General features: G+C 32.6%; 1 protein-coding gene across 1 annotated transcript; it reads left to right on the forward strand.

Annotated features, from left to right (window-relative positions):
- Window positions 1-2,236: 2,236 nt before the first annotated feature.
- LOC145265464 (ADP-ribosylation factor-like protein 1) lies at window positions 2,237-60,697 on the forward strand. The gene is made up of 6 exons (XM_080121328.1): window positions 2,237-2,660; window positions 26,138-26,272; window positions 32,317-32,398; window positions 33,999-34,110; window positions 52,797-52,975; window positions 59,874-60,697. The coding sequence occupies exons 1-6, from the start codon at window positions 2,657-2,659 to the stop codon at window positions 59,902-59,904; spliced, it is 543 nt and encodes a 180-aa protein (XP_079977454.1). The 5' UTR covers window positions 2,237-2,656; the 3' UTR covers window positions 59,905-60,697.
- The last annotated feature ends 8,172 nt before the right edge of the window (window positions 60,698-68,869 follow it).

A 68,869-nucleotide genomic window follows, 5' to 3' on the forward strand; every position in this document is an offset into this window, starting at 1 on the left:
AAGATTTTTTTTATTAAATAAAAAATCACTAACAAAATTACAAAGACAAACAAAGAATTTTTCAACCACTCAATTATTTCATAAAAAATGTAAACCTGAACTAATCATCTCAGAAAGTCATTAGGTACAAAAAGAAATGAAACATATTGTAGTCTTGCTCCTCATTATGGGTAGTGTATATTGGCGATAGTAACGTCCTTGAACAGTGCTAAGAACGGCGCTAACAACTAATATACATGGCGAATATAAATTGGTGAATAAAAAGATAGATAAAAGCGTGAATGTTATGAATAGGTCACCAGTTAAAAAGAGTTAATTTAACAACATGATTTTTGGAATGGAAGTGAAAAAGCATGAATTAACAAAATATATTTATATCAATAATTTTACACTTAAAATGTACTTTGATAACAAAGCCTTGTTGAAGTTTTAAAGTTCTTGAATAAGAAATAGTTAAAAACATCAGTAAGTTTTTTCAAAGTTCTGTTTGTGTGTGTGTGTGTGTGTGTGTGTGTGTGTGTGTGTGTGTGTGTGTGTGTGTGTGTGTTTACCTTTTGGGTGGCTGTGTTCACTGGAGATATAGGAGCAGACTTAAGGCAATTTCAGCATGAAGCATTCCAATCTTCTATGATTGGCATTGTTGATGTTAAGAGTCATGGCATGGAATTTCTGTTCACCAAGTTACAGTTTTATAACCTTGTTGAATTTCACACAAGATTGTTACGTTTTGAGTTTGAAACGATTTTCATTGGTTGGAAAATATTTCGAGTTCACACATTCCTGTGAAAACCTATTTGCTTTAGAAGTGATGAAGAGAACAAATCTTAGTGAAGTGGAAAAAGATAAAGGGTAGCAATTAAAACCATTTACTGTTTAGAATTAGTCCAAATTGCATCATGCCAAAAATCCCACAGAAAAATGAAAAAGAAAGAAAAAAGTAAGCCAACATGTGAAAAAAGAAAAGGGATGGCTTTCTAATCTACCACAATATAATGTGAAACTTTGTTCAATAAGCATCACCCCCCCTCCAAATCCAACCCTCTCTCACTTTGTTAGGGGTGGCGGTAGTGTCACAGCTACCTGTTTAACATGGTTCTGGTCAAATAAAGGGTTCGTGAAGACTGAGTTCAAGGTGTTCAAGGAACGTTCTGATGAAAAAAGTTGTTTTCTCTGTGCATACACTTGCTGAATTAATAAAAACAAATAAACATTCTAAGCCAATCATATACATTTCTCTGGATTCATAAAAATTGCTGTTTTGATCCGTTATAAATGCATAAAAAGCCAGATTTTTCTTCAATAACAGACAGAGATAACATCTATTTTGCTTCAGCCCTGCTCCTGGCCATTATAGAATAAAGAGACAATGAAATGGAGTTTCATTCTATATTCAAAAGCAACTTTATTTGTCATCTTCACGTGTAGCGTGTACAAGACTGATATGGGTTAGTAGCTGGAAGTGTTTTTGTGTGCAAGGATAGTATGAATATTATACCGGCTTGTTGACAGAGAGAATAGTTCAGTTTACACATGTTTGTAGCCAGTAGTCGTCAGGACGAAGGTGGCCAGTTAAAGGAGAAAGAAAAAGCAAAGTTTTCAGTGTGTTTACGTGTTGTAAGAGTTTGTGTCTGATAGTAGATATGAGGAAAAGGGTTCGTCTCATGATAGGAAAAAATACGAGTGAAGAGTATGTGGAAGCAAGTTTTGACGATAGCCATGTTGGCTTGTGGTACTCACATAAGCTAGGGGCGAACGCCCTCAGGTGGTGTTTGCTGTCAGCCAGCAGGGAGAAAAAAGAGGAGGAAAAGTAACCCTTTCATTTTTTTATGTACTTGATCATGTGATTGAAAGCTGGCTTATGATTGGGCAAGCCAGTAAGACGGAAGATTTAAATTTCGAGCCGCGAGATTTTTCTCCTGCCTGTAACAAGTTTTGACTGCTACATCTTTCTATCAAGCTTCTATCAATTGAAATAAATCGCTCTCGTCTTGGGATAACTGTCGTTGGACATAGCGACTTGTTTTCCATATACTCAGCTAATTTATGCCACATTGCTAAATTTCTGTATATCAAGGCCAAAATACCACTAGAGGTTAAGGATTAATGAAATGAATAGCTTGACAGTTAAATAATGATGAATATTATGACAAGATTAAAAATCTCCATATACCACCCACTCAAAGAGCAACCGACCCTGAAAACAGTAATTCTTCCTCCTTTGTCAGAAACATCGCTCATAGGAGGTGAAGGCAAGGCTAGCAAAAGGAAGCGAGTGCGAGCGGCTGCAGAAACGATAATAGACAAATCAATCATTTCCTAAAGAGATCGTTTATTTATTTTTGCCAAATACTTAATGAATGTTTAATATGTCGTAAACAAAACCATCGTAAATAAATGAAGTAATAGAATGTGTTTGTTTCGATCTACCGTACTATTTAACAGTGGACTGTTTCTATTGATCGGAATGTGTTTCCGGTTGAATGTGTCGCACATGCGCACTTGATTCTTCCTGGTCAATAATGCTGGAAACGTGATGTGGCACCGTCTGTGTCAGCCACTCATTTAGCCCTTCGCTTTTTGCAACCCCCAAACAGAACGAAATATACAATCAAACAATTTATAAATATTTAAAAGTTATATACAAAACGAATTCCGAATGGGTAAGTACGATCGTCTCATCCTTAATTTATTTTATTTTCATGTACAATATAATTTTCATATGAGGGAGGGCATTTATGTTTTTTTTTATATAGAAGAAAATAAAAAAAATCTATCTAAAATTAATATAAATAAATTCAATTCAATTTTAGCAAACAGATGGAATACCCGAATAAAATATTTTTGGTTTATTAATTTAAAATTATTCTTCGTAAAATAATTTAAAAATAGAAATTTTAAGAAAAATCGCACGACTTGACCTCCCCCGGCCCCCCTTGTATCACTAAAAAATGTCGTGCTTCTACAAAATTTGAACCGAATTAAATCGACTTTTGTCGAACTAAACCTAAAACCTAGTTTAGGATTAGGTTTGGTTAAAAAAAAAAAAAAAAAAAAGGTGCAAAGAGTGATCCGCGCTAATTTTTTTAAAATCGTATTTCTACGTTTAATTAAAGTTTTATGTTTTTTTTATTCAATTGTCAGGTTAAAGTATAGAATAGTTACAAAACAACCTCCCCTCCCTACGTTAAGAATGGCTTTTTAAATAATGACGTTATTATTTCAGCACGGATCACTCTCTAAAAAAAACAAAAACTGGAAGGTTCAAATTCTGTAGAAGTGCCGGCTGACACTCCGAAAAACAAAATGAATTGGTGCTTGTGCAGAGAGTCCGCGCTATTTTTTTTAAATCGTATTTCCAAGTTTAATTAAAGTTTTATTTTTTTTATTCAATTGTAAGGTTGAAGTATAGAATAGGTACAAAACACCCTCCCCTCCCCATGTTAAGAATGGCTTTTTAAATAATAACGTTATTATTTACGTCCGGATCACTCTCTGCACTAATACTTTCAGATTTTTTTTAATTTATATATTTGGGTACTAACCCTCATGGCTAATATTCCTCGGCAAACGATAACAGCTGAAAGACTCGTTTATTGGCATACAATGCATTATTATTATTATTATTATTATTATTATTATTATTATTATTATTATTATATGTTGATACTTATATATTTATGTTACTGTGCTGAAATAATAACGTTATTTAGGAAGCCATTCTTAATGAGGGGAAAGTGTTTTGTAATTACTTTCATCTAACAATTTAATAATAAAAAAAAGATATAGTAAAACTTGAATGTAACGTGAAAATACTATTTAAAAAATAGCACGGCATAAGCATCTAAATGTTTTTATTTTTGTCTTGATGTGTTCTTCAATGAGTCACCACTTATCAAGGCTAAAAGCCACTCTAGGATAAGAATTAATGAGATGGATAGATTAACTGAATTTCGATGAGGACTGTAAATAATGAATGAATAAAAGTTTATGACATTAGATTTTAAGATGGCTGTGTTGTAGCCGTCAGTGAAATCAATTAAAGTTTATGGTGGCTTTCGTGCCTTGCTTTGATATCTATATATTTCGTGTATTAACAACTATTGCCCTTTCCTCTAAATAAGGAAAACCTTGATTCTTTAATTTTGATCGTAAAAAATGTTTCCTTTTCTGAACAGCCCTTAAAAAATTCTTTAAAAAAAAACAAAAAACAAGACTTTATTTATTTTAAAATAAAGAATATGTTACATTTTTAACAGTAAGTTAAAGAAAGTTGAAACATAAACACGACTTTTCAAACTCTTTTGTGTAATATTCCTGACAATAAGAATTGGAATAAATACACAGAAGATACTGCTAAATCTGCGAAGAAGGTGGATTTCTCACATGTGTCAGTATCCTATATATCTATAAAGCCATCAATTCGCTCATGCATATCGAGTATTGTTGTCACATTTGGGCTGATGTATCAATCATGAGTCTTTTCCCTCTTGGACAGGATACAAAATAGTCTCTAACCTAAAGGTCCCACACTGTCTACCAAGTTTCAACCTCTGTCAAATTGTCACAATGTTGTATCACTGTGCTTGTTTTATGCAAGTACTTCCACAGAATGTGCTCTAATGAATTTACTGCACTTGTATCTCCTCAATGTAAATACCCCCTTCCCTTGACTAGCAGCACTGCCCCCCCTCCATCGTAGAGTACTCAAAACGCTGAAAACCTTTCTACTCTAATAGCTTTTTCCTTGGCCTATTGTTTGCTTTTGAAATTCCTTCTCTACTCTTTTTCTCAAGCTATGGAGAAAATTAAATGTAATATGAAAAAACATCTTCCTGTTTAACTCCCCATTTATGATGTTCCTTATAAATTTGACCTGTAATCATAATAGCTCCATACATCTCGGTAGCAATATGCCCCCACCCTTTTTTTGAAAAAAAAAATTTCTATTTGGATTTTTTTTTAATATGATCAAAATAAACAAATCTAGCAAGTTACAAAGGGAAATAACTCTAAAAATATTAGAGTTGCATAAAAAAAAAGTTCAGAAACCACGCTGCAGTTGAGATATGCAGCAAGTTTCTGCAGGTGAATCCAGATAATCCCAGTCAAAACTTCACCTATGATGCTGAGTAACGAGATACCTCTGCAATGATTTTGTGACCTTGTTCTCACTCTCTTTTCTAGTTTCTTCACTCTACTTTTGAAGTACACATTTGGCAAAGTTAAGAAAGGTGATTTACAAGATGATATGGCAAGCTATTCGATTTCTGTTTCCTCAGCGCCATGGACATGCTTTTTGTTTATGATTTGACAGAGATAACTTGCACTCTTTATGAATTTCAATTGCTGATGGACCATTTCTCCAAGATCTGCAGAGACTTTAGCTGACGATCAGCTTAAAAAACAAAACAAAAAAAAACTTTTAAAACATCAACAGTCATTACTCGTGATGACTATGAGCTTTACGAGGTTCATCAGTTCACGTCTGTTGACTCCACTATCAGTGACAATCTTTTCTTAATTGTAGGAATTGACAGAATTGTAAAGGCAGTATGCACCAATCTGAGGCTGTCGGTGAATACTAAGCATTCCTCTTCATTGTCGAGATCCCTAGATGCTGAAAAGCCTTCTATTCTAATAGTTTTTTCCTTCAGACTGCTGAACTTTGGAATACTCTTCCTGCTTCTCTGACTGTATTAACCTATAGAAGTTTAAATGTAACATGAACAGATATCTCGCTACTCAACTCCCCACAGTCCCCTGTTAGACACAATCCCAAATAGTAGCCTCTTACATCCAAGTGGCTATATGCCTTGTTTGAAGTAAAAAGTTAAGAAAAAAAAAATAGAAAGATGGCTGTATGCAATGCCTGTATCATCAGCACATTGCCACACATGAAAGAAATCTGAACATGAAAAGCATGCCCAACACTAAGGTCCTGTCTTGAGCACATCTTCCCAGCATGTTCATACTGCTCGGACTATGTTGACTGGGCCACATTCACCATTTGTAAGATGGTTGCATCTCCAAATCTTTTTTATGGAAAGCTGGCATCTGGAAAGAGACTCACTGTTGTGGTACCTGAATATTGTACAACACAATATGACGACCAACCAATCAAAATGGTGAGAAACCCTTATCAAATACCTTGAGTTGGCATGAATAACTGACACAAGAGGCGGGCTTGCAAAAGCAAAATGACAACTTCAGTGTACCAGGAACAGACCACACATGTAACCATTGCAACAGAGACTGTCATTCTTGTATTGGCCTCTACAGTCACAGACATCTATGCTGCAACTCAACAAATAACGGGGATGCTATTCATGATTAACTCTGATTGACATACGTCATGAATGTCTTCTAAGTGAATAAATGCGGAAGGTTTATTCATTTGTCACACTTATATTACCATCAAAACAACTTATTTTTATTTAAAATAAGTCTTCTGTCACTGTGTGTGTCTAATTTGCATAACAATCATTATATATTTTAGGTTATTATAAACTAATGTTTGATGTTATTCATTTGTAATTGTTCTATTTTTCCTATATATATGCAATAGTTTTGTCTAACAGTATGTAATTTAAGTGATTTAATAGATAGAAAAGGATAAATTACCAAAATCTGAAAATATTCTGTTTAATACTAAGGGAATTTAAATAAAAAATATTTTTTAAATTATAGTTGATTTATAATAAATATATATAATGCAAGTTATACATTTACAAAGAATACTTTGAGTTAGATTAATATGTGGGTATTTTTTTGCGTGTGTGTGTGTGTATATATATATATATATATATATATATATATATATATATATATATACATATGAGTGTAATCAGTCACTGGAAAATTATAAGCATATAATACTGAGTGTTCTTTTGAGACCCCCCTTTCGTGTGTGTGCATATATATATATATATATAACCTTTTCTTCAAGGGGTTAGATGCAAGGTCAGGTGTGAGTTTGATGAAAGTTTTTGTGAAAAATCTTGATATACTAATATTTCTCACTAATCATCTACAGCACCTTCTTAATGAATGTTTTACAGAAATATCCTTACATTTTATCTCTTTACAAATACTATTACATTTATTCCGAGATAGCTGCTTCTCCCAAATATGTCTACTATGAAAGAATCTAGCAAACACTTTCCTGTCATAATATTTTTCTACTCTCGGACTATGTTGATGGCCTTTTTAAACCTATACAGGGCTTTTAGATTAGGGAAACACAAACATCAAAATTATTTCATTTTAATCTACATAACATACAAGCTTCCAAATCAAAATAATCACTTTTTATTGAAGAATATCGAAATGCTGGGGTTCAAGCATCCATCTGTTGCGAATGTCTGTTTCTTATACTTTCTGCAACCTTTTTATCTAATGAACACATGACCACTTGCAAATGCTACCATCTATGTGATTCGTTTACATGAAAATAATTTTCTTACATTCTAACAATCAAGATATTTTTATTGCAAAAACTGTCTAATCAAAATAAAATTCTTTTCTTCATCCAAAAAATTCAACTATATCTTTTAATTTAATTTTCCTGAATTTCTTGTGAAACAAACAAGTAAAATATCTTTCATTTAATGTTTATTTTGATTGGTCTGTTTTTTTTTGTTTTTTTTTTAATGATTTCATTTATTGAATTTATCTAGAGTTGAAAGAATTTACTAATTTCTCTAAATATATTTTCATAACTTACTACCTCGCTCTACTGGGTATTGAGCACTGTTGAAGGAAATCAAAATAAAATAACTTTTTTTAGGCCTGAAATGCTAATATATCTCCCTTTTTTCTTTTTCCCCGTGAAACTTGAGTGATTATAATATAACGAAACACTTCCTATGCAAATCTTTAACAATCACAACTTCTAAAGCATGTTTCACATGAGTATACTTACATTTCATCCCTGTTTAGAAATTATTGCATTTAATCCAACTAAACTGATTCTCTCAAATGATGTTTGTCCATTGCTTGCAAAGATGACTGTGATCTTGCAATTGTTCTGGTGGTTCAGAAATCGTTTGTTAGACTGATTCGAGCTCTGAAATGTTTCCGCACGTTGGACACCTGTGAGATGATTCTATAGCAGAGGTGCTGACTGCTCTCTCTTTTCTAATGTTACGTTTCCTCTTGCGTTCTTCATTGCAGCAACTTTAGCACCTTTGTGAATTGCAGCATGCCAAGAACATCTATCTTTGGTTAGTTTTTCCTACCAGTTAGAATACAAACCGAACTGTTTGAGGGAGACTTTCAGATTGTTCTTGAACCATTTCTGCTGGCCTTCTGTGGGTCTTTATTCTTTGGACGGTTCACCATAAAGGAGCTGTTTTGGGAGCCTTGAATCAGACATGCAGCATATATGATCTGCCCAATGAACTTGGCACTGCTGCAACATGGTGTGTACTGACGGAAGATTTGACCGAGCTAAAATCTGTGTGTCTGATATCTTGTCTTGCCACTTGATTCTCTTAAATACATACTTCCACAAAGAAAATAGCAAAGACTTTCATACTCCTTCAATTAAGTCTTCCCAAGAAACTCATGATCACCATGTGATCATAGGTATAGTTTCCATTGAACCACTGTTTATTTCATTTTTAAATAATACTATTCCCTATAGTGTTGGGACGATTAATCGGAATCAGAAAAATTGGAACTTTTTAGGGTATTGGAATAAAAAAAAATCTTTGCCTATTTTCCGATGCCAAATATGTTTTTGTTTTTTTTAATTTTTTTTTTTTAATTGATTTTGTTTACATTGGAGAAAATTTGTGTTTTTATGGTGATTGGGGAAAAAATAACTCTAAAGTTAAGTATGTAGAGATTTATAAAAATCGGAATTGGGAATTTAGTACAGAATCAGTAATTGTATTGGAAGCAGGAAAAATGGAATCACCCTCATCACTAATTCATTACTTTTTATATTAGATTTGTAAATTAAATGATAAACGCACCCTGACTTTCAATTACAATCTCTGTGTTTCTAAACAGAATATCGGAATGATTCCATTTCGGTAGTGCCATCTACACATTCAAAATACACAAAATCACACTTCAGAATACTGGATTAAATTAAATAACTCCAGTCTTATATAAAATGACATTTGTCAACATTGTAAGTTATTTTTAATAATCATGTGTTAATCTACTGTTCTATTTCTTTCTTTCTTAAACTAATTTTTAATAAACAACTATTAGGACTGTTGTTCTCTTTCAAGTTAAGTATTAAGATTTCCAAAAAACAAAAACATACAATACCAATAATTACTAAAATGATTGATTCTGTTTAAAATATAACAAAACCTAAATCGCTTATGTTCTCTTTAATACCTACCTTAATAAATCAGTTTTTTTTCACAATATAACTGAACAGTAAATTATTTAAAAAAAAAAAAAAAAAAAATCAAGATTTATTTATTTTTTTCTTGTCCTGGATATGACCTTAAACTATATCCGATGGTGAGGCCCCACCTTGCGGGCCTTGGGGAGTGTGGAGCCACCCTTTAATTGCCATTGCTCCAAGGTCCACTCTGACCTGGAGTGGTAGTACCTGTTAGAGTCCCAATTATGGGTTAAATAGAATCTGACTTAAAAAAAAAAAATATACTCCATTAAAAATCGTTCCTCAAAATAACTAGATTCGGCATTAAATAATCTGAAAAAGGTCGATATGCTGTAAGACAAAAACAACCAACCAAGATTTATTTTTATTTTTTCAATAAATCAATTTTTTGTAATGAAGTATTACGATTGTTTTCCTCTTGATTTACTAACCCAAAATCAATTAATTTGGTACTTAAGTTTGCAGACTTTGATATTTCTTAGATAATATTTTGAAGTTAAATTCAATTTTAACAGTATCTTCTTTTTATAATACAATTAACTGCCCCACCACCACCACTACTTGTTCATACTAGATTTGTAAATAATTCTTTTCATTAGGATTTATTAACTAAAACAAAAACCATTTGCTTTTTCAACTTCTTAATCATGGGATTTGTGAAACTACTATTACTTATAATACATAACATCAAACAAAAAATATAAATTTTTGGAGATTAACTAAGAAATTTCTTGAATTAATCTATTTTCCCTCAGCAAGTGTGTGTGTGTCAAGGGTATATGTTTCTATGTAGAAACGTTGATTTAATTTGAATAAAATAAAATATGCATCAAGTGAGCTTGAAAGTCAAATCAAAACGTAATAATAGGAAAATAAACAAATATTTTACTTGTTTGAAATTTATAACATAAAAATATTTTGGAGCTAGACTCTCTCTTCAGTATTTTTTCTTTTGTTTTTTCTTCTTTCTTGCCATGTTGTAAAATTGGAGAAAGAAAAGTCTGTTTGTAAAGGGCCGCGTGTTGTATCTCAGCGGTTGTATTTTGAAATGTTGGAACTGTGCGTAGGTAACGCAAGAATAGTGTCAAGAGTGTGAATTTCCATATAGAAACGTTGCTTTAATTTGAATAAAATATGTATCAAGTGTGCTTTCTCCAACCTTACAACATCGCAAGAAAGAAGAAGAAAAAACATACTGAAGATGATTTTAGCCCCAAAATATATTTATTATAAATTTCAAACAAAATATTTGTTTGTTTTCCTAATATTACATTGTGATTTGGCTTTCAAACGCACTTGATGCATATTTTATATATATATATATATAAGGTTGGTGTAAAAAAAAAAAAAAAAAAAAAAAAAAAAGAAGTTTTTTGACATGAAGTTGAATGTCAAAAAAACATTATTTTTGCACCAACCTAGTATATATGGACATAGCTCAGAAGCTAAGGAATGAGGGTGGCGAGTTAGGTGTTGATTCTAGCTGATAGCACCCAAGTCGCATATATATATATATATATATGCTAGCATGGGTACCCGGCATTGCCTGGGTTGACATGAAGTTCTGTTTGAAACACGCCTGCTATAATAATCATTTTCATCATGGGTAACGTGGATACCCCCACAACAATTTCAAAAATAAAAGAACGGATAAAAACATGTAAATGTAATCGCCCTCAAAAAGAAGTATCTGATACTCTCTCCACCGGATATTTCGACAGAAGGTATCACTGTACTAAGAAATGATTTTGTGAACCTAAAAAAATAACGTTTATAAACATTAATGTGTGCGTTTATTTTTTATTTTGGTAAATATGTAGTTTAATGGCATAAATTATTTACCCGACAAAAAAATATAAGAACTATTTTTATATAAAACACATTGTTAGACCCAAAGGTTGAAATAAAACCAGAAAAAAAATTTCATTTTTATTATTTTTTATCATTTATATTTATTATTCGAGGCTGCTATATTGCTTTTAAAATTTGGCCTTTCTAAGGTTTGGCAGATTGGCCTTTTTAAGCTCTTCATGTTTTTGGCCGCCATATTTTTTTTTGTAATGAAAGAGCGTAAAAAAGGCTAAATTTTAAACATATAAGGCGTGCACATTTAGTCTAATAAAAAATGATAAAAAACATAAAATTGAATTTTTTTTGTTTTATTTCAGCCTTTGAGTCTAATGATGTTTTATATAAAAAATAGTTTAATTTTTTTTGTCTGTCAAATAATTTACGCTGTTAAACTACACATTTACCTTTATTTTTTGTAAGAGCACATTTTTTTAATGGCTTTTCTTTTTCTTTTTTTTTTTTTGTAAATAAAGGAAATTTTCGATTTGCTTTTTTTGGAGGGGGGGTCGATTTGCTTTTTATTTGTCGTTTTATGTTTCTAATGTAACCCCCCCCCAATTGAATTTTTCATATTTTGGGCTTTGTTTTGTTTATTAAATTGTTAGGTGAAAGTAGAAAATGGTCTCATAAAAAAATAATTAAATTTAACGTTATTTTATGTTTCCAATTTAATTCCCCCCCCCCACCACCACCAGAAAAAAAAAAAAATTGTATTTGTCAGATTTTGCCCTCCCCCTCAATCTCCAAACTTGAAAAAATGCTAGAGGTGATATGTCTTGTTGAGCGCTTGGTGGCCAAAAAGTGGGTGCTCATTTTACGTTAAATTTATATAGAAAAGTGATCCTCCACTCTAACATTTTATTTTTTGCAAAATTTTTTCTCATAATATTTATAAAGGCTGTTTTAATGTATTAGGCTGAAAAAAAGTAGATCTCCATTTTTTTAGGGGTTAACCGCCCCTGGATCACGTTGTATAAAGTTACCTTTTTAATTAGAAAATTAAGTTTGTAATCGATGAAATAACGTGAAAAAGAAAGAAAAAAAAAACTGTAAATTGTTGAATTTAGAGGGTGGGGCAGTAGATCTTCATATTTTTAGGTATTAAACGACGCTGAATTACATGGTAAAAATTTACCGATTTTTGTATTGCCATTTAAGGAATAAACTAAAACAAACAAATGAAATCTTTTCAGTTTTTTTTTTCGTAAGTGTTTTTCTTTTTTTTTTTTTTTTTTTTTAATATTTCAAAAAAAAAACAAAAGCAAAACATTTTTCTATCTGCACGGAATTATTTTTCCAGCTAGAAACTTAATGAAATTACCAAATGATATTTGAAGTTTTTTTTTTTTGTTATTGTTTTATGCATGGCACCTAGGGGCAAATAACTCTAAAAAAAGTTTTTAAAAAGGGTTGCTGTTGGAAATATTAATTCCAAAATAAATTAAATATATTATCAATATAATTGTTGTTTAAAATTTATTAAATAACAATTTTAAATAGAATACTTAAAATAATTCTCTCGCTAAAAACATTAACTAAGATACTGCTATTTAGTAAAATCGATTTTTCTTAATGTCATATACAAATAAGGTGATCTCTTAATTGTATATTTTTGCAAATGTCATACTATATATAGAAATAAATGAAAGATTAAAGTAAAACCCGTTTTGTATATATTAATCAAATTGTGAACAAGCAAACAGTCAGTAATATGAATTATATATTAGTTTTGATCTCACTATTATATATTAGATTCAATTGCTTCAAATAATAAATATGTAATTTGCATTAATTAAAATATCATTTAAGTGTCTTGGGCAACGCCGGGGTGTGTGTGTGTGTGAGAGAGAGACAGCCAGCCAGCCAGCCAGCCAAGTACCGCTGATATAAGGTCTAAACTACCCGGATTTCATCATGTTTGGCAATTTGAATTTCTATCCAGTTGACACTCCTTTAGTGTTATTTAAATAAACCTTTATTTTTTTATCACCACTGTCTGAAATTGATCTTGTTCTTAGACATTTGTTGTTGGAGGGCCGTGCCTCAGAAATGTGTGTTTTTTTTTTATCTTTTAAAATAAACTTCTTCCGGGTTTTATTTATTCAAGATTTAATCCAACTAGAACTTATTTTTCAGTTTTTTTTTTGGGTGGGGGATTTTATTAATAATTGATTACTACTTGCCCTAACCCCATTCTTAAACTTTTGAATTACGATATTCTATTAGTTCTTGCTAAAATAAATTCTACCGGTGTACCGCCTCCTCCTTTTCCCAATGATGTACTCCACTCTCCCTCCCAAATTTTAATGGACACCTGTCTCCACCACTTTCAATTATTATTTATTATACATTTTTGTTTTTCTTTATGACATTGATATTGTATGTTTTTATTCTCCATAATCTATAAAACTCAATATATGTATGTGATCTTTATAGAAAGAAAAGAGAATCTACATAAAATCTAAGTGTATTCTCGTGTGCAAACTTTTATAGAAAGACAATGAAAATGTTCTCAAATCTTTTAAGTGCACCCCTTAAAACTTCAAATGTTTTGATTTTTATATCGTGTGTATAAAATTCTCTGGGGAAGACAATGGAAGTTTTCCCAAATCTTTACATACCCCTTCAATGCGCCAAATGTATGCCTCCCTCCCTTCTAAGGAAGTTATGGGGTCAGAATTCCCTTAAAATTTAAAATACATACATCTGGTTTTAATGATATATATATCTCAATTCAAAGAGTTTTCTAACATTTCCGCTTCTGATTATATTAGAGCGAAATGGGAGAAGGGGCAGTAAAAAAAAAAATTTTATGAGCATATATAACATAATAAAAAAGTACATGATGATCCCCATCTAATCTAAGCAACATCAGGTTTTACTGCTAGTCTTATATAAATCTATACTGTCAAGAATTGTGTCAACTGAATTAAAGGAATAAATTGTAAGATGGTCAGCATGATAAAATTTGAAATATAGACTTTTGTTATTCATTCATTATATGCTCTTTAATTACATTGAGCTTTTTAAATAAGGATTGGTATATATAAAAAGAAATAAGTGAAGAAAGAAAATTTCCACAGAAGTGTGTGTGTGTTTTCTATGGAAGAAAAGATTAAAGTTCTACATAAAAAAACTTAAATGTATTGCTATGTAAAATTTTCTAAGGAAGACAATGAAAGCTGTCCTGAATCTCTAAATACTTTAAGGGACTTGTGATGACAAGAGTTTCTTTAAAACTTCAAATATATCCTATTTTGATGAAATTTAAACCATAGCTATAAAATTTTCTGGGGAAGACAATGTAAGTGGTCCTTAATTTCTATGTCTCTCTCTATATGTCTGCTCTAAAGGAGCTGTAAGAGCAAAACTCCCTTAGAACTTGAGATATCTATATCCAATTATAATGAAATTTAAGTCTAAGGAGAGTAAAAAGTGGAATTTGGGTTTACTTTTGGCAGCCTCCTAACTCTCGTTTCTCTTATTTTGTCTTTTAGTCCGCATAATCTGTGACCGATTTTTCTGACAAAAGTGGAAGAATTGCTGTTTTTAGGATTGGACTCTATTCATTTAGCACTTAGTGTTAATTAGTTTTTGACCTAGTTTTTTTTTTTTTTTTTTTTTTTTTAGCTTATATCAAATGGCTTCATACCCTGTCTGAATCGATTTCCATAAAAAACACTAATGGTAATAAAAGAAAAGAACTATGATATGATCATAGTAAAAAAGGAAAGTGTTGTGCATTAAAACCCAAGAAACGTTGGGTATTTATTTCTACTAGTTCACACAAAGAAAATTTATGAATTGTGTTCAATCCACAGCAGTAAATGATTTATTTTTCTTGTAAAAATAACACCTGCATTCTCTATTAAAAAGAAGAAAAAAACTGCTTGAGATGTCCTCTTTTCCACTGAACCGAATCTCAATTTTAATTTTTCTTTAACTTGTTTTTATCTCTTTCATCTGACCTCGTTTTACACTTGCTGTAATTTGTGAATAGATTTACTTTGTTGCTTGACATATCTTGAACTATCAAAAACGTCTGCAAAAGCTTGAATGTCTTGAATTGCAAGATTGGCCAGTCAAAGAAAACTTTGAAGCAAGCAGTTAGACAAGACTTACAGAGTGTAAGTTGGAATATGATGACTTGCTGAACCGTGAAATATCAAAAACTAGTTTGGGTGCCTGGCGTTGCCCCGGTGTTTGGAGGTGTGTGTTGAGCAAAAAAAAAAAAAGTGATAGTAGGCAGGCGGGCTCGAACCCGTACCACAAAGGAGGAAAAGAACGTGAAAAAATGTGACGTCTTTGCCGCTGCATCCATTGCCAAACCGGAAGTGGCAAATGTTTAAATTGAGGGTAGTTAATCGAAAAAGAGGCGATGACTTTCAAAAATATCGGTGAAAAAAGCGACCCTCTTCTTCTAGAAAAGTGCCCAGTCAAGGGTGAAGGAATTGATGTTTTTAGCCAATTTTTCGATATTTGTCGTCCGAAAGGCCAAGGTTCAAAACGATATTAATTCCATGAAAATCCGTCGCCTCTGTCGAAAATTTTAGGCAGACATACATACAAATAGGGGAGACTTATATTATAGATGTCTAACCCCTCAATAAAGGAAAAGCAAAGTTAAATGAACAGAAAGAAGGTAGTAGTAGTAGTATTACCTTTCTCAACCTGAAAAGCCATTAAGTCCAGTGTTTATCCACAGTCTTATAGTATTAAGCAAACAGATGCATCTCTCAAATAATACCTTGCTACTATTTGATCAACATGTCTGATAAAAAAAAAATCTTTTTCCAATTTCTTTTTTTGTAAATTATTTGAACCAATTTGGTCTTCAACCCCACCGGAAAGATTTTTTTTTTTTTTTTTTTTTTATATCTAAAATGTAGGTAGACTTCTTAACATTTTATGTTAAATGTAGGTACATTCTTAATATTTTTAGTATTAGCCATATTGAGGATTGATTATCAATTATATGGGACACTTTCTGGTGGGGTTGAAGACCAAATTTCTCCTCTTTAACAACTACAAAAAAAAAAACTTTCTCAGCCAACGATTTCCTGAGAGTCCTTCTTTCAAACTCCTCGGCTTAACATTTACAGGCAACATGAATTGAAACAAATACATTGAGAACATTGCCAAGGCTGCTGCAAAGAAGATGGGATCCTCTACTGTGCTAGAAAATTACTCGTATTAGAGAGCATTCTATATCTTTACAAAGTTACAATTCATCCATGCATGGAGTATTGTCACCACATTTGATGCATCTACCGCTAGTCTCTCATTTTTAAACAGGTCCAAAAAAGAGTTTCAAATCTAATAGGTCCTGCACTGTCAACCAAGCTCCAACCTCTGTCTCATCATTGCAATGTTGTATCTCTGTACCTGTTTTACAAATACTTCAATGGAATGTGCTCTAATGAACTCATAGCACTTGTGTCCCTTTGACGTACATACTCCTAATAAACCTGGTAAGCAGCAAAATCTCACCCCTTTACTGTTAAAGCTTCTAGGTACTGGAAAGCCTTGTACTCTAATAGTTTCTTCCCTTGGTATGCTAGACTTTGGAATTCCCTCAATGTTTCCATACTATTAACCTTCAGAAGTTCAAATGTAATGTGAACATATCTTGCTGCTTAACTCCACACAGTCCCCTGTTAAATAGTTTCAAATAATAACCCCTTAAAGTTCAAGTGGCCTTCTTTGGGGGAGGGGGGGGTTCTAAAAAAGATAATTCAATTTTTTCTTATTCAAAATAAAAAAGAATAAAAATTTTGAAATGTTTCATAGCAGCATTTTCCTTATTCTTGGAAAACTTTTCTTTTCATCTTTTTTTTCATGTGTATTTTTCATCTCTGAAGTCAAGAATCCAAGTCGGCATTTGAGTTTTTAAAAACAGTCTGGAGTCGAATGCTTTTCAGCCAACTTTTTTCTATTTTATGAATACAAATTTTTTTTTTTAAGTTTAATTTTCTTCCTTTAAAGATTGGGTATGAGACAGCCAAACCAGCTGGCAACATTACCCTGATTTTTATTGAAATCAACCGAGAGCTCTTTTTAGTATCCTCGTTGTTCCCTTAAGTGCAATTGTCTGAATTTCTTTTGCACTTGGTTCACCAGGAATATTTTGGAATTCTCGTGATAATTCAATATGGGTGAGAATGGTTTGCCTACGAACTCCAATTATCGTATAAATGATAGCAACAAAATGTATATTTGTATATGTGCATTGTTGATCATTAGTATACAAAAATGTGAATATTGTAAAAAAAATGTTTTCTGAGAGAGAAATAATTGTTTGAAATTATGCTCCAATTATTCATTTATGTATATGAGTTCTCCATTTTTTAATCCAGAAAAAGAAGATTTATGCTTTAATCAGTAGAACTCTGTTCCGTCTGCCTGCTTCCCACCTGACTACAACTTGGATGTCTTCAAGTCCAACGTTAACAAATTCCTAATGAACCGCCCCCTTAAGTAAACTCTTCATCAAATCTCCACACTAACGTACTGTACTTGCAATAACCCTTATCCCTGAGTGGCTTCCGGGCCTTGATTTAAAGAAAGAAAAAAAAAAAAAAAAAAAAACCTTCATGATGTGAGTTTTTTATTCTTTGTGATGTGTTCCACAGCACTCTCTGGTTAAAACAGACGCACCAAATTTGTAGAAAAATGAAATGTCTTTAATTCTTTTTCACAATGCTGAATTCAGTGTTTGCGTAGGTGTGTCAGAAATTTCGTGAAAATAGTGAATAATTCCACCCCATCTTTCCAAGCTTATAACTCCTCGAAAAATGCAATTCAAGCCCTAATTTTTTTTTTCAATTAAAGGAGCAAGGACCAAGGTTTCATTAAAAAAAACAAAAAAAAAACGTGTTTTTTTTTTTAAAAAGGTTTTAAACTTCGGACTTTACAGGTAAATTTCTAAAAAACAGTACATTTTTTTTTTGTTTTAAATTTGAATATATTATGTATTGACCTTTTCTCTTCAATTTGTGAGTAAATTAATTATTTACTTTTCGGTGTCTAAATTAATTATTATTAGACATTTCAAAATGGGAGGCGTGAATTATTCGACCCCCTGTCTTTCCAAGCTTATAACTCCTCGAAAAATGTAATTCAAGCCCTAATTTTTTTTTTCAATTAAAGGAGCAAGGACCAAGGTTCCATTTAAAAAAAAAAAAAAAAAAAAAAAAAAAAAAAAAATAACGTGGTTTAAAAAAAAAGGTTTTAAACTTCAAACTTTACAGGTAAAATTCTAAAAAAAACACTGTTTTTTTTTTTTTTTTTTTTTTTTTTTTTTTTTTTTAATTTGAATATATTATTTATTGACCTTTTCTCTTCAATTTGTGAGTAAATTAATTATTTACTTTTCGGTGACTAAATTAATTATTTACTTTTTAATAGACACTTAAAAATTGGGGGGGGCGTGAATTTAAAAAAAAACGTTTGTCTAAAATATTATATTCGATTTATTGGAAAGAACATAAAATTTCACATTGACCCTGAAAATATCGTAAAAATAGAATCAATAGAAAAATTTTGATAGATTTTTAAAGTTTAAAAATTGAAAAATATTGTTCGGAAAATTCATTACTGTTAAAAAAAAAATATTTCTATTTTTAAAACAACTTTAATAGTTTATTTTGGAAGTATAATCACTAAAGAAAATAAACAACCCACTTTTAACAGAGAAATTACAAGATTTTTATATTTTATTCGCAGTTTCGTGTTAGAAGTGTCAAAAATTCCTACAAAAATTCTGATACACCTTCAGTTGCGTGTATCGGCGAGCTTAGTGGGACGGGGGGGGGCTCACAAGTCAGGCGCGTGTATCTCGGTCGTCCGTTCTTCTGCTCTCCGACTGACGACGAGCTGTCTTGTTTATATAAATCCGTCTGGCTTTCGATGCACCTGGGTGTCAACAATTTTAACCTGTGACCCCATCAACGAGTACATCCACCCTCTGTTGCTCGCACCTCCGTTTCCTGCACATGCACTCTGTGACATTTGTTCAAAATCCATTTTATATAAAACTATATTTTTTTTTAAATATTAACAATTATTTCTATACCTACAAGCACTCGTATTTCATGCTTACGCAATCATCCATGTAAGAAGTGATAATTACTACTGGTCGCGAGATTCAAACCCAGTCACAAAGTCACCCTTAACTTCCTAGATTAACATTCTACCTCAAGGCCACCGATAGTTACAAAAATTTCAAAAAATTGAGTGCTTATAAATGCCAGTTCAGCAGGCATAAACAGTAAATGATTAGTATTGAAGGAAAGGAATTAGGAATATTGTCATGACTCACTTTTATTTTCTTAAAGGGGTTTTCTAAGTATATTTTTAAAAGAAATATTTTTTTTTTTTTTTTTTATGCTAACTTTTGCCAAATTGGATTTTATTTCTCTTTTTCTTTCTTTCCTTCTCTTGCTTTATCTTTGGTTATCTTTTCCTACTTTTCGTCTTGCATTGCCTTTCTTTTTCCCACTTATGGCAGTTCTCTCTGAAAACTGAAAATGTTAATTTTACTCAAATTCAGTATGTGGTGTAAGAGTTAGATGACTTCATAAAAAAAAAAATAGGGTATTCATGTTTTTTTTTTGTTTTTTTTTTTTTTACATTGTTTTCTTTGCTCACATGCACGGCAGTGACGTTCCCCCAGACTTGGAAATTTATGCTGATATCAGCTATTTTTTGCCATTGGTTACTCTCCTCTCTGATCATCATATGAGATAACAATTATAATTGTTATCTGATTTTTTAAAACTCTTTTTCACCCCAAATGAGGCTACTATTTATGATTGTGTCTAACAGGAGACTGTGGGAAGTTGAGCAGCAAGTTGTTGGTTCACATTACGTTTAAATTTTTGCATGTTAGTACAGTCAGGGAGACAGGGATGGAATTAGAAAGTCTAGCAGTTCAACATCTAAGGACCTCAACAATGAAGGGGTAGGAGTTTGTTGATTGTCAGGTTAGTTGGGAGTATGTATGCCAAGGGGGATACAAATGCTATGAGCTCATCAGAGAACATTAAAGTACTTGTAAAATAGGCACAAGGATGTAGTAATGAGATAGAGGTTGGAGCTATAAGATTTGGCTTTTTTTTTTTTTTTCTTTACGTTAGGTGAAAGACTAGTGGTAGATGCACCAGTCCAAATGTGGTAACAATACTGCATGCATGAGCTAATGGTAGAATTACTTAAATTGTTTTTGTATGGATCAAAGAAATGTTTATATTTAAATGTAAATATTGTTCAACAAATTAATTAAAAAACATTTTTGATTGTACTAATAATTTTGTTTCAAAACCAGTGTTCCCAAATTCATAATGATTGGTTCATTAGTTTAAGAGTGAATTCTATACAGTTCTATGTAAGTATAGATACATATCTAATGCAGATTTGTATATTGTTGCCATCGGTTTTTGAGATTATTTTATAAACTACTTGCAGGAAGGTTACATAAAGGTTGCCAACACCCCTAAGTAAAAGTGGTGTAATAGTATGAACTGGATTTGAATTTGGCACACCCAGATTGTCAGTCCGTTATTATGCACTTAATCGCAGTCATGTCTTTGTATAGACATTTTTTTTTTTTTTTTTTTTTTTTTTGAAAAATGCCCTATTTAGTGAATGCCCTTCAAATCATAGCCTGAAGAAATATTCACTGTTAATGGTACATGCTCAACCCAACTTTTTGTTCTTGTGAACAATTTGCTCTCTGTTTTCCACTTTTTTACTTAAGAAAATATTTATTTTGAATTTACCAAAATTCAATGCGTTTTACTGATGACATGTCAACACATTATGTCATTGCAATCCACTAGGAAATGTTTTAATAAACTCCCCGTATTTGCCCGACATTTCCCAGGAAAAATTTTGACACCTTTCATCGAAAGAAACAAAATGGCGGTGGAAAGAGCTTTATGTAAAAAAAAAAAAAAAAAAAAAACGGAAACTGAAAGTAAAAAACAATGTGAAACTAGGACATTACTCGATTAAAAAAAAAAAATTAATATAAAAACTATTTTATTCAAAAGAAATTTATTTTTATTCATATTAAAATCTTCATTTTATTTTCAAGGTACTTATGCAGGCTTTTTAAAATTATTCTGTACTTCCACCTAAAAATTTAACAAAAAAACAATTAATAAAAATTGAATTTAAATTGAAAATACTATCTAAGAATAGCACAGTTTGTATTATCAAATTGACAAGAAAGTTCTTGCAGTTTTTAGCTTTTAAATTAGACTAACATGTCTCGGCTCAAACAAAAATTTATTGATCAAAATAAGCACCATCAGAATCAACACACTTTCGCCAACGCAAAACAAGTGTATTCATGCCAGTAATGTAAACATTTTGTGTTCTTGTGGCGATGAAGTCGCTGAAAGCGTTTTTGATATGACTTAGGTTTTTGAAGCAGTTCTCACGCAGAAAGTTGTTGAGATGCTTGAAAAATTGGTGGTTGGTCTGGAAAGTATGGCGCATGAGACAGTTTCGTAGCCAAATTTGTTCAATTTCTGCAGGGTCGGTTTAGCAACGTGCAGTCGGGCATTGTCATGGAGGAGAATTGGGACTTTTCTGTTTAATACGGAGTATTGTTAAAAAATTTTTTATGCATTTCATCCATTTGCTGACAGTGTTTTTCTGTCGTAATGATTTCACCTGCATTCAAAAAAATGTAATGGATGAGACCTGTTGCAGACCACCAAACAGTCAGCATAATCTTATTTAGTGCAACTCTGTCTTCGGGAATTGGTGTGAAGCTTTGTCGACATCTAACCACTGAACTGAACTGTTGTAAAGAACTCACTTTTCATCGCAAGTCAAAACACAGTCAAGAAACTGGCCCTTCTTGCTGTGTAAAAGAAGGAAGATACTCCATAACAGCATTGTTTTTGGTTGTCGTTCTATTCATGAGGCACCCATTTATCAAATGTTTTTTTTTTGTCTTTCCAATGTCTCAAGTGGTTGGAAATGTCTAATTCAGAAGCAAGTTCTCAAACTGTTGTGCATGGATTGGCTTCAATAATTCTTTAAAAAAATTATTTTCAATAATTCTTAAAAAAAAAAAAATATTTTCAATAATTCTTAAAAAAAAAAAAATATTTTCAACAATTCTTAAAAAAAAATAAATATTTTCAACAATTCTTAAAAAAAAAATATTTTCAATAATTCTTTAAAAAAAAATATTTTCAATAATTCTTTAAAAAAAATATTTTCAATAATTCTTTAAAAAAAAATATTTTCAATAATTCTTTAAAAAAAAATATTTTCAATAATTCTTTAAAAAAAAATATTTTCAATAATTCTTTAAAAAAAAATATTTTCAATAATTCTTTAAAAAAAAATATTTTCAATAATTCTTTAAAAAAAAATATTTTCAATAATTCTTTAAAAAAAAATATTTTCAATAATTCTTTAAAAAAAAATATTTTCAATAATTCTTTAAAAAAAAATATTTTCAATAATTCTTTAAAAAAAAATATTTTCAATAATTCTTTAAAAAAAAATATTTTCAATAATTCTTTAAAAAAAAATATTTTCAATAATTCTTAAAAAAAAAATATTTTCAATAATTCTTAAAAAAAAAATAAGAACAATCAGAAAAACCTAATTAAAAGAGTACATGTGAATAGACGTTATGGTGGATACCGGTAGCTCAGAAAGCTAGATATCATCAAACATCATCCATAAGTACAACTGGCCGACACAAACTTCTTGCAGGAAGATATCAATTACATCCACAGCCTTATCAAGCAGTACATTAGGTCATTGCGACATTAGCATATAAAGAGTTTACCTATCCACATTTCAAACTTTCAGTCCTTCTAGTTACTCGGATGTTTTACTTGGCCATGACTTTCTCATACTACACTCAAAGGTAGAAATACCTTTTGGGGATCACAAAGATCCCTTCTCTGTATGCTCTATAATGGTATCCCATCTTGTTTCTCCATCACTATTCGAACATTTATCACCTGGTTGCAAGCGTATTGCTACAAAATCCAGAAGACGCTCACCAAGCACAGGTAACCAGTAACCACTAACAGTTGACACAAGAAGGGTCTTTTCATTGACTATAGTCAGACCATCAACTGGTTCACGTACCTTAATGCTTATTCTTTATCAAGAATTGAATTATTCAAAGAAACCACTCACTATTCCGTTTTTACTAGCCTGGACTTTCAGATTGCATATCATCAAATGCAAGAGGAGTAGAAGAAACTTTCAAAGCCTGTGGAAATCTATATCAATTCTGCTGTATTTCATTTGGTGTAACAAATGGTGTATCATGTTTCTGATGATCAATAGACAATCTAATAAAACGTAGGAAGGTTGCCAACACTTTTGTGTATGTTGATAACATTATATGCAGCCATAATATGATGGAACATGATGAATATCTTAATTGTTTCTTAGATGTTGACAGGAAGTATGGCATAAGTTTCAAGGAGAACAAGAGCATTTCAAGCTTGTCAAAGTGACACAACCATTTGAACACTTAAGTGTTGACTTTAAATGTCCCTGCCATCCAATAGTCGAAGCAAATATCTTAACAATCAACAAATATTCCCCTTTGCCTTTTCTTGTCAAGATATGTCTTCACAAACAGTCATAAATTGTTTCTGACAACGATTTTCGCTGTTTAGCATGCCTTCTTTTATTCACTCTAATAGTCCATCATTCCTTTCAACAGAACTAAGACTTTTTGCATAGAAAGGGAATAGCAATGAGCCGCACTACCGCCTATAACTTGCAGGGAAATGGCCAGGTAGAACGACTAAATGCCAGGTTATGGAAAATGATATCGCTAGCATTCAAGTCACAAAGACTGCTGATTTCTCATTGAGAATCAGTTTTGGCATGATGCCTTACATTCCATTCGTTCGTTATTGTGTACTGCCACTAATGCTACACCCCACGAGCAACTATTTAGTATAATCGGAAATCAATATCTGGTATCTCTCTTCCCAGTTGACTTTTGAATCCAGGTCTGGTCCTGATAAAACATAACGTACGGTCATCTAAGTATGAACCCTTTATTGACGAAGTTGAATGATTAGAATGCAACCCTCAATACGTCCAGGTTAGACTCAACTGGAAGGGAGAAAAATGTCACTGCATCAACTTGCTCCAAAACCACAAAATGTAGCACCTAATACTAATGACTATTATTTCACCAGCGACTCCATCTCTACAATTAGATGCCTCATTTGAATCGGGTGTATCCAAAGAACCTTGTGAAACCTCACAAGCTGATACAACATTTGATAAGAACCTATCAGAACTCCTTTTTCGACAATGTGCCCATCCCTATCTAAGAAACAGATGCTTGAACTTGACCTTTGTATATCATTTCATAACACCTCCCTGAACTCTTTCCACTCGGGGTGAGTGTCATATTAACATTGTTACTTTGTGTAAAATCTTAGCAATTTTTCATTCTTCTATTTCAGAGAATGCATACTTGTGATTCTAACTGAATAAAGCTTTATTAACTGGTTTTCATTTGTCTTATGTGTTCCGAATCATTACAGTAGTTGTGTATTTAAATTTATGCGTGTTGGTACAGTCAGGAAAACAGTTCTAAAGGCTGGTAGCTTGATAGAAGAAGCTATTAAAGTAAGTAGTTCTTTAGCATCTGGAGACCTTCACAGTAAATGGATTGAATTTAACTATTGTCGGGTGTATTTATGCCAAAGTGACATCAGAACAGGAAGTCCACTAAAATAGTTGTAAGATAAGCACAGGAATGCAACATTGGGATGATGGAATAAGGGCTGGAGCTTGGTCTATACTGAGGGAATTATTGGATTAGGAATCTTTTTTTCTTTATTTTTTTAAATTTTTTTTTTTGACCCTGTCTAAGAGCAACTTTATATCTAGCCACAATTTGTGAAGGATAATTTTAAAAGAATGCTGCATAGCAGATAAACAAAGAATGGTTTCCTATCAATAATTCCAAATCGCCTCCATACTTACAGAATACTTTCGCTTAGCTAAAATATTTTTTTATTATTTCTTCTTTCTTGCCTTTCAATTTTTTTAAGCCATGGTCATAGAACTATTTACAATAGGCAGAGACTAAGCTAATTAGAGAATGCATAAAACTTAGGAATATCCCGATAGACAATACAGAACTCCAAAAATGTGACTGATACATGTTCATTTACACAATTCTGAAGCAGCATATTCAAGATTGCAGAGCACAAGGCGAAAGGAGATCGCTGGTACATCTCTGAGCAAACTCCATTGTGATTATGCAAAGGGTTTAATGTGAATGTATATTGTTGCAGGTTTGGTCTGTTCAGTCGCAACATGGGATTATATTTAAGCATTGTGGTGGGGTAAGAACCATGAAATAATCTGTAAGCAACTGAAGCAACTGTTACATTCCCGTGAGTAGACAGCAGATCTAATCCAAACAGATCATATACTCCAGAAGGAACAGTCACTGCAAGGTATATGCAGTATATGTCTGATAGCACAATGATGTAGACATTCTAAAGAATAAGAATACCTTGCCTAGTCAGTAAATACCATTCATGAGGAATTTGGTAATTCTGGATACGTAACACGTAAAGCTTTTGAATATATAAGACAAGTGGTTGTCAAACCTAAGATTGCTAGATATTACTCCCAGATAGTTACATTTTGAGAATGGCACAAATGTGTCTTGAAACGAAAACCAGAACAGGAGAGAGATTACTAGAGGACAATAGCACGACTGTTTTTGCTGGGTTGAACACCATGCCTCAGTCCTCCGCTCACTCAGTTGCAAAAACGAGAAGCGATTGCAGGTATACCAATGCTATGTAAGGGTCTGAATGTGAATTATTACTATGCTACGATTAAAAACATTTCTATCGAAGCCTAAATTAATTTATTTTTATTTTTCAGGTGGGCTTTTAAGTTATTTCTCGGATTTATTTCGGACAAAAGAACGGAGGATTCTGATCCTTGGTTTGGACGGGGCAGGGAAAACCACCATTTTATATAAACTCCAGGTTGGAGAAGTTGTCACTACCATTCCAAGTAAGTAATTACCTACTTTTAAAATTTTACTCTGTTTTATTTGAATATTGTTATCAGGGCTTCATTTCATTTTCCCTAAATATATAGAGATCTTGTCTGTCATTCCAAAAAGATTTTCTTTCACAAAAAATTTACATTCACAGAAAAAAGAAATAGAAATCCAGAAGGTCCCAGAACCTTCAAGAAAGATTGAAAGGATTCTAAAATATTCTAATATTGAACGGCGCTCTCCATAAAAGAGGCTTTTGCACTAACTCTGCAATTGTTGATTTGTTTATGTGAGTTCCACCTTAGCTCTGCAATTATTGATTTGTTTATGTGAGTTCCACCTTAGCTCTGCAATTATTGATTTGTTTATGTGAGTTCCACCTTAGCTCTGGAGTGAGTCTGAGTTTAAAAATCCAGTCGTATGATTCCTCTTTAAAACTTACTGGCAATAAAAGGTAACTTTTGGAATATTTCTCTGGCCAAAGATACCATCAATTTGTCGTGGGGCAAGAAAAACTATGTTCCCTTTTCCCCCACTCCACTGTTTCACACAACAAAACAGACATGCGACGTTCCAGCATGAGAGAAAGAGAAGAGAGGACAAATAAATCTGCTTAACAACAAACCGAAAGCGAGGCAAGTTGACCTACTTATGTCCCTTTTCTCCAGCATTCCCGTGTTATTTGCTTGCTAAACGAAATATACATAAAACTCAATTTTTTCTGATTAAAATCTAAATGATTGTCCTTTTGTTTTAGATGGAATGAATTCAAATACAATTATCGAACTTCTAAACTAATTTTGATTTGTAAAAATTTTGTTTGGAATTAATGACCTTCATTTATTCATTTCCCGAGAGCGACGTCACTAGTTGGAAAGAAAGCGCTTTTCGGCCAAAAATTTCAATCCGGCTAGGAGGCTAAGAGACCCCCGAATTGAGAGATCCAAACACTGCCAAAGGATCTCCTGCAGCAGCACCAGCAGCCGCAGCAGCAGTAATTCAGAGAGCCCTTTTCAGGGCTAGGTTCTTACGAAAGACCTTCCCCTTTGTTTACTCTGTTAGCCTTCCTGACTGCAGCGCAGCCGCAGCAGTAATTTAAAGAGCCCTTTTCAGGGCTAGGTTCCTACGAAAGACCTTCCCCTTTGTTTTACTGCCTGTTGCCTCCTGCAACTTCCAGCGATCCTGCAGCCTCAACTTCCTGCATCTCCTGCCTGCAGCCTTCAGCTTCCTGCGACTCTTGCTTGCAACACCCAGCCTTCCTCCGGTGCAACTCTGTTCTGCTTTGCAGTCTGTTGCCTCCTTGTTCCAGTCCCGGATGTCATTACTAGACCGTTCCAGTGTCTAGGCCCCCAGTTTCTATCCGATCCAGACCAGGTCAAGACTCTAGACCATCCTAACGTCTAGTCTCTAGTTCCTGACGTTCAGCCAATCAATCCAGACGAGGACTCTAGACCACCCTAACATCTAGGTTCTCGTTCCTGATTCCTGATCCAGACTACCCATACGGTCAGCTGACTACTCCAGACCTGATCAACATCTCCAGACCACTCCAACGACCAGCAGACCAGTTCCTGAGAATAACTCTCGTTCAGACCATATTTACTTTCTGACGAATAAAAAGGCGATCTTTCGTCCTTTAAACGAACATCCTGTGTCTGTCATTCTTCTTTGCCTATTCACCATTTTTCTGCCTGTGTCTACCTTCATAAAGTTGTTGAGGCGATTGTCTCCGGACGAACGGCCCCACAACAAATAAAAAATTTGGAAATTATTTTTTATGAATAATTAAACTACAGTAGAACCCCAGGATACAATATTAAAAATCAGGTCAGTATATAATACACATGTATATAATCAAATAACATAAATAACACCATAAAGTGGGGCAAATACCATAACAAGGGGCCGGAAAAACATTGTATTCCACATTGTAACTTGAAAAGACCATCTCCTAGGGCCACAGTATCCTGGGGTTCTACTGTACTTCTCAGCATACTCAGACCTAATACTATCATCCACCTCCCTGCCATTAGGTTTTCTGACTCTGTCCTCAGCTTAAGTAAAATATTTTTTTGTTTTTGTTAAATGTTTTTTGGTTTATGTTAAATAAAGATTATAATTAATCTCCCTATTGTTCTCATTTAATTTATTTTGTAACAATATTAATACTGTTAAAATTATTTTTTTCTCCACTATTTTTTTTTTTTAATTTTTTTTTTTTTTTATCCAAAATTATCTTTAATGAGCAGCTTTTTACAAAAGGTTTGGTACATTTGACCCATTTTTGTGTTTGGTTACCAAAAATGTTTACATGTTTGAAATAAGGTGTTATCATGGATTTATTTTATTTAATCTCTATGATGTCATAAGTTTTAATATGTTAGCTGCTAAAAATAAAATTTATATGAACAAAATTCCTTTTTCTAGCATTTCTGCACAATTTTTGTGACAGCATCTGTTTTTCACCAATGAGTACATATAAGAATTATTAATTCTATGTTATCTATTTGTGAACTATGACAATTTTTTTTTTTTTTTTTTTTTTTTACAGACATCACCACTTATCAAGGCCCAGAGGCCACTCAAGGATAAGGGTTAAAGAGTGTACAGTAGTTAATTGGACAATATAGTAATCATTAGTAATGGAAATTCGGTAACTTTGTTAACTTAAATGGAACGGTTCATCAAGAATTTTAGTTTACGTTGGACTTGAAGACAACCATATTGGAAAGATTCACAAAGATTTTTCACTTTTTTTAATTTTCAACTATACACTGCTTAAGTTAGCCCACACAAAATACATTATCTGAATAACTTTGAATGACCATAACTCGGGTACTAATTGAGATACCAAGATAAATTTGATATTTTTTTTTATCTTTCACCACTATATATGCATAACTACATATTTTTTTGGCGTATCGAAAAAAAAAATGCTTCTTGCCCAGAATTCTCTCTATAATAAAGGAACAAAAATAAAGAAAAATCTTTATGATGTACGTACCCGTGATGAAACACAAATATTTTTTTCCAAAAATTGCATAAATAGGTGGAGTAGTTTTATTTTTATAAAGAAAATCATTTTTAAACAATAAATAAATTAATGGGAATTTGTAGGCATTACAATATAAATCTAGTAAGTATAAATTATTATCTTGCTTGTTTTTTGTGATTCTTTTCAAAATGGTGGGTAAGATAGTCGCTCCTTGGATACTTGTAAAATTGGATTTTATTTAAAAATAAAGATACTTGATAATATGTGATTTTTGGAATATGATATTTTCATTTTGTCATAGGTACTTACGTCATGCAGATCTCTTATTTTTGTATTTTAATATATGGGTAACTCTGTATTCCACATGCGGGCACTTCTAGGAAAGAAGCTTTGTTCATGGAATCTGCATTTAGATTTAGGCTAAGATAAAGAGTGGGAAAAATTGTTAATAGTGGTTATAAGTTTGGTGGGGGGGGCATAGATTGGAGCTCAGATGAGCACTTGCCATGAAAACAAAAGAGCAGAGGCAGACTTGTAACATCTATTCTGTGGGAAAGAGGTTGCAGGGAAGAGAAAAGGGCATCACCTGCTAGGTTTCAAAGCTGGTTTTGAACTCTATTAAGGTAAGATCGGATCCACCGAGCAGCTCCTGCCCAGATGTGGCAACAGTATTCCATTTTAGGATGTATTTGGCTCTTATACAGAAAGAGAATTGCATCAGCAGTAATATACCTACTGGAGTGGTAGAATGATCAAACTATTTTTCCAGCGATCTTGGCAACAGATCTGATGTGTTCCATTTCAGAACAGGAGTAAAGTCGTAGAAGCTTGTCAAGATATGGTGCTTCCCCAATTCATTTCAATTGTGGTCAAAGTGATTATGATGAAAAGTGAGAAGCTTGGTTTTTAGATGACTTAAAATTAATCAGCCACCTTTTCCCCCATTGCACCACATGCTCAAGATCAGAAAAAAAGAGAATTAGAAAGATCTTGTTATTGCTGGCTTTTGAAATGTTGCCATAGATTGTGGTGTCATCTGCATCTACAAATGATCTAAGAATGTGATTTATGGCATCATTGATGAAAATCAGACTTGGGCCCAGGTACGAAGTTTTAAGATTTTTAGTGCAATATAATGGAGCTTTGATCAAATACATTTCAGGTAAAAACACTATTTAATACTTATGTGTCCTGTTGAATATATTATTAATTTAAAAAATGACAAAAACCTTTCCATGAGAAGATATTAGATTTATTTTTCACAAAAAACACACTCTGTCCGACATTTTTTATTTTTCATTATCGGATTTCAAGGAAAGCGAGAGAGATAAATCAGTGTATCATACAAAATTGGTTTTACAACTCTTCCAAATTAAAACGTGCAATAAAATTCAATAATTTGATAAATTCTGTTTTTACTTGTAATTATTTTTTTTATTGGATCACTTTTCATAATTTTTGCAATTTATACTAATTAAGTACGTAATAGTGTTTTTATTTGAAATGCATCTGTTCAAAATGGTATTATACTGCACCAGCACCAAACTTTCAACTTAAATTTTCTTTGAAAGATGATTATGTTTCTTATGTTGATAAATGTCCATTTTTCTGAATATGTCTATAGAGATGCATAATATTTCCTACAACAAATTGAAAAAACACCAGCTTTTTCCCCCCCCATAAAAAAAATAATTTATCCATCACTTGAAATAGTAACTTTACTTGAAGTAGTTTGAAAAGAAACTATGACACAAGAATCCTGCAAGATGTACAGCTGATGTGCTGACTGTAATACTACACAGGATCAGTGAATCTATCAATGAGTGCTTCTCTTTAAGGCAATAGCTCTTGATACATCAAAGATCTTTGATAAAGTTTTTGGTACAAAAGTTTACTCCACAAATTTGTTAGTTATGAAATATCTGAAGATGTCATCAGAACCATTAAATCTTTTCTCTCCGATAGGTTTATTTGTTAACGGGCAGAAGTCTGAAACTCAAAATATCAACGCCATTGTACTTTGGGGATCCATTTTTAGAGTTACCCACTTCTTGGTCTTTGTAAATGATTTTTCAAATTCTATTCCGAGATTGTTCGTTAATATCTGCACAGATGACACAACAATCTATCGCAGCACCTCGAAGAGCACTAATGATTAGGATCTTTCTGACTCCTTCTTTTTCAATTTAGAGCACATGATGCTTTGGGAGGGGAAAAGTGGCTTGTCATTTTTAATGCCCCTAAAAAGCAATTTTCTCTCTTTTCACTATTAATGCTTGGGCCATCATTTTTCTCTAAATTGAAAGAAAAAGTGTGTGTGTGTGTGCTTGTATGTCTTGCAAAAACTTTTGGCATGTGATGGATCCTCACAAGATTTGTATCGTTTTTGAAGTTCGATCCTTCGGATGATAAATATTGTAAAATTGGCCAAAAACATTCATTCCTTTACCCTCAACTAGGCAATTTTGTACAAGGAGGGGTCGTTTTTTTTTTTCATTTTTTTTTTTCATTGACACTTTCACAAGTCATCGTCTCCGTTGGATTGACTACGCTTAATTTCAACGCTCTCAACTTCCACTTGCAGTATGGACGCATCGGGCAAGATGTTAGTTTTTTTTTTGTTTTTTTTTTTTCCTACTTCACGTTATGGGTTTGAACCTGCCTGCCTGCTACCACTTTTTTTTTTTTTTTTAAAACACCTCTCCTCTCTCCACCTGGGCTGCCTACCACCGCCTTTTTGGGGAGGGGGGAGGGTCTTTACTATACTACTTACACACATGCAGGCAACGCCGGATACCCACGCTAGTTAGTATATAAAAAGAGATTGTACAAATTTGTAAGGAGAAATGGTTAAATTTTCTTTGCAACCCAATCTTATCAAAATAACCTAAGAAATAAACAAGATATCACAAGTTAAAATTGAACACAACTTCGCTATCTTTGCCTGTTTTTCTATTCTAAACTGATTTGTGATAAAAGTATAAATTCTTAAATTTTGTACCAATAAATATTTTTCTGTTTTTTTTTTTTTATTTTATTTTATTTTTTTCCAATTTCTAGCTATTGGGTTCAATGTTGAAACAGTTCAGTACAAAAATTTAAAATTCCAAGTATGGGATCTTGGAGGACAGACCAGTATAAGGTAAGCAATTAAAATTGGAAAACATTTTCAAATTTAGATGTTTTTTAAGTAATTGTTTTATGTATGGATAAAAAAAAGGTATGGATTCAATTGAATTTAAGAGAAAGAGGTATCAGAGGTATCTTTGCTAATTCATGGAAATTTGTTTTTGTTTTATATACTGGCATGAGTTTGACAGTTTTTAAAAATCGGTTTCCAAACTAACCTCTTACTTTCTTAGTTGAAAATGATCTGTCAACTCAATCTGATGCTTAATTTATTTGTAATATTTTAGTTAATGTTTTAATAATTAAGCATTTTTCAAATTATTTTAAATGAAGCTACATCAAAGGGAGATCACTCATATTCTTGTTCAGTGGCTTTTTTAAGGCCAAATTTCAATTTTTTTTGAAGCAGTTTAGCATCAAAAAATTTTTTAAGAAAAAAAGCATAATGTACAGACTAAGGAAGAAACAAGTATAATATCATATAGATATGTTTTACAATTTATAATTAGCATATCTCTGGTGCTAACAGATCAGGTTGAAGATACTGACTTTCTGACATAAAACGTACCAAACACTGATGTTTTTTTTTTTCTTTTCTCTTTGCAAAACTCAATCATGTTATGCAAAGTTAAAAGCAAAAAGAATTTTCTTCTACAAAACAACAAAACAACCATGAATAAAATTTAAAAATCTAAAGAACTTGATGCATAAAATCTTCTTCCAAAATTACTGGATTCAGTATTAAATAACCTAAAATTACTGGATTCAGTATTAAATAACCTAAAATTACTGGATTCAGTATTAAATAACCTAAAATTACTGGATTCAGTATTAAATAACCTAAAATTACTGGATTCAGTATTAAATAACCTAAAATTACTGGATTCAGTATTAAATAACCTAAAATTACTGGATTCAGTATTAAATAACCTAAAATTACTGGATTCAGTATTAAATAACCTAAAATTACTGGATTCAGTATTAAATAACCTAAAATTACTGGATTCAGTATTAAATAACCTAAAATTACTGGATTCAGTATTAAATAACCTAAAATTACTGGATTCAGTATTAAATAACCTAAAATTACTGGATTCAGTATTAAATAACCCAAAATTACTGGATTCAGTATTAAATAACCCAAAAACGGTTGATATGCCACAAAAGAAAAACCAAAGCTAGCACATCATCCAAGTCTTTTTTTTTTTTTGCTCTTTCCACACACACACACACACACACACGGGTTGACAAAATTGATGTACTTTTCTGCCATTGGTTACTTACATTCCTGGATTATTTATCCTTGGAAATGTAAACTTCCCACATGGTTATATTTATATCAAATTCTTTTTATTGTAATTATTTTTTATGTGATTCACACAAGACATGATACATGGAGTCTACTTGCACAGTAGACATATTTCTCTTGTATGATGTATCTTTTGAAATATAAACTTTGGTTTTAAGAGTTCAATGTTTCATATTGGGACGACAGTTAACCCTGGACTCTCTATTTTGATTCACGTTTAGTGACCTGATAGAGCTACATCAGTGGATCCCACATGTTTTTTTGTTTTTTTTCAATTTTTTTTTTTCTCTTTGTATTCTTTCAGGCCGTACTGGAGATGTTATTATTCCAATACAGATGCTGTCATTTTTGTTGTGGACAGCATGGATAGAGAAAGAATTGAAATATCAAAACGTGAATTAATGTCCATGTTAGAGGTGAGTTACCTTTCCATGAATGATGTAAACCCAAAGCATTATCATTAAGTTGTTGTGTGTGTGTGTATCGTGTATCCGTAAAAAGTAGAGCAATTTCTGTACGTCTCAATGCACAGCAGAGCAAAGACAAGTTAGAAAGAAACAATAACAAATTTAACCAAATCTCAAATTTATTTCTACCCAATAAGGCCTTTTCAGATGAGTAGGCTGTTTGAGGTTTGTTACCCAACTGAGAAATAAAAAAAAAAAAAAAATCTGTGTGTTTTTTTTTTTTTTTTTTTTTTTTTTTTAGTTGAGTAACAAATCTTGAAAAGCTTACTCATTTGAATTATTATTAGGTTGAATCAAATTTGAGATTTGGCTAAGTCTTTGGTTGCTTCTTTCCAACTTCCAACTACTATTATATAAAAATCACATGTTTGTGTGTCTGTGTGTGAGTTCCTTCCTCATGGACTCAGCCATTTTGGAACCTATCTTTTGCAAATTTCACCCAAAACTAATTTATATATTTGGCAGACTTCTTAGAGATGTTTTGTACAGCAATTCATCTGATAAGTATTGAAAATTGAAACCATCCGATCTTAAAAATAGCCTTTCTTTCTTATAGATAAAAATAATTTTTATAGGGGAATATTTTATGTTACACCGGCCGAAGGAAATAATAAAATTAGCAATACACACGAAAAAGTTGAAATAGCTTAAAATATTTCAATATTGATATCTAAAGAAAGAGCTTGATGAGCTAAGAAAGAATCTTTTTCAATTTTTTAAATCCAATTAAAATTAAGGAAGTTATGGATATTTTTGTGCCTCACACGTTTGGATATTTTTCCCTCTTTAAGATCATATGCATGTTGTCACTTTTTTTTTTTTTTTTACACTATTTTTTCATAAAAATGTTATATCTTTGTTAAAACAAAAGATTAAGCAATGAAATATACCATATAAGTGTAATTTTGTACTAGGAATTAGAATATGCTACTGAAAATCTCCAAAAATTAATAGTTTCCAAATAATCTGCAGTAAATGCACATAAATATGCTGTAATTCCTTAAAAACGCCATGTATCCATTAAAAGAAAAGAAGTTAAATAACTCAAAGCTGAATTGTAATGCAAATAATTGAAATCGAAATCTAGGACTGTTTAAAAATGAATATATTGCAATATTTCTTTGGTATTATTGTAGATAATGTTAACCCCCCACCCGCCACTCCATCTGACCACCTATCCAAAATATGCGATTTTACCTTTGTAGACAATTACGTGTGAATACCTTAAAAAACTTTAATGAAAGATAAACAAGTATTATTTTAGAATTTAATGTAAAACGATTCCCCATTTTGAGCCATTCTAGCATTTTAGAGCAGTTAACCATTTTTTTTTTTTTTTTTTTTTTCTATCGGAGATAAATCTTGTGCGCCTTTTTTTTTTTTTTTCTAAAGACGATTATGTGTGGTTTTAAAAGGGTCTTTGTGCAATTATGAGAGGGTGAGAAGGTTGCCACTCTGACTTTGGGTTAATGATAGAGCTAAGGAAAATTATGTGTGAACACACTGAAGACTTGATAGAAACAAAACAAAACAATTTTAAAATTTAGAGTGGGGGTTAGTTTCACATAAATTTAATGTAAAATAATTCACCATTTCGAGACCATTCTAGCGTTTTTGGAAATTTGACTAATTTATTTTTTTATGGGTGATAAATGGTGCACTTTTCTTTAAGGCAGGATGTTGTTTTTTTAGACATTTATATGTAGCTTACCAAGGAACTTTGTTTGGTGAGGAGCTTGCCACTTAGACTTAGCGTTATTGTTAGGGCTAAAGAAGGTTTTAAGAGGTGCAGGCTTGCCATTCGTATCTAGGGTTAGAGGTAGGATTAAGGGAGTTTTTTTTTTTTTTTTATAAGAAAGCATTTGACCCCCATGTTTATAGTTAGTGGGTCACAACTATTGGCGTTCGAAAATGTTATACCTTAGATTTTGGACATCAAATTACTTTTAAATATGAAATTTATTTTTGTTTATTTGTTATAATTCTTAAGGGGTGTGAAACTTAACAAGAATTATGACAAATAGACAAAAATAAATTTCATTTAAAACAAGTGACGTCACTAACAGAAAAAACTTGGAAAACTTAAGTTATTTTTGCCCACTTATTTAAATATCAAAAAACAGTTTTTGCTAAAGCTAACAAATCGTTCATAAATTTTTGATAAATTTGGTTTTTATTTTCAATTACATTTCTTGTCCGAGTGACACATTATTTCATTAAACTTTTCAGTTTAAGACGTTTTTTTTTTTTTTATTTCTCTACCTGGACTTCGGGCCAAGATCACAGTATAGTATTCTGATGCTACACTTCGCCTTTTCTGTCAATGAAGGAGAAATCCTTCATGATTGAGACAATTCTTATGTTTGTTTCTATCCAGATTGACTCTTTTTGGGAAGCTTGATTTTCCTCACATTAACTGACCTTGTGTCTAACTGTCCTCGTGGGGAGGCAAGTAAATAGGAACTTAACTAGAAACTGAGCACCTCCTACAAATATTTAAATATTGATTTTGTATTTTTCATTTTATATATATATAATTGGATAGATAGATTTATATATATATATATATATATATATATATATATATAATTGGATAGATTAGTGTCCATTCGATTATAATCCGCTGAAAAAAATTGTAAAAAAGATGAAAAAAAAAAATGTTGGGAGGGGGGGACTACTGCTAGCACACATGAAACAAAAAAAATCATTTCACATTTTCATTTTTTTAAAAAAAATTTTTTAAACAAAACACTTTAATTCACCATTAAAAACTAATATAATTGCTAAAAGTGCACACGTTACATATTTGTTTTTCAACTATATTTTTAAAATTTGACCAAAAATAACGCCAGATTGCTTTAAAATTATATATTCTGATAACCGAAGCTCCAACTAAATATCTAAGAACATTTCTTTTATATTCATATTTTCATTTTTGTTTAATTTTTAATTCGTTTTGGAATAAAAAACAAAAAAAAATTTGTTTACAGTAAAGTAATTAATATCAGCGATAGTAGCTGCTGCTTCCACAGATCGTTTTTAGATACTTTTTAAAAATAGAACGATTTTTTCCAGGTATCATGATTTAAATTGCTCGGTACCACAAGATAAAGCCAGTTGCATTTTTATTTTTAACGGATAAATGTACTAAAGATTGATTTATTTAACAGTGAGTGTCCGAAGAAATTATTTTTCAAAATTTTCCAAACTCGTCAGGTTGAAGTCTTTTTTTTCTTTTTTTTTTTTTTAACACAACAAAAAAATGAGCTGTCAAAAGAATTTCGGACAACTGTGATATCTCTTCTAGTTAATTTCTAAATTTCATGACAAAATTCTTAAGAGAATCGCGATACGACCATTTAACAAATGAGAAGGTGGGGTCATTACAAAATCTTACTGAAAATGCTGTTTTAGATAATATTTTAATATTTTTATCACTTTATTTGCTTAAAACTCTTAAAATATATAATGTAAATTATTATTTATTAATTTATTTGAAAGTATATTCATTTTTGAACAAAACTGTGGTATTTTGAGGACTTAAGGTGCTTTGGTTTTTAAAATATGACGATTTTAGCAGAACCCCCTAGAAATTCGTAATTATCCAAAGCATTTTATCGTCCGTGTGTATTGCTAATAAAATCTCAGCAAATCATTTGTTAAAAAAAAACAAACAAAAAAAACTCAAAAAAACAAATTTATTGTCATGCGTTGATATAGCTCAGTGGTAGAGCATTTGATTACGGATAAATGATCATCTGTTCAAGCCTGGGTGTACCTCACCATTTTATTTTAATCTTTTCTTATGAATTCAATTTATGGTACTATTTCAAATCGCTGCAAATCATTTCTTTGATTGCATATTTTAAAACTAAACATTAATCAGAAGTGACTTTTCCAGGGTATTTATCATCAAGCCCAAGTATCAGCTGACGTGATATTATAAACAAACATAGATGGCATTTGATGAACGATGTTATCATTATTATTTAATTTTTTGTGAATTAGTCCACCAGACAAATTATTCCTTGTAACATAATAATCAATAGAGGATTAATTCTATGATAATACATACGCAATCTGCATAAGTTAAAACATGTTTAAGCATATTGTACGACTGGGAAACGCCGAGCAGCTAGCTAGTATTACATATGCATATATGTGAACTTGCTGTACATTATGTATACTATATATTTGCATTCACTGTACAGGTCATGATCCTTGTGTTTGTCCAAATTCTTGATCTGTGAAGGAATTTTCTTTCTGTTGAATTTAATAGATAGTGCTCAGCGTTTGACTAGTTAAGCTACAAATAATTAAACTAAAAAAACACGAAAAACGCCTTTTATAAGAAGAGTGGAATGTTCCATTGTGCTCGGATGGGCAAGTCCATTCTCTAAGTTCTGATCAGCTGCTAGTTCATAAGTGGATACGCTATTATAAAAATTTTTGTTTGACTTGAGCAATATTTACGTCTCCACTATTGAAACAGTTTCTGCTATTAAATGTTACTTCTCTTCTACACTTTCCGTATAAAATTACAAGTAATATTTTTTTCTGGGAATGAAAATGGCAACATCTCTACCTGTTGAGGTTGTTGGCTGTCCTTTCAACCTTCGCTCTTTGCTCTGTTCAGTCACCCACCCAGTCCAACATTGGAAGATCATTACATATGGGAGATGTTCTCTGAGTTCTTGGATAGCTTCATTCAAATAATAATTCAGACCATAATAATACCAAACATAATTGTAAGAACATTTCAATCATGTCATGAAATTCTTTTAAAAATTTAACTATAAGGAACAAAGCTGATACCCCTCCCCTTCAAAAAAGATAAACGACAAAGAAGCACCTGTGCTGTACATGAAAGCTTTGAACTGTAGACCTGAGAATTACAAATGATTTGTCATTTGCAGCTCTGTATAAGGTGGATGATAAAATTGAGCGATAACCGTTTTGTTTGAGGCAGTGTTGCTGAAAGATGTTGGGTAATTAAATCTATTTCACTTTGCTATTGTGAAGTAAAAATTCAAAGCTCAGAATACGAGTAGTATCCTGTTGAAATCTTTTTTACAACATTAACCTTTATTGAATCTGATTTTCTACTAACATATTAGTTTATACAACAGTCAAACAAACATTCTCTTGTGTGTGTGTGTGTGTGTGTGTGTGTGTGTGTGTGTGTATTATAAAAGGAAAATTTAAATAAACTTATCCGACTTTTTGCATTTTAATTTTTTATGATAATGCTCTATAATATCGAGCATCTTATCAAGATAGGATCTAATATACAATTTCTTTATATTTATAGTGTTAATATTTTAAGCATTTTAGTATGCACTAATACTTATACCTTATTAATATTCTCACCAAAACTATTTATAAATATCTAAATACTATGTTCTTTACTCGATAACTACCCCTGAAGATGGATCCAGATAGATCTGAAAGTACTAGGAATATTAGTGAATATGGCAGATACATCAGCCAGTTTTTGCTTGAAACTAGAAAACACATTAAAAAGATCAAAACAAAAATATGCCGATATAAATTGTCTACCATAAAGTACATTTGGTATCTATTTGCCTGATTCTGAAACTCTACTATTATTCAATCAATCAATATAGGTTTTATCACTCAATGGGGAGTCCCTCCCTGAACTTTAGCCATCTATCTCTGTCCTGAGCTATCCACTGCCATGTGGGACACATGTGTTGTATCAGGTCGTCCCTCCATCTCATTCTTGGTCTTCCCTTTGGCCTCACAAGGTGTCCATTCCGTTGTTCTGATGGATCATCTGTTATGTTGTTTGGCTACGTGCGCTGCCCATCTGTGTTTGGATGTTTTGATGGCAGTATTGATGTCAATAACTTTTGTTTGTTGGCGGATCCAGATGTTTGTCTTTCTGTCTTGTAGTGTGATGCCTAACATTATCCTCTCGATTTTCCTTTGTGCCACTGCCAAGATTTCACTTTGGCAAGTTGTCAGGGCCCATGTTTCACTACCGTAGATTGTCACGGGTAGTATATATTCATTGAAGATCTTCCCTTTGATTGACATAGTTGCTTTTCGGCAATTTTTGCTATTATTATTATTACTATTAATTATCTATATGATATAATATATACCTTCAATGCTCGATTCGAGGATAAGGATAGTGTAGTATCTGTTCTGTTTTCATACCATCCTCCCAGACATTACCTCCTTTTGAGTGAGATGGAGGATAGTGTAGTATATGTTCATTTGTCATGTATGCAACCAAAATACATCACTGGTCACATGTTTTTGCTAATATATCTAACATGTAAAGTTCTTAAATTTTGAAAGTCAAGCCCAAATAGCATTTAAATCGACAATTAAAATTTAGCTATTGACTAGCCAATTTTTGTTTCTTGGTTTTGTTTTATAGGTAATATAATATTTAATAATAAATAAAATGAACTCATTTTTTCCTGTCTGATTTTGACATTAATAGGATTAAAAATCAAGATATTTCATGCAAATATAATATGCACAAACGGCAGAACAATATCTGAGGTGTGTTATAGGCTTATTATTTCTCAAATTCCTCGATAATCTTAGATTTCTATACTTTTTCTGCTGAGAAGTCACGGCCAAAATCGGTTAAGATCAATGGAAGTGGTAAAATATTTTCTCTCTAATAAATTCCTCCTCCCCCTGCCACCACTTAACATCGTTTGGGGATCGTTCACAAGGAACAGTTGAGAAGAGAACACTGGTTTGGCTTCGTAGTTCTTTCATGTGAAGTTATTTAAAATCACTAAACTAAGCTGCAGTGCTCTGTGGCGTAGTGGTTAGCGTGCTGGACAATTCACATTATATTTTCACGTTCGCGCCGACCTACTGTAGTGTTTTTTTTTTTGTTTTTTTTTTCCTAAACAACTGGAATGGACTTTTCTTGGTGGCCGAACTGTTAACGTTGCAGATGTTTGTTTTTTTTTTTATTTCACACTTTATTTTCCTACTTTTACTCATGACTCCGGGTTTGATCCTTCCTACTTACCTACCATAACATTTTTTAAAACTCTCCCCCCCATCCCGGAAACAAACACTCGGGCAACGCCGGGTACCCCCGCTAGTATTTAATAATTTAGTCCGTAGTTCAGCCTAGGTGACTGCTTGTATGACTGATTTTCAAATAGTTACCTAAAAATAAAAATCAGTAAGGATGATAACGCATTGTAAATTGAAGAATATAATAATTTTTTTTATGTAATAAGCAAATAAAAAAGTAAAATCACTGTATCTTGGGAAATGCCAAGTAAGTATAGCTATATATATATATATATATATATGACATTTTTTCCCCACCCTAACTATAAAACCTATATGAAACCAAAGAGGCTATTCCTATGCAAATATTTTGCACTCACCATTCAAAGTTAACACTGCATCATTTTCTCTACCTAAAATATGCACATTTCGTCTTTATTCTAAAAAAATATATTTTTTGCTCTCTTTGCATCACTCTTTCAGCTACATAATCCCACGTAGATAGTAGGAAATATTTTTTCCATTTTACTTTTACTCTTCCCATAAACACTGAAATCATTGGTTCTTTTATTCATAGGCCTATTTACTTACAAAACACCGGCTAATTATTCCACTTGCTAATTAATTATTATTAATTTCATACATGTTCCATTCAGCTAAAAATACAAAATAACAACATATCCCATTTACTCCATAGTTCGGTGGACTGGGCGGCAGCCAGCAACTGGGTAAACACCTTAATGTTCGAACCAATCATTCTTTAAATAACAGGTTACTGTTTCAAAACACAGACAAAACGATCCTCTGTAATGATTTTCCATACGTTAACCAAAACAAATTGTTTACATATTTTATTTTAACTTCCCAAACTATTACTCTTAAGTTTATTTTCAGTGCAAGGCAAATCTTCACATTATTCATTCACGTTATGCATCAGGACACCAGGTATTGAAATATTAATGCAAAATACTTTTGAACAACTCTCATTCTTTAAAAACATACGTATATCAAAAGTATGGAAGACCAGAAATGCAGCATTCAATACCTTTTCTCTATACATAGTCATTGCATTCGTTTTCATTTTAATATCATTGTCAGCCATGTTTATGTGTTATTTTATAATAATAGTATTTTCCCTTACCATTTCTTTTCTATAGAAAATGTTTGCACAATCACAAAATACAATGAAATCAGAAAATTATCGTTTACAACGGTTATAGCTTATTGCTTTGGGAAAATCTACATGAAATCCGTGTGTCTTATGTTTTTTCACATTTGTTTTTGTTTTTTTCCCCTTTCCTTTAACAAATTGTTCGTGCACACACGAATTGCAATAAAAAAGATTATTATTTACATCCATTTAACAACACTGCTTCAGCTGTGAAATTTAACATTTGCACTCTGTTGTTTAAAAAGGCATTCTGCGGTACTTACGATTTGTATGCGATTATAAAAAAAAAACCCATTCTATTTAAGTGATGCACCGCTGTCATATTTTCAGTTACTCTTGCTTCTGATTTACCTTAAGGCTATTATTTTTCATAACTATTCAGTTCGTTCAACTAAATAATTTACAAAATTACCATATTTTCATATTTATTTATTTTTATTTTTATTTTTCAAACTATGCTTATGTGGACAACAGGCATGGATTTTGTGGGGTGGAGCAAATGATGGACTTGGTCATTTCTTTTTTTTTTTGCATGGTGCAGAACTCAAATTTACATATGTTAAGGCCTAAAACTGCACTGTTTGTTCATTTTCACCAGGATTCGACGTCCCCTGGAGACTTTTGGAGATAAATAGGGGGGGGGCAATGCTGAACTTAGCCTTTTTTTTATGCCTCGTTCAATGTGCACTCACGGGGATCATGCATGCTTCACTTGTCATTTTTTTTTTCCATACATTTACATCAAGTGACAGTAACCACCTTAAATAATCAATAAACGCCATACATGACTGTGCCCATGAATGGATGAGGTGCCGAACAATTGAGGACGTGATGTGCGTGCCAGTGCCCACACCTGTCAAGTGATAGTAACCACAGTCGATTTTATGTCCAACAGTGTATACAAGTGCCTGACAATTGAAGACGGACAATTTTAGTTAGGAAAATTCCAATGGAGGCTGACATTGATCATGACTGCCAATGAGGTTCACTTGCAAAGCCAGCCAGTGAATGCCAGGACCTGCAAGTAATCACTCCAAAGCAGCACTAATTGCCAGTAACCACCAGATTTTCCAAGGCTGGCAGTAGCCCCCACTAACAACTGTAGTTTAATTTGTTTTCAAGGGCAGTTCTTTACCAAATCTGTTCTGGTTTTGTCATACCTCCACCGGGCAATGCCAGTACACAGATCCTGCTATAACATATATATTATGAATAAGTAAATGTTCATATATTTTTATGTATAGGTTTCGCTCCTAAACTCATCAACTTATAATTATGAATTTTGGAATACAGTGACTAGATGTAAGCATGTCTAATGTGGGCTATATTTAGTTTTATGCAAAAAGGAGGCAGAAGTTTCGTAAAACTTCAGATAAGTCCAATTTCTGTGAAATTTTAAGAATGGGTATTAGGCATCAATTAATAAATATTTCCAAAATTTCAGTTTCTTTGAAGTATTTTAAGAGGTTTATGACATGATATAGGCATAACCTCCCAGTTTCAATTCAAATATTTCAGATTTGCATGAACTTTGATTCATAGTCATTAGACATCATTTGTAAGATTTCTTAAATTTAAGCTTTAAATTTTAGACATTTTTCTAAAATGAAAATCATAAGTCTTGTAGATATAAAGTTTAGTAGTATATATTCATTTAAATCATCGTAAGGGAGCATAAAATAGTAATTAAAAAAATTTAAAAACGGTTCTATTCAGAAAAATTCGTTTTACCCATGTTGGCACTAGTAATCTTTTTTTGATTACATTTTCACCCCAAACAAGACAGTGCCACTTTGATGTAGAGGCTACTATAAGGCACACAAGTTGCAGGGATACTACTTAGGGAGTTGAGCAACAAGATGTCTGTTTACATTACACTTTAACTTCTGCATATCAGTACAGTTGGGGAAGCAGGAATCCGGAAGGAAATTCCAAAGTCTAGCAATTCTGGGAAAGAAACTATTAGAGTAGAAAGCTTTCTTACATTTGGGGATCTCTACTATGTAGGGGTGGGACTTTGTTGTTTGTTGGAGCTATTTATGTCAAGGGGGTACAAGGGCTTGTAGTTTGTCAGAATATTCACCATTAAAATACTTGTAAAACAGGCAGAGAGGGACAGAGGTTGAAGCTTAGATGACAGCTCAGGACCTATCAGGTTGGCGACTCTCTTTTGAACTCTGTCCAGAAGTGAGACTAGCAGCAGATGCATTAGCCCAAATGTGACAACAACATTCCATACATGGGTGGCCTTGTAGATACTCGCAGGTGTAAGTAACCTTCTAGCACAATAGATGAGCCCACTTTCCTTGCAGCAGCCTTGGCAATGCCCTTGATTTATCTGTTCCAACTCACGTTTCCCTGTGAACGTTAAGCTGAGGGGTTTGAACGTAGTACTTTCAAGTAATGTATCTTTAGCTATTGGAAGTTGAGAAGGTTTCTTGTAATTATTAAAGGAAAGAAACTTAGTCTTGACGGCATTGAATATTACCATCCATTTTTGTCTCCATTCCACTACAATCAGGTTTCTGCCATTGCCTTGGATATGTGTTTCTTTCATTTTCCCCTCATGTCTGTTATAGAGCGTGCTGTCATCAGCAAATATGCCCATTTCAGAGACAGTTTTATCAGGAAGTCATTTATGAATATCAAGAATAATAAAGGTCCAAGGATCGACCCCTAAGATACATCAGCATTTACATCATATTGTTTTGACATACGACCATCGATTACTGCTTCGAACCATTCAGTGGTTTCATTTGTGCACTGTTCTGCAGGAAGAGAAAAGATATTTCCCCATGGGGCATCTTTGATGTGATCTCTGATGGCATCCCAGTCAACCTTATTGTAGTACCTTATCGTTTTGAGCAATCGCTTTTCAACTTAGAGTTTAGAGTGATGTCTATCATTATCACAGCATGACCAGCATTCCAGAGTGGGCAATGAGTATTTGTTGCACAATCCTCAGGAACTGTTGTCAGAAATAGATCCAGAAGTGAGGCTTACTGAGCCTAACAATCTGACGATTGGGTCAAGAATGTTACTGTTTGTGTCAAGGAATGGGATATAGAAAAGTTACGGATGATGCTACAAACTGTGTCTGTGTAGTTAGAGAAGCCAAGGCAATTATTGTGGTGGACATTAAAGTCACCAAATAAATGTATTTGGATGCTAGTGTCAAGGGAGAGTGCTACATCTATGCTGTCAGAGACCTGATTGATTAGAGTACAGTCCTGGGTTGAGGGAGAGTGATAAAGAAAATATAAGTAGTTAACGCTAAGTTAGTTTAAAGCACATGACGGCCTGATCATTTGATTCTAGTTTAGATTCCCTAGACATGGGGAGGGTATTACAAATACAGACTCCATGCATGTCTCAGTTCTTACGACAAAGTGGAAGATAACTAGACGTGTTAAAATGGTTAGTGGGGATAAAAGTCCTACAAAAATTCATATTAGTGGTCTGAGAAATGTAAAAATTATGCATTTAGTTGTTTCTGAAGTTTAAAATGTTGGCAACTATTAATGATGGACTTTGTAGCTTGTATGTTGAGGTCAGCTGTGAATATGCTGATGTCCTATGTCACATCAATTTAAAGATATGTTAGTTTGTTTCTGTTTTTTAATAATGCTATGACAATTCTGATTTTGATTCTATCAAAAAAAAATTTTTTTTTTTAAATACTGTTCGTAAATTTCTAAGAATGCATGTGTGAATGTTTAAGTATATGTGTAATCTATACTCCTATAAATTTGGGGTTTATTTGTGTATTGATATTCATATTAAAACCCCTTTTTTTTTATTTAAGAAGAAAATACAACTTTGTTATATATGGGTCGTGGAATTGCATTCATCTGCAAAATATCTAGCTAATTTGCATATTCTTTTAAACATTCATTTTAATTAAGTCCCTCTTAGTTTTTTTTCGGTTTTCTTATGGGATGATCATCTTTAGTTAATTATTACGTATAATTATATTTATGCAGATATTCTACATGATTTATACTTGCGTAATATTTGCATAAAAAGTTTAAACCTCTTTCTGTACATATTTATGTATGCATATATATATATATATATATATATATATGTTTAAAAAATTTTGCCTACCAAACTCCTTTGTCAGTTTTTGATCTACAGACATGAAATTTAATATATAGGGTATGCGAATCATGTGAAACTTTATATTTGGGTTTTAACTGGGGAAAATCGGTGGGAAAATTAAAACAATGAAATTTGCCAGGTGAAGGTCAAATGACGGCATTGTGAATATGCATGCGTAACATAATAGCTATTGGTTCATGTTTTAATTTTTAGACTTGCGGCAAACATGTCTTCATAGCTCAGGCATTAACATCAAGAGAAAACATAAATCATAAGCTAAACATTTTGGTTTCAATTCTCTGGTGGCGCACGAGTCATTATTTTTTAAAACTTTTTAAATCATTACAATATATTGGGTCCAATATAGTATAATAATAAGAAATCTGAATTGATCAAAATATCATATTTAAGTGTATTTCATGACCGGGCAATGCTGGGTGGCCTGCTAGTTTAAGTGGTAGCTCCTTTTTATTTGTTTATAAATTTTTAAGGTTCTGGAGATAAAACCCTATAACAATGTAAACTCTTGAACTACATTACCTTAAGTACTTGGACGAATATATTTCATTTTGATCAAAGAGGGGTACAAGATTATTATTTAGGTTATTTCACATTCATAAAAAAAAAAAATAAAGTTTTATCTTTTATTTATAACATAAACATCAATATTTTAATCTTTGTAAGCAGACGTAAGTCGCACAAAACAGTTTTATTACGAGAAATAATTCTACCCATCCTGAGACCGTATTCATCTACTAAATATCTCCTAGCTGGACGCCCAGTGTTGCTCGGTCATACAATATGCTTAAACATGATGTATGTATTATTATAGAATCAATCCTTTATTGAATACTTGCCTGGGTGCCCGGCATTGCCTGGGTGTTTGGAGGTGTGTGTTGAGCAAGAAAAAAAAAAGTGGTAGTAGGCAGACTCGAACCCTGCCGTACAGCACAGGAGAAAAAGAACATGAAAAAAATGACGTCTTTGCCATTGCGTCCATCGCCAAACCGGAAGTGGCGAAGGTTTAAATTATGGTAAGACAATTGAAAAGAGGGGATGACTTTCGAAAATATTGACAAAAAAAGCAACCCCCTTCCCTGTAGAAAAGTGCCCAATTGAGGGTGAAAGAATTAATGTTTTTAGCCAATTTTTCGATATTTGGTGTCCGAAGGGTCGAGCTTCAACAGGATATTGATCTTGTGAAAATCTGTCGCCTCTGTTGAAAGTTTTAGGCAGATATACAAACATATGTACATACATACATACATTTAAACAGACAGGTAAGATTTATGTAATAGATTATATATTATGAGGAATAATGTTCCCAGTGGACTAATTCGCAAAACATTTTTTTTAAATTAATGATAATGTTGTTACTCAAATTTCATCTGCTTACAATATCACATCAGTTGATATTTGGGCTTGACAATCTTAAAAATAGTTTGTCTTCTCTTATAGATAAAAAGAATCTTTACAGGTGAATATTTTATAAGAGAAGAAAGACTATTTTTAAGATCGGATTTTTTCAATTTTCAATACTTATTGGATGAATTTCTTTACAAAACATTTCTAAGAATACTGCCAGAAATATAAATTATCTTTGTGTGAAATTTGCAAATGATAGGCTCAGCTGTTTCGGAACCTATGAGGAACACACACACAAAGTGACTTTTATATAATAGTAGAGATTATAATAAAATCGTATTCCTGTCTGTTTGTTCACAATTTGGTTCATATACGAAAAAGGTGCACTGTTTCACAAATAGATTTTAATACTGTATACTTTTATTCCTGCATAATATATATTTTTAATTTAAAAGTAATCAACATTCATTTGCATATTATATTAAAAAATCTGTTTTAATAATTAGCTCTAAATTTTTAATGGAAATTAGTAATAGAATTGTTTTAAGTACTCTATTGAGAAATATTATATAAAGTTGATTTAATTTATTTTTAATTATTAGTATAATCTACATTAGCTGCGTTTAAAAAAAAAAAAAAAAAAAAAAAATTACGAGTTATTTCTCTTTAAACTGAGGTTTTATTTCCCTGTTTGAATTTCATAGCTGAAGATGACTGTTTTAAGCTTCCAAACATCCAAAATAAGTCAATTTTCAGGAAAATCGTAACAACTTAGGATATTTTGTGTATCTTAAATAGTATGTGACTAAATTCACTGCCGGCAATGTTTTTTACCTGGCAATTCCAGTTATGTACAGCTGGTGTGTGTGTGTGTATATATATATATATATATATATATATATATTATATGGGTTTGCAGATCTGAAAAATCCTTGACTTTCCTTGAAAAGACCTTATTTTTATTATTACTTTGAAAAATCCTTGAAAATAAGGAAAATGTCTTGAAAGACTTTGAAAATTGTATTCTTTATGTCCATTAAAAATTTGTGTTGAAATATTGAAAATCAAATCTAAATAAATCTATTTTTGCTTTAATTTATAATTTAATTAATTTTTTTTTTGGGGGGGGGTAGTGCAGCCGCCATAAATAAAAATGGTCGCCCCCCCACCCTCTAAAAACACCTTCCCTCTGCGAACAGGACTTTCCAATGACAGACCCCCATCCCCCAAATGTGATAACCTAAAATGAAGCTGGACGGGCTGGGGGGGAAAAAAAAAAAAAATGGACAAGACAGCAGCGATCTTGGTTGGAAATTTAAAAGCCATAAAAATTGTTAATATTTGAGATGAAATAAAAAGCATTTAAAACACAAAATAATTATGCAGGTTGCAAAGTAACTTTTATTGACTATGATAACATTTATTTGTTTTGTATTTGAATTTTTATCACTTTTTTGAATCACTGTGGAGATTGACATTGAAAATTTGTACGAACCCTCTGTGTGTGTGTGTGTGTGTGTGTGTGCACGCACATATATATAATACTACTTTTCCCTGTCAGTGTTTTCCACTCTATTTAGAGTACAAAATTTATACAAAATGTCCTATGTAGCAGTTGGTTGACATATTGTTTCTTCAACAGCTGTTTAAACTGAACGATACAAATGAATGACTAAAGTATTTTCTATTCAGATATTGATTTTTATATACCTATATGTACATACATTTTAATGATATTCTTTCCTTTTCAAGTGATATCATACCACACACACACACACACACACCTTGCTTTTGCTCTCAGCTATACTGATTCCACTATGTGTAACTGTTTTCCAGTTTTAATCTGTGTCATCAGTTATTAGAATTAAGTCTCGGATTAAATAAATAGTCAGAATACATGAAATTTAACAGCTTTACTATAGACAGGGTGTTTGGAAAATCAATGAAATAACTGACATTATGTTCTATATGTGTGTATATGTCATGAAAAATGTTCCCATAAACATAGATTTGGAAACACTTTGTTTCAGAGTTTTAAGCCATTGATAGCGATGCTTAAATTTAAAGATATTTGAAAGAAAAAAAGTTTTAGTAAAACAAAAACACTTTTTTTAACAAGTTTAACTATATTGTACCTATTTAACAAAGAATTACAGAGAAATCTGGAAAAAGTCAACAAAATATAAATTTTACTTATCAAACTAATTTTGGGTTCAATTATGATTAAAAAAACATGTTCTCAATTAAATGACAGAACATTTTTTTTAAATTCTTGTTGTTGGCAAGAATTTCCTTTACACAAAATTTTAACGAAAACAATATCCTTGTGTTTTTGTAAAAATAAAATTTTTTAGCAAAGTATTAATTCAAATTCTGTTCTGTTTATCTTTCATTTTATCTTTGCTTTTTATCAGTGGCGAAATCTTTCTAGACTGAGGCAATTTAAATTTTTGTCTCAACCCAGAGTGCCCTGTCTTTTTTTTTTTGAGAACTAGATTCTCCACATTACAAACCAGCTTACTGTTTATCTCTTCTTTCATGGGGAAACAAGTGAATAGGAACACGCATAATCAATAACGCTCGCAATTAACTAGCTTCACTCCAAAGTTAAATTCTACTTTTTTTAGCTGATTAAGTGTGAAAACCTTCAAAAACTTGGCAGAAATAAAAAAAAACAAAACAATTGTTAGAATTTAAAGTGGGAGATAAGTTTTGTATATAAATTTAACAAAATGAGTTTCAGTCCCCGGCCATTCTAAATTTTAAGGCTGTTCATTAAATATTCAACCACTAATCTCAAGTCTGATTAAAACCACATGTAATCACTTAAAAAAAAAATATACTCCTCCCTATTTAAAAAGCACAGAATTTGTCTCCTGAGCAAGTTTTTCTAAACTGTCAAAGCAGTAGAACAGTTCAAAAATGGGGCTCATTTTACATTCAATTTAATCCTCGACTCTAAATTTTAAAGTTTCAGTATTCACATGTAATCACCTTAAAAAAATATATCTACTTTTACAAAGAAAACAATTCAAACTTGTAGGTAGTGCTGTTACTTGTTGGGGGAGGGGTAACTGGCACTGCAATACCAACTCCTCAGTAGAATGACAATTACATTTCTCTTCAATGAAAGGATTAATCCCATTTGTATGTTTGATGGATCTTTGGCATCATTGATTCTCTCCAGAGAATTATTTAGGCTGAACTCATCGGCTTGCTAAAAATTGTATACAATTTAATTTTTTCTGATATTTCTAAGCATTGGGTACACAAGAAGTGCAGTGGAATTACTGGTAGAGAGGATAACCAGCTTGGGGCAGGAAATGTAAGACTGGAGACGGATGAGAACTCATGTGGAGAAAATATATCTGGATGGCAAAGTTATTGAGTTGTTGTAGTTTTGTTACCTTAGTGATATCATTGGAACACAGTGCAGGTGCTAGCATGATTTCAAGGATTAGGAGTGAATGGAGTAGGTTTAGGGAACTTCTGCCATTACTAACAGCATTACCACTGTCGACCAAGGAGAGTCTATCAGGCATGTGTACACATTGTGATGGGTGGAAGTGAAATCTGGTCAGTGAGGGCTAAGAACCTGCATTGATAGGAGAATGCTACAATGAATGTGTAATGTGAGTCTTGAAAACAGGCTTAGATCTGATGACCTCAGACGAAAATTAATCTGGACAGTATAGGGAGATGTGTGCAGAAGAGTAGACTTTGATGTATGGCCAGGTTGAAAGAAATAGATGAAAATCCTTGGGTTGGTTGATGTAAAACAGTTGAGGTAGCAGGTCCTGTTCAGAGAAAAGTCAAGGAAAACATGGGGGGAATAGTAATATGGAAAGAGAAAGATAAATAAAAACCAGGTTAAAGATTGATTTGGAAATCAATTTCTTAAATCCATTCAATGCATGGCAGCATGTAAAATGGACGTTAAACCAAATATGATGATAGTGCCGTGTCAGTAAAGTGAAAAGACATTTGGATATGGTTTTTCGTAAAAATTACTCGTCTGGCGACAACAACTGTCAACAATTTTTTTCACTATCTGTGCCTAAATCTAGCTGAAAGTTCTATGAGTAAAGTTTCTTGCCTATAACTGCATGGCTGCTTCCCAACTGACTATGATATGGTCGTTTTCAAGTCTAATGTAAATAAATTCTTGTTGAACCGTCCTTTTATATGATTAAACCCTACCCAAGTTCTACTATTACTGATCATCACTTAGTTATCTTGTTTAATACTCTTTAACCCTTATTCTAGAGTGACCTCTGAGCCTTAATAAGCAGTGACCCTCAATTAAAAAAACAAAAAAAACAATTCATTCTTTTGTGTGCATCCAAGACCTGGACTATGGATTCAGATTCCATAGCCTGTGTGAAACATACTCAGATCTAACATTGCAGGAAAAAATTTAATAGAAGAATTGGGAGTTCGTTGATGTGGAGTAACCTAGGAAATTAATGTTCAATCATGTGTAAAGGATGTTTTAAGATCCAGAGAATATGGTCTTAATAGAGAGAGTTGATCTACAGAAAGTGGATAGATTTTAAAGGAAATGGAAACAGTTGGTAGCTGAAGACATCATGCAGTTGAGGTTCAAAAATCAAAATAGAATATTATGGAGACTGCAAATGAAGTTTAATCTCCATCAATGGAAAAGGACTTAAAAATGAGAAAAATTTAATTTTTTTAATATGAAAACATTACAATAATTTTATTCATATTTATAGCATTAAATATTTAGAATCTTTTTTTTGTCTTCCGTTTTCCTTTTGCAAATTTTGCATAAGTTTCGCTCCCCTGCCCTTTATTGTGTTTTTCGTTTTCCTTTTGCTAACGTTGCAGAAGCTCGACCCTCCCCCCCCCATTTTGTGTTTTACTTCCTTTCCTAAACTTTTAAAATTCCTAGTTGAGTGATTGTTTTAACTTTTATTCCAGAAATAATTAATGACCATTTTATTTGTCTTCTTTTTAACAGGAAGAAGAACTGAAGAAAGCAGTTTTAATGATCTTTGCAAATAAGCAAGATATTGAAGGCGCCATGACGGTCAGTGAAGTCAGTAATGCACTTGGACTCCACGCATTGAAAAATTGGAAGCACCAGATATTCAAGACCTCTGCAATCACTGGATTGGGGTTAGATGAGGGTATGGAATGGTTAGTATATATCAATATATTTCTCTCCATCTATAAATATAAAAGCGAAAATGTATGTATGTGTGTTCGCTTTTTCTGTATGTCTACAAAAGGCTTCTTTCAGAGAAGCGGTCAGTCTGTTCACAACTTAAAACTTTTTATATCACATATAAATCGTAATATCTCAGAGTTAACAACGGAGCTCGCCTGTCTATTTAATTTGCTCGACTTCGGGAAGATAAATATTCAACATTTGTCGCTCACCGCATGTGGGTTAGTCTTTTTCCTATAACATCTTGGGAAAATAAAAATAAAAAAAGTGTTCCCGCAGTAAATGAAATACTATCCTGCAGTCAAAGTTGACCTCATTAAGTCATTAAAACGTGCACCTGCCAAATCCAAGTAATTAAATAAATTCAAATGTGTTTCCATTAGCATCTTTTTTTTTTTTTTTTCTTCCACACTTTAATTTACAACTTTGCCTCAACAGTTCGGGTTCGATCCTCATACTTACCTACTGAAACATTTTTTTTATCCCCCCCCCCCTGGAGTTTTGATTTACCCAAAACCACACACACCTCCAAACATCCGGGCAACGCCGGGTACCCCTCGCTAGTCTATAATATAAATCTCACCTGTTTGTTTTTATATATATATATATGAAATAAAATGGAGGTGGAAGGACCTGGATACTCAACGTTTCGCCCGATTTATGCGGGCTTCTTCAAGAGGGATGGTCATTGACGAGAGAGTCGGAGGATTGGGGCTATATATAATGATGGGGGAGAGCAGCGTGTTTTCCTTATGTAAATTAGATGTCATATATACATGTATATACATTTTATGAGAGAAGAACTAATTATAGTAAACTAGTGTAGTGGATTACGTCTAAAAGATAAAATATCGTAGAGATTAAAAATTGTGTTTGGAAATATAGCGGTGATAGATTAAATAAATAAAATGACACGAGATTACGAAAGAATTTTTTTTTTTTTTTTTTTTTTTTTTTTAAATTAGAAATAATTGAATTGGGATAAAATAGCGCAGTAACTTAAAAGATGGTATCTAAAAATAAGAATAGGAGGTGATAAAATGGAGTCTAAAAATAGATAATGATAAAATGCAGTAAATAAGTAAAATAAAAATAAAATTAAGTGAAATTACGAATTTTTTTTTTTTTTTTTTTTTTTTTTTCGCGTTTAACCGGAAAAATATACGTAGGAGAAACTCAACGTAATTTAAATAAAAGAATATATGAACACAAAAGAGATGTAAAAAACAACAATACACTCAACGCCATATTTTGTCACATCATGGAAAACGACCACCATTTTGATTTTAACAAGGCAACTTTCCTTAAACACATACATAACAGATCCACACGACGTTTAATTGAGTCAGCTATAATCTCCCATTCCAGCAAAATAATTAAGCAAAGAAAAGGTTTTTTCCACGTTGCTCCCTTTCTGTCGAAAATAACACACATTGAGCAGTATCTAAGCACATCAGCACAAACTCTTAGAAACAAAGCAACTTATTTACGAACTATTGCCAAATCACTATCAGACGATCTACACATGAACCACTCTATTTCTAGGAATACAGCCTCTAAAATTAAACGACGGATTATATCTTTCAACTCTACCCACAACAGAAAACTTAACAAAAAACTATCCAATCTAATCTCCAACAGCAAATGGGGTTCTATTGGACGACCAAAACTCATACAAAATCTTACAAACCGGCCACTGTCAAACACCGAGACAGAAGCCCTCAGCCTTGGTTTAAAATTTGCAACGGGAATCTATCCAAAGATAACAACCAACACAATCGCTCGAAACTATAAACACGAAGATACCGACTTTATGAAAGGTTTCATCCAGGGTATAATATCCACGACCACCGCCCAAACCAGGGATATTACCCTACCAAAACGATACATAAATGCATTATCACACATGGCTAACGACCATAATATTATCGTCTCACCTGCTGACAAAGGTGGGGGGATTGTAATAATGGAAACAACTGAATACAAAAATAAAATACTTCAACTATTACAAGATAAACACACATATGAAAAAACTACCTCCGAAATAATACATAAAGAAATTGACAAATTTAACAAATCTTACAAGAAATTAATACATAATGATAAAATATGGACTACCTATATAGAATACCATCCTAAAATCCCGACCTTATATGGTTTACCCAAAACACATAAAAATAATAATCCAATACGCCCAATCATCTCTGGCATTGGCAGTGCCACCCATAAGATAGCAAGAGCGATCACAAAACTCCTAACGCCATTATTGGGCACAATTAGCAATTCCCATATAAGAAACTCTGGCGACCTTCTTAATAAAATAAAAAACATAGATATGAAAAATAAAACCATGAATAGTCTCGATATAGAATCTTTATACACCAATATCCCTACCAAGAAATGTCTCAACCTTCTTTCAAAACACTTAAATAAAATAAAAATTAAATTACCTTTGCCGATAGATAATATAATTAAAATTATAAGTATATGCATTGACATGACATATTTCACATTCGATGGACTCTGCTACAAACAAAAATTTGGACTGCCCATGGGTAACCCTCTAAGTGGGGTTTTGGCATGTCTATTTTTAGAATTCATCGAAACCGGACCCATGAAATATAAATTGCCCAAGGGTACCTCCTACTATAGATATATTGATGATATTTTAATTTTTCTCCCTATATCTTCCAAAATAGAGAATATCACTGATAAATTAAACAAGATTGAACCCACTATTAATTATACGTATGAAAGAGAAAATAACAACTCCATACCTTTTCTGGACATCAACATCATAAATAACAATGATCATCTAAGTTTTAAAGTCCATCGGAAAGTCACGAATAAAAATGATTACATACACTTTTACTCTCATCACGATGATAAAGTAAAAAGAGGTATTCTAATAGGATTTTTTCTTAGGGCCCTGAGAATATGTAGTGAAGAATACATCGTGGAAGAATTTGAGTATATCGAACGTACATTCATGAACTTGCAATACCCTCGACATTTTTTGGCAAATACAAAAAGAAAAGCACTAAAAATTTACCATAACCGAGACCATTCCTTAAATAGCCAGATACACAACAGACAATTAACATTACCAACTAATAAAAACAACGACACAATATATAAGAACCTAAATAAGACAGGCATTCAAATAACAAAACTAAACTCTTTAACAATTAGGGATCTAACACGTAAAATTATAACTAGCACCAACATTAACACCAAAGCCGGAATATATTCCATACCCTGCCTTGATTGCGGAAAAATATACGTAGGAGAAACTCAACGTAATTTAAATAAAAGAATATATGAACACAAAAGAGATGTAAAAAACAACAATACACTCAACGCCATATTTTGTCACATCATGGAAAACGACCACCATTTTGATTTTAACAAGGCAACTTTCCTTAAACACATACATAACAGATCCACACGACGTTTAATTGAGTCAGCTATAATCTCCCATTCCAGCAAAATAATTAAGCAAAGAAAAGGTTTTTTCCACGTTGCTCCCTTTCTGTCGAAAATAATTATCAAAGAAAACAACTTAGACACCGGTTAAACGCGAAAAAAAAAAAAAAAAAAAAAAATTCGTAATTTCACTTAATTTTATCTGCGCTATTTTATCCCAATTCAATTATTTCTAATTTAAAAAAAAAAAAAAAAAAAAAAAAAATTCTTTCGTAATCTCGTGTCATTTTATTTATTTAATCTATCACCGCTATATTTCCAAACACAATTTTTAATCTCTACGATATTTTATCTTTTAGACGTAATCCACTACACTAGTTTACTATAATTAGTTCTTCTCTCATAAAATGTATATACATGTATATATGACATCTAATTTACATAAGGAAAACACGCTGCTCTCCCCCATCATTATATATAGCCCCAATCCTCCGACTCTCTCGTCAATGACCATCCCTCTTGAAGAAGCCCGCATAAATCGGGCGAAACGTTGAGTATCCAGGTCCTTCCACCTCCATTTTATTTCATATCGTCGGATTTAATCCAGCTCAACAATCATATATATATATATATATATATATATATATTTGTGTATGTATGTCTGCCTAAAACTTTTGACAGAGGCGACGGATTTTCATGACATCAGTATCGTTTTGAAGTTTGACCCGTCGGATGACAAATATAAAAAAATTGGCTAAAAACATTATTTCCTTCACCCTCAACTGGGCCCTTTTCTACAGAGAGGGGTTACTTTTTTCGCTGATATTTTCGAAAGTCATCCCCTCTTTTCGATTGACTAGCCTTAATTTAAACCTTTGTCACTTTCGGTTTGGCGATGGACACAACAGCAAAGACATCATTTTCTTTTTTTTTTTTCACATTCTTTTCCTCCTTCGTGGTATGGATTCAAGCCTGCCTGCCTACTACCACTTTTTTCTTTTTTGTTCAACGCGCACCTCCAAACACCTGGGCACCCAGGCTAGTCATATATATAAATTTTTATATACTAGCTGAATGCCTGGTCATACAATCCATTTAAACATGATATTTCAGTTTATTCAGATTGTGCATGTATTATTATAGAATCAATCCTCTATTGAATGTTATATTACGAAGAATAATTTGCCTGGTGGACTAATTCGCAAAAAAAACAAAAAAAAAAAAACATAATACTGATAATGTCCTTCATCAAATTCCGTCTGTTTATTAACAATAACACGTCAGTTGATATTTGGGCTTGACGATGAATGCCCTGGAAAAGTCATTTAATTTTAAAATATACGAACAAAGAAATGATTTGCGGCGATTTTAAATGGTACCTCTTCTTTTATCGTAAATTGAACTTAAGAAAAAAATAAAATAGTGAGGTACACACAGGCTTGAACAAGTGATCATTCAATCTGTAGTCAAATACTCTACCACTGAGCTATATCTCCAGATGACAATAGTTTTTTTTATAGAAGAAATGATTTGCTGAGAATTATCTCCCTTAGCTGATGTAACCTAAAATATTCCCCTGTAAAAATTTTTAAATTCTTTTTTATTTACAAGAAACAAAGTTTATTTTTAGGATCAGATCTTTTTGATTTTCAATACCTCTCAGATGAATTTCCGTACAAAACATATCTAAGAACACTGCCAGGCATATAAATTACTTTTGTGTGAAATTTACAAAAGATAGGCTTAGCCGTTTCAGAACCTGTGAGGAAGAAACTCGCACACACAGTGACTTTTATATAATAATAATAATATATTTACTCCCTTTCTCCCTCTCTGTCTTCCTCCCCCTCTGGACAAATTAAATGTGGTGATACTCCTTTTTCTTCATAATGGACTATTCTTACCCCTTTAATCTGTACTTTCCTTATGACTAGAGAGAAAAGGGGAAAGAGTTGGTGAGATGATTGCATTTCACAGCTAATCGGAACAATTGGTGATTAAGTTTGAATTATCTTTGTTTCTTTTTTTTGATGTAGAAAGAATTCTAGACAAGAACCAATCAAATTTTTTTTTTTTTTCACATAACACTATCCTAGAATTAAAAGATATGGATTTTTTTTTTTTTTTTTTCACATAACACTATCCTAGAATTAAAAGATATGGATTTTTTTTTTTTCACATAACACTATCCTAGAATTAAAAGATATGGATTTTTTTTTTTCACATAACACTATCCTAGAATTAAAAGATATGGATTTTTTTTTTTCACATAACACTATCCTAGAATTAAAAGATATGGATTTTTTTTTTTTTCACATAACACTATCCTAGAATTAAAAGATATGGATTTTTTTTTTTTTTTTTTTGTGATTTATAAAAAAAAGTGTGTATATATATATATATATGTAGGATTCATTTCAGCAGCTAATATCCATATAAAATTTTATGAGGACAAATATTTTCAAATAGGAGCCACCCAAACTTTTGTCTGAGAAAAGCTCAATCATTACCTAATGAAAGCATAGGCAAGAATAACAAATAATCTGATTGGTTAACTAGCAAACTTAACACCGTGTATGTATATATATATATACTAGCGGTGGGTACCTGGCGTTGCCCGGGTTTTTAGATGCGTGTGTGGTTGGGGGTGGTAAAATGAAAACAAAGCTAAGTAATAACACTGTTTGAATATTATAAAAACAAACAATGTTAAAACTATCAAGAAAAAAGGTCAAACTCGCACGGGAAAAAATTCATATATTTTAACCTGACAAGTTCTTATAAAGATAACACTAAAAATTCTGTGTAGTTTAATTGCCATAGTTATTTTCATATATATATATATATATATATATATATATATATATAAAGCCTGATGAATCCTAGCATGGATGAAATGCAGAATATTCTGTGTAGCTTAAATGCCATATGATGATTTGCAACGTCTTGTCAGACGAGTGCCACTCCCTCAGACATTTAAAATCCATGAGCCCAAATGTCTGAGGGAGTATCTATACAAATATGATGTTTCAGAGTCTTAGCTTTGTACGACAGCTAAATCTCTCTCGGTTCAAAATGTTGAGATCCAGCAACAAGCAAGAGCAAGATAGCTAGTAACAAATTAAACTGCAGACCAGCTTAATGCGGGTACTGGTCTTCCGCTTTATGGTTTTTTATATCAGAGATTTGCTTCTCCTAGAAAGGTTGCCTTCACCACGGCTTACGGGAGCCCTCTCTACCCCAATACACATATATACACACACATACACAAATATACACGGTGCTAGTTGGCCGTTGACCCAGAAAAAGAGTTCATTCGCCCTTTGCCATATATATACACACATTCCTCTTTATTATAGAGTGGTCTTTAATATATTTTTTTCTATCACTCGGCAGTTTTTTTGTGATGTTTAATAATTCTTTTTTATTTCTTTTATTCAGGTTAGCAAATGCATTAACACAGCAAGGATAATGATTGTTTTTCTTCTATGCATCCTCCTGGATTAAATCATTCATTGGCAATGACCTTTTTGAAGCAGATAAAGGAAAGAAAACAAAATCTGTATTTAAAAATCTGAACAAATTCAATTCTTGCTGCTGTTGCCACCGTTCATGTCCTGCTGTCTTTGACGTTCTATTGGTCAGCCACCCGCAATCCTTTTTCTAAAACCAACCACTGCCAATTGCTCATCATCCAATTGGCTCACAGTTGGGCAGCAGACGGAGACAAACGACGTGTCCTTGTGGGGTTTACTCATAATCTTTTTCATCTATCTGTGTATAAAAAAATATATACATATATGTATATATTGTATGGCTTAAATCAACATTGGCATCATTGTTGCCCCTTCCCCTGATACTATCAAATTTGGTTGTTTGTTGTGGTTTTTCATCTAACAGTCTCTTCCTAGAAAACTATGAAAAGATGGTTAGATCGAAATCATGGAAAACTAGGTCAAAACATTGTTGATATAACTTGTACAATATTATAATAACTGCTCTATCTTTTATAGTATCGAGCACTTTTGGATTCAATGCGTACTATTTATCAAATTTACTACATTACAACCAAATTTGATAGTATCTTTCATTCTATACTGAAACGTTCTGAAAGTAGATATATTGTAATTAGCAGGAAGACTTCATATATATGATTTAATAAATGTTCCGAATTTATTTAAAAAATGTCTTTATTCATACAATTGTTTCTGTCCATTTTCAAAACACATTTTTTTCTTGATAATAAATTTAAGATGTTTTCAAAAGGCTTCCTCTGTGAATTTTTTTATCTCATCAAATTAAAGAAAAAGAAACAAAAAAACATCAAAATTGTTCTTCACATTTCAGTTATTTATTCTTTTATCATTGAAAAAAATCTTGTTTCTTTATAAAGGCAAATCTCCAAAACTAATATTAAAAGAAACAAAAAAAATTAGCTTTCATAATGTTCTCCATTATTTGTTTACTAGCGGGGGTACCTGGCGTTGCCCGGGTGTTTTGGAGGTGTGTGTGTGTGTGTGTAAGGGAGAGGGACAAAGTAAAGAATAAGCGAAGTAATAACCCTGTTTAAATAAAAAAAAAATGATGTTAAGCTTAAAAAAATATCGGAAAAACCAAAACAAACAGAAAACAAACGTAAAACTTCTTTAAAAAAAAAAAAATCGGATAAGGAAAAAAATGAACGTGTTCGGAATAACACAGCGGAAAAAAAAAATTGCATAAATAACCCTTCGATTCGGTTAAATCCATGGTGCGTTCCACCCAGTAGAAAGCATAGAATGAAAAGGAACGTTAAAATTCCATTCCAGTTTTTTAAGCAACTACGAAGTAAAGAAAACCCAAACCGGTGTTCCTTCGTAAGTGTCCCTTGTGAACGATCCAGAAACGGTATAAGTGGTGGCGGGGGAAGGAGGAATTAATCAGAGAAAAGATTTTACTACTTCCATTGATTTTAACCGATTGTGGCAGTTAACTCTCAGCAGAAAAAATATAGGAATCTACAATTATCAAGGAAGTGGAGAGGTAATATACCTATGACACACCTCAATTATTGTGCTGCAGTTTGTGCATATTACATTTACATGAAACGTCTTGATTTTTAATCTTATTAAGGTCAAAATCATAGGGGAAAAAATGAGTTCACTTTATATATATCGGGAATAAGAGAATACAAAGAAGTGTGTATATATATATATATATATATATATATATATATATATATATATATATATATATATATGAGAAATATTTAAGTTTGCACATGGTTGAATGAACTAAGATGATATATTATAGACCATATTTATTTTTAAACATGATTTAAAAAAGAAAAGGAGAAAGGATTTGCTAACAGGTTTCAAACGGTCAGCAGAACCATATTCAGGTTAGTATAGTATCTGTTCTGATGCTACACTTCACTTTTTTGTTTTCGGTCAATGAAGGAGAAATCCTTCATGAATGAATTTTTATTTTGTTCCTTTCCAGAGTGCCAATTTTTGGGGAGCTGGATTTTCCCCCATTTAAAACCGACCTTGTGTCTAACTCTGCCCTCATGGGGAGGCAAGTAAATAGGAACAAAAACTAATGCTACGAAAATTATAGAAAAGGAGAAAATAAGTCAAATAGAAACTACATTTAAGTTCAAGAGAATTTTCTCTTTGCTTTTTTTTTTTCTTTTTCTTTTTTTTTTTCTTGCTATAATTTTCATGACATTTTTTTCTCTTAATATTGACTTTAATTTTGTGGTTCTGTTGAGCAAGGTTCAAACCGGTTAACTAGCCCTTTCATTCTTTTTACTTATATTTAAAAATAAACGCGTGTATGTGTGTGATATTTATTATTTTTACCTACAGTCACTAGTGTTTCATACTTCATCAGTATAGAAAGTGATAATTACTGCTGGTCAAAAGATTCGAACCCAGACTCAGCCACTTTTGGCTCTGCAGCTTAGCTAACAAGAATTATCATGGGGAAGGAAATAGAATTAAGTTCTATATATGATATTAAGCCAAGTGGGGGGGGGGAAATAGTCAGATGGTGTTCAACAACAGATGCCAGAACATTGCGTTACACTAAGGATGACAGTTTATTATGACACTCTTAGGCCCAATCCTAGTAGAATGGGGCTTAAAATATTTTTATAAATAAATATTCTTGTGTATATGTATATATATATATATATAGAAACATCTGGTCACCTACGTTTACAAACAGAGGCTGAAGAGATGATCTGTAACACACACATATTAGCTATATATAATATATATATATATATATATATTAATCACTGAAATGTATGCATAAGTTGAACACTCCCAGTTTGTTGCTTTCAACTAATCTGACATATTTTAGTCTTCATTATCTAACGATAATACTACCGACACAGACTAACAAAAAAGCTGCATTACATATATAATGTCAGAAATTAGAATTTGCTGCAATTTTTGAATAGATTTTATGGATTCACGTCAAAATTTTAATTGTTCCTTTCAAAGTTTAAGAAATAAAAGTTCTTAACTTAGCTAAAAGTTACTTTTGTCAGGCCAAAAAATTACCCTTCTCCCATCATAATTTTTTTTACTTGTATCAAATATCTGTAAAATTGCATGTTTGTATTTGCATTCATTAAAACTATACGAAAATACAGTTTGAGATATATCTGTAGAATTGTAAAAGAAATATTAAAATAAATGAAATGAGATGTGAGAATGAACCTGATATCCGTCGGCTTGAGAAATAGGAATTTGTCTCGGATGTAGAGACACAAATGATGGCACTCCAACAACACACAAATACACACAGCTATGTCGTTTGTATACAATGTTTATATCTGTGTGTTGTATATAAATTGTGAACTGTTTTCCTGCCCAGCAACTGTCAGGATTGATTCATCTCAAAAGATGGAGAAGAGCCACAGTACATGCATTTGGTTAAAACAGTCAGTTGGCGGTGCAAAACGAAGTATTTCTTCCCAAATCCACTTAATAAAAGTTGTCAGGATGTGCCACTGTCTGCCGAGTCGAGAGAGGTAGCCATTTAATGAAGATAGCTTTCTCTTTTTCCAAAACACTTCAAATTGTTTTGTCTAGCAGGTGAGTGTGTGTATGTTTTTTACTTGTCTATATGTGTGATGAGATGGATATATATTTATTTATATCCAAATGAATACACATGGGTTTTTATTATAAAATGGAGGATTTCAATCAAGGTGATACCTATAATAGACCTGGAAACTGTCATAATTATTTTATCAAATTAAAATACGTTTTTTTTTTTTTTATCTTCTGTGTCCTCATGATCACAATCATCTTCGATTTAATGTGCATTTTATGTGCTGGCATGCGTTGGACGGCTTTCAGAAATTTACTTCCAACGTAACCTATCTCTGGCCAGGTCTTTATTTGTACGCCTTTAATATGACAGTTGTTGTATCTAAACCATGACATGAGTTATTGTAAATAAATGAACATATGGACAGACAAAGAAGTTTCAATTAAAACTTATTTCGGATGGGTTAGTGAGGTTGGTATTGTCCCCTATTAATTGTCAAGATGTGCCACGGTCTACTGAGTCGAGGAGGGGTAGCCATTTAATGTGAAGATAGCAGTCCTTGTTTACAGAGATGTTGATCGTATTGTTGATTGCTGGCAATGACGGCTTGATTGTTGTAAAGATTGTGACGGTGACAAAGACACTGCTGCTGACGACCATGCTCCTCGAGGTCTGGATATGCACTGCTGCTGCTGTTGGTACCCAGTCGAATTTATACTTTGTGCATGGACGTAATTTAAGACACAAGAGTCTTGGGCTGTAAGGAGTTTCTTTTTTTTTTTTTTTTTTTTAGGTTAGGGTTAGTTTCAATGTTTTGACTCACAGTAAGAAGTTGTATTGGAGGTATGTTCACTTGTCTGTTTCAAATTATTGCTGATAAATTTGTGGATATATTCAAGTAAAAATTATACTCTCCTGAATTCATTATTCATGCCAATACAGCTTCTGGGGAAACCCCTGAACTGTGATATTAACACTTCAAACTTGATTGTTTTTAGGTTGAATAGTCCTTTCTGGTATTTTTCTTTCTAAAATGAATTGTGAATTATACTGATTACATGAACACAAAATAAAAAGTCTTTGACGCCCTTGTATGTGTTAAATTTGCCCGATTGGTTTATGTCAAATGAGCAGAGTTTGTTTCCAGTGCTGTCATTGCTGTCACTATCACTGCTTCTGCTAATTCTGTATTTTGTTGGTACTGCTATTTACGTTTTGCATATGTAAATCTGGAGAGATATGCAATATAACACTCCTTTCCCTCATGTCTATTTTTATCACTTGCATCTATTTTTTTCTTAGTCTTCTCCTGTGAACTGGACCTGCTACCTCAACTGTTTTACATTTAATAAGCCAAGGATTCCCATCTATTCTTTCAACATCAAAGCCTGTTCTTCTGCTCACATCTCTCTGTACTATCCAGATTTAATATTTGTCTAATGTCATCAGAATTAAGTCTGTCTTCACATTACACATCCATCATACAATTTTACCTCCATACATCATCACACTGTATACATGCCTGAGAGACTCTTCTATTGAACAAAGAAAGTAACATTTGCTGATTAGTAATGGTATAAACTTCCTAAACGTACTCCATCCACTCTTAATTCTTGCAATCACACAAGCACCTGCTCCAGCCTGTGCTCCAATAATCTATAAATATAAAAGCGAAACTGTATGTATGTGTGTTCGCTTTTTCTCTATGTCTACAAAAGGCTTTTTTCAGAGAAGTGGTCGGTCGCCTAACAACTTTTTAAAACTTTTTATATCACATGTAAATCGTAATATCTCAGAGTTAACAACGGAGCTCGCTTGTCTATTTAATTTGCTCGACTTCGGGAAGATAAATATTCAACATTTGTCGCTCACCGCATGTGGGTTAGTCTTTTTCCTATAACGTCTTGGGAAAATAAAAATAAAGAAAAGTGTTCCCGCAGTAAATGAAATACTATCCCGCAGTCAAACTTGACCTCATTAAGTCATTAAAACGTGCACCTGCCAAATCCAAGTAATTAAATAAATTCAAACGTGTTTCTGTTAGCATCTTGCAGTGGCGCAATGGTTAACGTCGCACGTTTTTTTTTCACATTTCAATTTACAACTTTGCCTCAAGGCTTTGGGTTCGATCCTCTTACTTACCTACCAAAACATTTTTTTTTATTTACCCCCCCCCCCCGGAGTTTTGATTTACCCAAAACCACACACACCTCCAAACACCTGGGCAACGTCGGGTACCCCTCGCTAGTATCATATGAAAAAAAAACTTCTGAACAACCTGATTGGCCTTATCATCCAAATATACTTTCTATGCATTTTGTAAAAATTAATTCATTAAAAATACTTTTTTTTTTTAATATGACAGATACCCTTATTAATCTATAACTTAAACTCTTCTTGTTGTAATCCGACTTCTGGAAGAAATAACTTATCTTTATGATTACTGCTTCCATTTCATTTCCGGTTGTTTCTTTGTTTTTTTACTTGATTTTTTACGATATCTTTTGTTTATTAAATTGTTAGATGAAAATACAGAATGAGTAAAGGAAGCCCCCCCCCTTCCCCTGTTCAGAAGGGCTTTTCATGGGGAGGGGGTAACCGTAAAGGGAACGGAAACAATAATCATGAAGATAACCTTATCTACTCACGGCCAATTTCACATGCTTATATTTTTCATTGACTATTAAATTGTCAATTATATTGAAGAGTGTCTGCTCTTTTTGACTTCCGGTTTCATTTAGCTAGACATGGTCAAATGGACAAGAAGGTTATTCTTAACACGGGGAAAATATGGTTAACGTGATCTGAAAGATAATCATTAATCAGAAGGGACCATATCTTATTTGTCACTGTCGCTCATCTGTGGAGCTAAAAAAAAAAAAACCCCAAAAAAACGGAAGTTAAAAAGAACAAACAATCTTACAATCAGGCAGTTCTTTGGAATAAGAACGACAATCGAAATTTGCAAAATTGTATTTCTATTTAAAAAATAAATGCTAATTATGAAGTCAATATCAACTAAAAATATCGCAATAAGTAACATATTACTACATTATTACATAAAACATGTACTTTAATGATCGATTCAGATGCTATTATTTTGATGGGGGGGATGTAACGACAGATTGCAGTTTATGCTATTTACTATTTACTTAAATCATTCGTTGACATCTATGCTGATGACACGACCATCTATGGCAACACATCAAAGGCCGTAAATGACAAAGTTCTCTCTGATTCTCTCTCCTCTGATCTTGAGCGCATGGTACAGTGGGGGAAGACGTGGCTGGTTACTTTTAATGCATCTAAAACCAAGCTCCTATCTTTACATCATCAACACTCTGATCCCCATTTGGCGTCAACTGAAATGGATGGCTCTCGTCTTTGGGAGGCTCCATATTTTGACAAGCTTCTGGGTTTGACCTTTACTCCTGATCTGAAATGGAACACGTACATAAAGTCTGTTGCCAAGGTTGCTGGGAAGATGGTGGGATCCTTCTACTGCTCCAGAAGATATCTCACTACTGATGCAATTCTCTATCTGTATAAAAGCTAAGTACGTCCAAGGATGGAGTACTGCTGCCACATCTGGGCAGGAGCTGCTAAAACAGCTTATCCTGCCTTGACAGAGTACAAAATAGACTTCGTAGCTTAGTGGGGGATGCTCTTTTCTCTACCCTGCAACCTCTCTCCCACAGAAGAGACGTTGCGAGCCTGTCTTTGTTTTATCGTTATTTCTATGGCAAGTGCTCGTCTGAGCTCTAATCTCTAGTCCCCCCTTGTCAATTTTTCACGATAAACACCCGTCGAGCTGAAACCACTGTCAGTAATTTTCTCCACTCTTTATCTGTGCCTAAATCAAAGCGTAGATTCCATGAACAAAGCTTCTTTCTTAGAAGTGCACGACTGTGGAACTCTTTTCTGTTTGCCTGTTTCCCACCTGACTACAATTTGGATGTCTTCAAGTCCAACATAAACAAATTTCTGATGAACCACCCCCTTAAGTAAGACACTTTATTAAATCTCCAATACTAATGATTACTATGATACTATCCCATTGATTACTGTACACACAATAACCCTTATCCCCGAGTGGCTTCCAGGCCTTGATAAGTGGTGACATCCATGTAAAAAAAAAAAATAAATAAAACAAGTACAACTTGCAATGACTTTGAAAACTTTTCATTAATAATTTCCTGTTTTTTTATTTTTATTTTATTTTATTTTTTTATGGGAGTCACCACTTATTAAGGCCCGAAGGCCACTCAAGGATAAGGGTTAATGAATGTAGGGTGGTAGTGTAATAATCGTTAATGGTGTAAATTAAGTAGAATTTGATTATTTATGCGAACAGCTCAACAAGAACTTATTTACAATGGATTTGAAGGCTATCATGTTGCATTCAACTGGGAAGCAGACCATCAGAACGGGCAGTTCTGGAAATGGAGCTTTGTTCATGGAATATGCATTTAGATTTCGGCACAGATAGAGAGTGGGGAAAATCATGAATAGCCAGTCGAGTGTTTTTCGTGAAAGTTTGGCAAGGGGGAGCCATAGATTGGAGTTCAGTTGAGCACTTGCCATCAAAATAACAATAGAGCAGAGACAGATTCGCAACGTCTCTTCTGTGGGAAAGAGGCTGCAGGGAAGAGAAAAGGGCATCACATACTAGGTTTGGGAGCCGGTTTTGAATTCTGTAAAGAGTGGATAGGGCATGCCGAGCAGCTCCTTGCCAGATGTGGCAACAGTATTCCATTTTAGGGCATGTTTGGCTCTTATACAAATAGAGGATTGCATCAGCAGTGAGATACCTTCTAGAGCTGTAGAGTGATCCAACCATTTTTTCCAGTGATATTAGCAACAGATTTGATACATGTGTTCCATTTCAGATCAGGAGTGAAAGTCAGTCCCAGAAGCTATCAAGACGAAAGCCATTCATTTCAATTGGAGCATGATGGGGTCAGAGCGATTATGATAAAAGGAGAGAAGCTTGATTTTTGATGCATTAAAATTAACCCGCCACCTTTTTCCCTATTTTACCACGTTCTTATTTTCCGTATTTTTTTGATATATTAGTAATTTCGACATGATCATTAAGTAGATGCCATTAGTTTTAATTGAATTTTGAATTTCGTTCTTTTTCTGAAGAGACGCCAGAAATCGTTTTTACATAAGAGTAGGTTAAGCACTACCATTTTTATGTAAACTTTTCCAAAATGTACACATGATCTGGAGATGTCATCAATTAATGTGCTTGATGCGAACCAGGGCGAACGATTTTTTTTTTTTTTTAACTATTATTTACTACTGTAATTTAATTTAATAGGAATTTATTTTACATTCAAATAGTTTATTTAAAGATTAAGTTATCGAAATGTAAAAAAAAAATA

This window comes from Euprymna scolopes, chromosome 40 (assembly GCF_053919585.1).
Source record: "Euprymna scolopes isolate OS-2025 chromosome 40, ASM5391958v1, whole genome shotgun sequence".
NCBI classification, from domain to species: Eukaryota; Metazoa; Mollusca; class Cephalopoda; order Sepiida; family Sepiolidae; genus Euprymna; species Euprymna scolopes.

Coding starts and splice junctions, on each gene's coding strand:
- LOC145265464 (XM_080121328.1), top strand. Junction 32,399..33,998: donor GGAGGACAGACCAGTATAAG/GTAAGCAATTAA, acceptor GTATTCTTTCAG/GCCGTACTGGAGATGTTATT. Junction 52,976..59,873: donor TTAGATGAGGGTATGGAATG/GTTAGTATATAT, acceptor TCTTTTATTCAG/GTTAGCAAATGCATTAACAC.